We start from the raw sequence: 63551 nt of genomic DNA on the forward strand, positions 1-63551 counted from the left end.
GTGCGTTATCTACTCACATTTCAACTAAATTCGAAGCCGTGGCCGTCCGATGTATCAAAGTAGCACACTCAAAAGTAGCGCAACATAGCGTGAAGGTCCGTAGAAGTCGATAATCGGCGACTACGATTTGATAACCACAGAAAATGGAAGCAGCAACGCGGGTGTGGGGGCTACGCATGCGCACACGGGCAGGAACTGGCGCTGCCATTTATGGGGCGCGCGGTTTATTTTCTATTTTTTTAACGGCGCTTGCGCGCTAAAGTTTGAAACCACCAGATTTTGCGACGGATGTCGAACAATCGCAACACAAGTGCAGGCATGTTTTTTTAATGCCTTTGTCAATACAATTCACTTTCATAGTTCTACGAAACGTAAAACCTTTGCGAAGTGCACTTACATTTAAAAAAAAAAGGTAACAAAATAATAATGATCTTACTTAAAAACGAGAAATGTCTATAGGGGAGTTATCAATGTGCCGCAATGTGTAAAACCGCAGCATTTCTACTTTTCGTTCTGGAATCATAAGTGCCTAGTCATTGCGAGAGCTAGGGATTGAGAAACCGATGTCATATCATATATCTGTAATAATTATCTTCTTTTCCGTTACACATGTAAAGGTGAAAGTAGGCGTGGACTGCAGATCGGGGTGAAGGAAAGTACACATTAAAATGTTTCTTCAAATAACTCGCAGGACCATACACAGGGGATTAGGACATACGTGAAGCATCTGACGGTACGTACAATGAAATATTCTATGCCGTATGTATAATAGCAACCAAACGATCAGCAGTCATTATTGGTAGTATTCTGCCATATTGCGTACAAGATGTTGCACAAGTTATTAACGAGTTGGTTCTTCTGTAGGCTGCAAAGAAAAAGTTAGCACCACGCCTTTCCCTCACTGAACAGCACCCTCGTTTGAACTGACTGGAGTGTCTTTTCCGGTGTGGATACACTTCAAAAACAGACACAACACTGCTGGTTGCTGTAGAGATTAAGGTAGCAGATTACACATACACAATAAAACAGCCAATCTTGGAGCGCGAATTGATTGACATATGAGCTCAATTTCTTTCTTTTTTTATTTTTTAGCACGTCGGTTGTGCGTGACAAGTTGTCAAACACTGATGTCATCATGACAGCTGTTTCGATTGTGCCAGCGCCAGTACTTCTTTGCGTCATCGCTTAATTTGTACTGCGCGAGCCAAGAACATCCTTTAGGTCAAGCTGGTTTACGACCCCGAAGTACAATTCAGCCCAACTGAAATAAGCTGTAGCAGAAATCACTCGCGGCGTGTGGCGCGCAGATCGAGTCAGCATAATTTTCGAGTTGCGTACGCGCGACGAACGCTAATTTGCATGCGGGAGTACGCGCGTGTGCGCTATAGGGGCTCGTTATAAGTGCTTCACCGAGGACCATCCAGCGCGAGTCGATGCCCATCGCTGACTTGGGAGCCAATTACACGCGACGACGCTCGCGGTGGTCTCTCCCGCCGAGGGGGAGGGCACAGCGGGGTTGGGTGCTCGGGTGTCAACGCGTGCGCGCGACACGTCACCGCGCCAGGGGATCCTTGAAGGTGGTGCACACGGCGCGCAAGCGACCGAAAATCCGCCGCAGGAAAAGAAATACATCTCGCGCGCAGCTTCCAAAAATATATCGGCCTCAGTCCTGGCGCGGACGGAGGAGTTGCTCGCTGCGTTCCACCTACACTCATTCAGGGCAGCCGTCCAATCGCCGTCGGTGCGTCAACGAAGAAGAGCGAGACCGCGCAGTGCGGAGAAAAGGCGCTTGTGACCTCTGCACTTACGGTCGACACTGTACAGTCGAGACCACGACGCGCATGCCGCGCTCACAGCACGGTATACGCGTGTCCCGCTTTCACGCTGATTTGCTTATGTCATCGTTATTGTTATAGGTGCTCAATTTCTCGATTAAAAACAAAAAAGCAAGCAATAGAGAAGTGCATGGAGTGTGCCGTAAGTTCAACTTTGCATATTTGGACCACACCCCGTAACGAAAATCAGACAAAAAAGATATGCCTTTGTGTGTGTGTTATTTTTTTTTTTTCTCGTAAATGGTTTACCGTACTCTGGCGAACGTAGTCCACGTGTGACGGGAGTAATGCAGCGGCCCCATTAACTCCCAGTCACCAATCCTGCAACGTTTAATGGTGCCTCGGGTACTTTCCCAAAAACCAGACGCTTTTGGTTTGCACCTCCTGCGCAGCGCCATCAGCCCAGCTGAACGGCGCAGGATAGTGCACCGAGCAGTTTACACGCCAACATCCTGTCGACCCAACAATTGGAGTGAAGACGCTGCGTGCTGTGAGAAAAAGAGTGCATCGACCGCGCGTTGGGCGAGTAAAATGCGTTTATACTTTATACGTCGCATACAATTTACCATAAGACGGCACTTGAAACTTTGAAAAGGTGATTCAGCTTTTTCGCGCTACACACGTACACCAAAATAAAGACATACAAAATGTTGAAATCGTCCACAAATAAGTTGTCGTTAGAGACCCATGATTCAGCTAAAAAAAGAAGAGTCGCGCAGGCGAGTTTGGCTCTGCGCTTAGGCCTGCGCAGCGACCACATATGTCCAACAATAATAAATTGGCGGTGGCCGATCGTTTTCACATTGGACCAGCGTCTGTCGACCCAAGGGCTGCCGCCTGCGATCGGCATGCGGAGGGTGGGAACACCCGACCCGGAACATTTGCATTTGAACTTTTCGGCGCGCACGTCCCACCGCGCGGCGCCGTGTCAGCTGTTGCGCATACGCGGCGGCTCCTCGAGGCGCCGCCTGTGCCGCAGGCCTCGAGTTGTCGCGCCGAGGCTCCTCGCGAAAGCGCCTGGCCCGACGGACCAGCGGAGCCGACAGACCGTGACAGCGCGAGTGCCGATGCAAATGCGCGCTCTCTGCGAAAGGCGCGTCGCGTCGGGGGCCTTTTCGCTCGACGCCAGTCTTCATGCTTCTTGCTTGGGTGCCATCCTGACGGCGGTTATCGACATCGTTTGTAGCCACAGCTGGGGACAGGCATATGTCCGCTCTGATGCGCAGTCTCCTACACGGTATTACGAAACTCGTTCAACCTGGTTCCTTTCCCCAACCTCTGTGGTACTAGCCATTGACTCCTTACCCAAAGTACTGAATAAATAAATAAATAAAATAAATAAATAAATAAGTAAATAAATACTTTGTTAAAAGCAGCGCATTTCGAAACCACGGACACACACAAAAAAAAAAAGACGCGGAAAACTAGCGAGTGGACTGCTCTTATCTCTTTGGCACGTTCGTTCAACATACTACAACTAAAGGACTCTGATACTGCATTATTCCAAAGGAAGAAACTGACCGGTTAGATTGAGTGAGGTAACTTTATTTGGAATCCGGCGACTGGGAGGTCCGGATATGCATTGGGCCGCCTATAGATGGCCACTGGGAGCTGTTGCTCCCGTACGGCCTCCATGGCACGATGAACGGCCCGAAGTTGGTCTTGGAGTTCGCAAATATTTCGGTTCGGTGACAGCGCGGTATTTCGGCGAGACTGCAGTCACCTGTTGCACCGCGGTGATGAGCTCTTCTTTCTTTCTTTATTGAAATGAAAATAAAATAAAGAGCGTTTCGCTAAAATGGGCGTCAGGCTTCTGACGGTGAATTCTTCCAAGGACATCTATCCTATATATAGATGTATATTTCGCTCGCCTCTTGAATCATTACACGGAAGGAAGAGGAAGAAAAAAATGTCCACATTTCAACGTTTGACAGAGCTTTAATATTCTCGTCATTATACCACCACTTCTCACGTACCCGCCCCTCATTGTGGTAATGGTAAGGGGCTTTAGGTAATGGCAGCAGCGACGGACCTCTATCGGGCTTTTCCAGGACGTCCATAGTCCACTTGGCAGATATGAGACCAGAATTAAAGCGCACGCTCTATATACCGCGCGTTATTTCTTTAGCTCGCTGTTTTCTCGCGTCACATCCTTCCCGGATAACCAATTAGGGTTCGGCGTGCTCCGAGCCGCGAGCAGTTCCAGGAACTCATTTGAACGGTGTGAGCAAGGCGTTATATCCGCAGCATGAAGACTTTCTCTGGTTTGCTTAAATATTGCACACGAGAATGGCCCTAGGGTCCCTGTTCAAAATTTCAGTTAGTGTACACTTACATACATACAGAGACACCGTTGTTGAGAACGTGAAAAAGGGGGTACCAGCGAAACACAAAGGACGCGCACACAAGGAAAAGGCGTTAGAGACGGTCGGACACTGTTGAGAACTTCAGATTAACTTAGAACACGCGTGGGGTTCTTATCCTACTGGGTCCCGACGGAGACGAAGTTGCGTGACGTTTGTATTCTCTCGTTTGTTCACGCCTTCGTTTCCATGTTGCTTCTGTTTTGGCGGAGTCAGCGCTCACGCGACTTGAGCCAATTGAAGAAAACCGACTAAGGTTGCGCAAGAAAGTCATCGGCGTCTCTCTTTAAAAAAAAGAGAAATAAAGAAAACGTGCCTGAGTTTTTTTTTATATACAGGGTGACCCTGCAGCTAACTTCAGCCGGAGTTTCAAAACATTCAAATGTCACATAGCTGGACAGAACAAAGGTAATGTTGTTTGCCGTCGCTTGGAGATACTCAAACTATATTTTTTGTCATTACGCCTAATTAGATGTCTAACCTTAATTAATTAATCAACTTCTCAAATATTATAATTATATGAAAAGTGTCAATGTAAAAATTGTAGAGCGAGATGAAAAACTCCCGATACAGCTTTTTGTTCCAGCTTTCCGTTCCTCAATACACGCAAAGTGGCGGAACAGAGCAGCCAGTCGCGCGGCAATTTTGCGTGCATTTGTGTTCTTTCACACTCTGGAAGGCACTTTTATGTAGCACGTATTGAGCAACAGAAAGCTGCATGCATCGGGAGTTTTTCATGTCGCTCTACAATTTTCTCATTGACACTTTTCATCTAATTATAAGATTTCAGAAGCTGAATAATTAATAAAGACTAATCTAATTAGGCGAAATGAAAAATATACATAGTTTATATTCAAGCGACGGCAAACGACATTACCTTTGTTCTGTCCAGCTGCGTGACATTTGCACATTTTTTAACTCTGGCTAAAGTTAGCTGGGACACCCTCAGGGGCGTAGCCAGGGGGGGGGCTTATGGGGCTTCAGCCCCCCCCGAAATTTTTTCGTGCTGTCCATGCACCGTCGACCAAAGCGGCCCCCGGCGCCGGAAATCACTCTGGATTTTGTCTACAATGTCTTTTTGACGCTCGAAAAGACATTTAACCGCGAAGATTGTAAACTCGGGCTGGATTTCGTGGCAACGCCCATACACCGGGAGTCACATAACGCCAAGCAGTCCCATCCGAGCACAAAGTTTCAAGGGCGCTTTGATGGTGAGTGGGCTCGCCGCGGCATCTCACTGAGGCCACGGAATCTATGGAGCGCATGGATATCAATTGCGAAACTTATGGGTATATATCTCATAAGCTCTTGATGTGAAAGGTGCATTGACATTTCCAAAGTTGTGCTTTAGATTTTCAATTGCCGAACTTTGTGGGTTTAATGTTGTTATAAACATTTGACGCCAAAGGTCTATTGACTTTTCTAAAGTCTTACATCGGAACATACAACGAGACAAGCCAAGTCAACACACTAGCAGACAAGTTGACAAAGCAGGCAGCGAGGTCCAATGAGACGAAGCGTTGGGGTGGTTCATTTGTGCCGTCATGTCACATAAAAAAATATCAAATTTTTTAAAATCTACGCCAAAGCATCCATTGAAGACACTAAAGCCAGCCAAAGTAACTACGTTCTTATTCATTTTTTCTACTTTGACTTTTATTCGCGAGGACACATTGAGCCTCTTCAATTTTTTTTTTTTTTGTTCTCGCTACCCTACCCGCGGGGCTGCCAGAGCCAGCCAGAGCACATACGTTTTTCTCTTGTATGGCCCCGACCACCGTGCGGTGCACTTCGGTGCGCGTTCGGTTTGCTCTGGCCGAGTGGATTTTCACCGGACAGAGTTTTGGACGCTTTCTGGCCAGCAGACGATAAAAAAAAAACAATGGTCGCTCGCCGCCATCACTGTGGGGACTCGAAGGATTGCACCGCATTCCTTGAGCGGAACCTTTCCGGAAAGTCTTGTTTCGCCGCTGTAGGAAACTGAGCAGTATGCGTATGGTTCTCAGTGGACCAAGCGTCTCATGTTTTCTTCAGTATTCCTTCCGTAGCCCCATTAGGTGCCCGAAGTAGGCATTAGATTCTGGCCAACATATTTCCTATGCGTTTTTTTTTTTCATTTCGGTGCCTCCGCCTCACAGGAAAAAAATACATTGTTGCGGCGCAGCGAATTGTCGCATGGTGAAAGTTCAATTTTGATACTTCTTTTGCGGAAAGTAATGGGCGACGGGACGGTTCAGTTGCCGGATGCGTTTATTATATTATTGCGAAAGCAATTATATGGACACTCCAGGTACATTCCTGCCATCGCCCTCATGTTTCGTATAAAGTCCAAGGGTGATAACATCGTGACCACGCGCTGCATGCTGTATGTGCGAGTGAAAGCGTAGGAGGGGAGGTGGAATGGGTGAGCCGACGATGGTGGCTCAGTCTTGTGTGCGCAAAGGAGAAAAGCGGGGAGCAAGCGCGCCGCCTTCCGTCGCGCGCAATACATCGGGGGGAGTGGATGGAATGGGGGCGGAAGGTAGGATTCTGTGAATCTATGATTCTGCAACATGTTTATTTGCCTTGTTTGACGCATTATATACAGTTACTTCTTCTTACATACATAGACTCATTGGAGACTTATACGTATACTTAAATATCTTGTTGCGAGGTTTTGTTTATACATGCAGTGAACTTTGTTTCCAGTGACACTTTTTTGTCCTTTATCAAGCGGTATTTTTGCATTTGCATATCCCATTGTATCTTTGCATTTCTAATGTACGAGGGCGAGTCAAATGGAAGTGAGCCTACCCTAACCGCGCAATAATGGTTCGGTTCATTATCTGCGAGGCATGCGCGTAGGAGAACGACATGCCTCATTTACAAAAGCGACACGCAGGTGTGAAGATAAATGTTCTTTAATGCTCTCATACACTGGGTTGAATATGGTTGCGTCATATAATGGACACTTCAAAAGTTGAACACCTCGGTGTCGCGAAGTTTTTGACAGCTGAAGGTGTTTCCAAAACAGAAATCAATCGCCGTATGGCTGCCGTGTACGTTGAACACTGCATTTCATTGACCACTGTGAAGCGTTGGAGCAAACGGTTCAAAGGACGTTGCAAAGACATTCCAAGACAGGGCCAAAACCATCGTGCAATCACCCCCGAACACAATTTTAAAGGTTCATGAGCTGCTGAAACAAGAATGGAGGATAAGCATCGATAAACTGGCAGACCGTCTGAACATCAGTCACGGTTCGGTTCACGCCATAATTCATGAGCTTCTCGGTTATCGGCTCTTTGGTGCGCAATGCATCCCCAAGATTTTTATCCATCGCGAGAAGACGGAGAAGTTTTGCGCTGCCTTGACTCATCTGATCGGGTATCACAATGAGCATGACGACTTGTTGTTTGCAACTGTGATCGGGGACGAACCTTGGTGCCACTACTACGAGCCTGAAACACGAAGGCAAAGCTTACAGTGGAAACATTCGAATTTACCACGCCCAAAGAACGTAAAGGCCATCATTTCCGTTGAAAAGGTGTTGTTGACTTTTTTTTTTTCGATCGACAGGGTCCATTACTGATAGAATTTGTTAAATCTTGAGAGGCTATCAATTGTTTCCGATATTGTGAAACGCCAGAACGGCAGCGTGTCGCAATCAAGAACGAACAACGTGGAAAATTGACGAATGGGGTCACTTTGTTCCACGACAATCGATGTCCCCACGTCGCTTATGTGGTTAATACAAAACTGGCAAAGTTCAAGTGGGAAACGCTGCAACATCCGCCAAACAGCTCAGACCTGTCACCTTGCGACTTATACATTTTGGGGCAACCGAAAAAACAGCTCAAGGGAACCAGATACAGACTTTTTGAAGCAGTAACCCAAGGAGTTTTATAAGACGGGAATCACGCAACTCGTTAGTCAATAGGACAAATGTCTAAATACTCATGAAGACTACTTTTAAATAAAGTATTCCGTTGTTGGCTCATTCATTTGACTTGCCCTTATATATCTTGCAGAACTCTTGCTTTTTATACGTGCTCTCTGTCGCGACTATAACTTCGGTGCAATTACTCACGATACACGACAAGGGACAGCTACTCCTGCGTAATACATTGGAACAAACGACAGCGTCATTGAGATTTTTCACTGGCCATTGCATATATACAAGAATGTAAGCACGGTTCTTGGATGACAAAGTTTCATTAACATATTTGTCCTCAACTTGCTCAGTTCATTGCCTTTTAATTTTTCATATCAGCGGCATGCACTGCTTTCCTGGTTTCGAACTGATATAGTTCTAAAGTTCGTGTGATATTTTCTTTACTTAATAAATAGACAAAAAAACATGGAAGCATTGACGTCAGTTATGTTGGGCACAATTTTGGCACATACGAGTATAATATTTTATGAAAAAATACATATTTTACTTGTATTTACAGTGCGTAGCTTTCAAGAATTCGTTTGCAGCATCTTTGGCAATGACAATGCAGTTATTATTCATGTATTTGATCCCTCGATAAATTGTTTAAGAGGAAGCTTTTGCTCGGGCCGAATCCGACGCGGCCTATTCAAATACTTGTAAAACGCAGAAACGCTTTTCTGAGATAATCCTGCTAATCTCTTTCATTGAAATTGGTTGCATTTGAGAGAGAAAGTTAAATCCTAGTGCCTGTTGGAAACAGAACTTCGATTTAGGGCCTGACTTTTGTTTAAAATATTTTGGAAAATTCGAAAGTTTGAAGAAATAGAAGCACGACGTTTACAAACTAATAGCTATGCATGAAGAACAGATATTATGGTTCTGTAAACGGCATTTATTATAACAGTCAAAGCGGACAAGTTTGCTATGTCAATTTGTATCTTACGTGGATTGGTCACGTTGTGTACAAGGGTTCTGCAAAAGCCGTATTTTCACAATACTAAATTTTTTTGAGATTCATGTGTAACATATCTATTTTGTCCGCTGTAGATGTACTATTAGATGCAATTCACAGAATTGTGATATCATTTTTCATTGTTGAGTCACGGAGTTCTAAACTTGATAATGTCGTTTTCTGAAAATTTTCAGTTTTGGCCAATTTTTAATAAAGAATTGACCACCTAAATGAAAAATTCGAAGCCAGTAGTCACTAGAATTAAAATTTTTCTTTTAAATGCAATAAACCTCCTCAAATTTGGTGAAGTGGTTGCAGGGAAAAACGAATTCCCCTTCTACATGTACTTAAATAGGAGCACCCGAGCTAAAGCTTAGCTTCATATGTATATATACATGTATATATATATATATATATATATATATATATATATTGGGCCAGTGGCGTAGCCCCCCCCCGAACAAAATTTCTGGCTACGCCACTGGACACCCTGTATATGTGCTCTTAAGCAATGTGAATAAAAAACGAGCACCCATTTTATCCATTGTCTTTGCACTCCTTTCCGCTAAACCTTTCCCCGCACTTCGGTGCTTTGCGCTGCATTCACGGCGTGTTCTTCACATTGTCCTGATTCGCAATCCTGCAGATTATTCTCACCTACCAAAAATAACGTTCCTGATACTATTTGTTAGCTGATGGCTCGCTCGATGCAGCAGTATTATAGCGAGAGCCGTTACACCTACCGCGATTTCATCCACCGTTAGTGAGGTTTGTCGCAGGTCATCAGGTATACATTCATCATCGTCATCTTACCTTGGCAGAAGCGGACGAGCTCCAACGAGCTGCTCTGGACGAGTAGTCAGAGCCCCCTGGACTTAGTACACCTTCGCTGCTTTAATTCCTCTTCTTTCCCCAAAGCCTGCAGACCCTTCAGTAGAAATAAACAACACACTAGTACTATATATTCACCAACAAATGATTGAGGGCCTTAACAGAGAAAGTGGAAGAGTGAGGTTGAAGATTAATATGCAGAAGACAAAGATTATGCTCGATTGCCTGGCAAGGGAACAAGAGTTCAAGATCGCCAGTCAGCCTCTAGAGTATGTGAAGGAATATGTTTACCTAGGTCAATTACTCACGGGGGACCCTGACTATGATAAGGAAATCTACAGAAGAATAAAAATGGGTTGGGGTGCATACGGCAGACATTGCCAGATCCTGACTGGAAGCTACCACTATCATTGAAAAGAAAGCTGTACAATCAATACATTCTACAGGTGCCGTAAACATATGGAGCAGAAACTTGAAGGTAGACAAAGAAACTCGAGAACACGTTAAGGACCGCGCAGAGAGCGATGGAACGAAGCCTGTTAGGTGTAACGTTAAGGGACAGGAAGGGAGTGGTGTGGATCAGACACCAAACGGGGATAGCCGATATTCTAGAAGAGAAAGAAATTGAGCTGGGCATGACATGTAATGCGTAGGTTAGATAACCGGTGGACAATTTGTGTTACAGAACGGGTGCCAAGAGGAAGGAAGTGCAGTCGAGGACGACAGAAAACTATAGGTGGGGTGATGAAATTAGGAAATTCGCAGGCGCAAGTTGGAATCAGTTGGCGCAGGACAGGGGTAATTGGAGATCGCAGGGAGAGGACTTCGTCCGGCAGTGGACTTTAAGATAGGCTGGTGATGATGATATTCACCAGAAAGCTGCCCAGCCAGAGTTGATTCCTGGCCCGCGGGATGTTAATCGTGGCATGGAGCAACAAAGAGGAATGGGCCAAGAATAGGGGGGTAGTCGTAATAAACGCTTGATGATAATGAATAAACGATAATGATGATAAAGAAACGCTTGATGAACAGCAGGAATGAAACCGAGAGGCAGAAAGTGGTAAAACTGGAAACAAAGGAATAGTTCGTAATTAATGAAGTAGTGAGGTGAATTGACAATTATATTTATAAGGGATAGAAGATTCATTTAACGATTCAAACCTCGTTACAAGCTGAGAAAACGCAAAAAGTATTGTAAATAAAAAATAAAATAACTTGGAAGAAAGCTATCGTACATTCGCTGTCTCATAAGTGGTCCTCTGCTTCTCTTACTGCTTCTGCTTGATCTCAATTATATGATCATCACCAACATTCAAATTTTCTCCTTCGGGTGATAACGCTTTCCTATATTTCACTCACATGAAACTCGGGTTTTGGGTTAAAAAAAAAAAAAATGTCTGATCTTCCTCTTGTGCGCTGGCCCCTGCCACCACTTCAGCCCAGTACGTCAGGGTGCCTCGATGCGTTCCCTCTCCTCTTGGGGAGGAGGAGCACACTGCGGCATCCTAAAGAGCGTGCGCTTGAAAAGTATCGAGACGTAAAAAAAAAAAATGCAACCAACTATCAACAAGCTACACTGCTACATTCACTAACAAATTCAAACAAACAGGATGAGAGGGATCAGCAAAATTCTTTTATTATTCGTATTTCACAGGGTACACTTCTACTGATAATTTTCGTAAACTCGAAGACTCTGAAGTTTCAGGTTCGTGGGTATATATAATCGTGTTTCCACGGCGTTTCCTGGAAACATCGCGGTATTTTCAGTCTAATAGAGTGTGCTTTGCTAGGCAAGTTGGATCATCGTACAGGATGAGAAGTACCAGCAGAGTTGAACAAGACACGAAATGGAAGGATTGGACAGGACTCGACTGTCCAGTTCTTGCGCTTTGTGGCTCGTTTAATTACTGGGTGTACGCGTACGATCGCACAAAGCGTCCCGTCGATCAGTGGGCTCTCGCAGATCCCCGCGATGTACAGCACAGGCGTCTTCCTCGCGCAGCCCGTCGGTGGAAATGGAATACTACCAGCGGACTTCCGTAGGCCAGAGAGCGCCGTGGCATGCGATCGGCAAAAGAAAAGAGAAACGACCTCGGCACGAAGGAAAAGGATGCGCCCTATCTCGGCCAACGCTCCGCTCGCTTCCGCGTCTTCGCTCGCGGCCATTGTTTGAGGCCGAGCCCCGCTTCCTTCCTCCACTCCTACGTACCCCCCCTTCCAACCACCCCGAAAAAAAAATAAAGCATTGGAAGCGAGTAAATTGAGTTGGCGAGACTTTGCATGCTGAGAGGCACTATATATCTACGCCACTGTACAAACTGTGTTTCACTACTAACTCTTCCTGGGGGTCTATGAAACTCGCGCGGTGATCGATGTCTCGGCAATGGCGCACTACACCCGGGTGTTTACGCAATCTGTTTGGCCGCTTTTTTGCTGCTACGCAGAGCCGCGAGCTTTAAAGTTTTCTTGTTGTTACATTGAATCACTTCTTCGGGCAGCCTCCAATCGCGCACCGGGCGAGCGCATTAGAGGCTGACAGAAGGAGCGAGTGGGCCAACTCACTCGAAGTGAGAGTGTGAGTGAGTGAGCATGCACGACCGATCGATACAGTGGCATCAGTGACTAAAGAGGCTAGAGAAGCGAGAACAAGCTTGAAAACACTGCACACACAAAGGCGTATGAACTTTCCCTTAATTCTGCCTAGTTCCGGCCCCAATCGTGGCTCGTTGTAGACGTTTTTGTAATGGGCGCCGCCATGTTGCGCAGACAGTCGGCAAGCTGGCTTGGGCGAGCGCTCTACGCTCGGCGATAGTTTCTATTTCGCGGTCGCGCGGTCTATTTAATGTGACGTGGCGTCTTCTAGGTGGGAAATTGTTTAGTGAGACGGCGGCATGGCCGGAGCTTCTGTTGGCATCAAGGCGGACGCAGCACCCAGCGCGATGTGTGTACGCGTATTTGAGCCTACACTCAGCCTCGGAGATCAAACGTGTATTTCCAACAAACAAACAAACAAACAAGCAATTTCACAAATGTGGTCTTACTGCAGCATTGTCAATGTAATTCTGTAGTTCTGTAAGCTGCAGTTTAGCAGCAATGAGTATAGTTACGAAACATATGACGAACCTAACAGCATGGGTGTCGTTCTGCTGGGGTATAAGTTGAGCTGTTTAATTTGACAAGCGTTCAAATTATCTGTAGATATATTGCGCGACTACCGCGCTTGTTGGACGAGGTTTCCGGTCACGAATAAAATAGTTTTAATTAGTAAGACCCAAAGTTTCACATGTCGAGTGGTAGAGCGACCGGCTGCGGACTGCGCGAGCATCCGAAGCAGTGGTAGACAATCACCTGTACCACCCCCCCCCCTTTCCAAAGCGCACACCAGATCACGTGACCTCCAACATTAGGCGCGCATCAAGCGACTACCTTTCTCGGCTCACTCTCGCACGCACGCCGCTCTTCAACGAAAGAAAAAAAAAATCTTTTTTTTTTTTTTTTTCGACGCTGGGTAGAATCGAATAGGCGTCATATATACAGGGTGTTTCAGCGAGCACTTTCAAAAATTTTTAAAGGTTCCCTGTGGCAGATAGCTCAACTCTAGTTTATGAGCCGGTCTACTCGAAGCGGCGAGACCACTTGCACGAAAAATTGAAATGCAAAATTGACTAATTACCAAAAATTCACTAATTAACTTCTAGCTAATTCTCTTATGACCCATATTGCAATTTACAAATTCTAGCAGTGGACTTCGCAAGGCAGATCGAACTTTGCGGAGAAATGCATTGCCGTTCCAGTTACTTGTGTGCTTCAGTACATGAAACGACGTTTTGTTAACAAATTAACTGGAACGCCAATGCATTTCTCCGCAAAGTTCGGGAATTTATATCTCGAAACTGGTGTCGTCCTGAGAATTCGTTCCAAGTGAATCTGCCTTGCGAAGTCCACGACTAGAATTTGTAAATTGCAATATGGGCCATAATGTAAATAGTTATAAACTGAATTAGTGAACTTTTATTAATTAGTCGATTTTGGATCTCAATGTTTTGTGCAAGTATAGTCTGCCGCTTCGAGTAGACCAGCTCATGAACTAGAATGGTGATATCCGCCACAGGCAACCTTTAAAGAATTTTGAAAGTGTTCGCTGAAATAGCCTGTATACTCAGTGACACAAATTTGACCCACGGTTACTTTAGAACCCTCACTTAGCACAGCAGTCCAATGCTCCACTCGTTAAAGCAAACAGCTGCGAACATCGTAAAAACGTAGATGGAAGCAGCGGGCATGAAGAGAAGTCATCGTACATAAGAATGGGACCGAAACACGCACGTCGCAAGACCGACATACGAATCGAGCTCGCGCTCTACGGCATGCCGATAGAGGAAACTACACAGCTACGAGTTCTGGAAATGCACGTTCAGAAGAACGGCAACGTGCAAACGGCGCTCACACACTTGCACAGCACGGTCAGGAGTGTCTCGCGCCTCACAGACCCCACTACACGTATATAGCAGGGACGGGATGCAGACCCGCGCCACGCGCGGACCGTGGCGCCTCGCTAGAAGACGCAGCGCGTACGGACTCGGTGCAGCCAGGCTGCAGTTGACGCTTCATACATGACGTCTCGGCGGTGGTAATGCGGTTTATCGCTACATTGGTTCAATGCTGAACGCATTAACGTCGACATTCATACTGAAATGGTTCCTGCAGGTTTTTTTTTCTTTTTTTGTTAATCATAATCAGCAGGCAGCCTATGTTATGTCCACTGCAGGATGAAAGCATCTCCCTGCGATCTCCAATTATCCCTGTCCTGCGCCAACCGATTCCGACCTTGCGCCTGAGAATTTCTTAATTTCTCTAACCCACATAGTTTTCTGCCGTCCTTGAATGCGGGTTTGCATTATTTTCTTTTTTCCTGAAGCTTGCCCTGCGGCATAGATGTTTAGATAAACGCTTTATTTACAGTGGCACGGATACTTCTGCCATGCATGACCGGCACGACATATCTCGCAGTGATGCTCCTTTCCGTTTCTAGAAATCAGCACGACTAAAGGGAAGCAGCGAGTCAGTTTAGATTGATACAGTGTTCTTTAACTATACCTTCGCTCATTTCGATGTAAAAGATTTACTAATTAGAGAAAATGAGAGTTAAAGTCTTTTTTTTTTCTTTTTTTTTGCGCCGGTACCCGAGGGCCGGTATGTCAGTGTGACGTGAAAGACTGCCAAGCCTTCTTTCATTTTTGCATTTTGGCCGTTATGGTTCAGCAAAAGTTCTTAAATATTCCCAAGTTCAGTCTGCCGCCTTTAGAAAACGATGTGTAGTCCATTTTTACCAATAAAAGATTAACTAGGTCCGAGCAGATGGGGTCAGAGTCCGTGACGTAACGGATTGCAGGTGCGGAAATTTCAACGCGGCGTCGTCTTTCATCTTTGCTTTTCGAGCGTACCAATTAAGCGTCTTCTCGCGGCAAGAGTGGCTTTTTTTATGCGAAGCATACTAGCCGCACAACCACGCTCTTCCTTGCTGCGCCGCGCGTGGCCGCGTAGCTACCATATGACGTCATAACAGCTGCAAAAGCGGAGGCTCAACTCGTGCGCTCGCTTGCGGCCGCGTAGCTACATAGCCGGGTCTCAGCTCGTGCGCTCGCCTGCATGAGTTGTTTCTTCGTCTAGCCGAACCAAATATAGCCAAGCAACAGCAGTCCAGGCTAAACAGTGGTTAAACAACTAAAATAAAGGCTAGTACATATGCTTCGCATCCTGGGCTTAACCTTAGCTAAGCCACAGCCATTTTTTTTTTATTGTGGAGGCAGTGGCGGAAGCCCCACATCAGTTTTAATCGATCATTATGCCCGATTATATGTATATACACGAGCGAGTGTATGTAGCAGCAAAGACGTAGCTCCCCACAAATGGTTCAAGGTTTTCCTTTACCTTACCATATAAACTACGGTAAAGCGCTACCACAGAACAAAGGAGCAAGTTGAGGGATGGGCATGCGCGTTCTTAATGGAAGTGAGTGAGTAGGGAGACGCTTACCATGACAACCTTGCGATTACGAGGAAATTCGGCACATGCGCTCAGCTCTGAAAGCCAGCTAGTTCATGTGCAATTATTTGAAAAACGAAACTCGGAGGAGGAAAATTCAGAAAGACACTCTCTCTTTTTTCGTCTTTCGTGTGACTGAAAAAAAAAAAAAAAGAAGGTCCGTGTGTCCGTGTGTCTGCGTGAGCTGGTCCGAGTCGCGCTTATGTGCAGAGCACTACTTGCAAGAACTCCAGACTCCGGCGAGACGCTGAAAGGTTGTCTTGTTCTTATCAGTGGAGGTACTTATCAATATTTGCGGTAGTAGGTATCAGGGGCCTGCTACCGTAAATTACATCCGCTATATTACAAGCTCCGCCCACAAAACCGTACCTGCTTACTGTGCATCCTCGCTGCTGTAGAACAGTTCCCGAGAGACGCCCCAAGTTTGTGTGCGCCATTACGTCACGGAAATGAGCACACCTAATTGGCTGACACGTTCATGCTTTGTCTCAGTAGTTTCGTACAGCAGGGTCAAGTTTGCTAGGTCTGCAAACGCAGATGCTGGCGCGGCAACAAAGCCCGAACAGATAAGTTGTGTTTGCCCTCCTTCCCCGCTGTGGAGGTGACCGTAGGTTCTGCTGTGGTGCACGAAAATACTGAGAGCGTACACATTCTCTTCGAGTTCGGTAACGGTGTACTTGCCACACGATTTTTAAGTTGCCACTGACTACAATGCTCGAATATGAAGGAACTAGCTAGTCGGCAAGTACTATAGATCGTATAGACAGCTTTCGATAGCGCATTTCTGCTGAGGTTGTCAGCGGCACTGTGTTGCAGCAATACAAAAAAAGAAACATGGCGCTCCACACGGCAAGCTCAGGCGTTTTATGATACCTAAACAGACCTCTGACGTCATGAAGGAGAAAATGTGGTACGCCGCAAAGCACCGAGCCGTCCTGTGTACGTGCGCTACGCAGCTGGCGGCCGGGTTTGATGACAAAGAAAGGGAGAAAGTGCGACCACTATGGGCTATTTCGGCTGCTTGAACATGTCGCGCTTCAAGATTTCAACGAAGAGCTGTCTGGGGGTATCGCCCCGCAAGTCGCAATGGATGTCGTCGCACTCTTCATCTTCGTCCCTCAGCGGCACTCTCTCCTCTTCGTCCGCCGCGGCATCGGCGGGGGCTTTCTTTCCGGACGAGTCGCTGTTCTGCTTCTTTGCCGCCGAGCTTTTGATGACGACCACGAACGCCACGGTGACAACGAGAGTGGCCGTCCCGAGCACGGCCAGGAGTCGCGCGTAGTCTAGGACGCTGTCGCAGTAGACAGTCTCGCCATCCACAGTGCGGCCTAGACACGCCCATTCGGACAGCTTGCCCAGGAACGTGCCGTCGTCGGCTGAACGCTGGGAGCGGCTCAGAGACGACGCGCCGCTGTGGTCGGCAGGCGAGGGACGCGCGTCACCGCTGTCCGCGGCGTGGTCGCTCTCTCCCACGTGATGGTCCTGCCCGTGGTCTTCCTCGTGGTGGTCGTACGCTGCGCGGTTCTCCTGCGCGTGTTCGTCCGCGGCGTGGTCGCCGATGCTTGCGCGCTCGTTCGCCTCGTTGCGAAGCACACGGAATCCAGGGTTCGACTTCAGCGTGGCGTTGTCCAGTTGAAAGTAGAAAAGTGTAAGGTTGTTGCCGGCCTGTATCACCTGCTTGGGCGGCAGAAGATAAGCAGGAAGAGTACCTCTGTCACCAGGAGCCCCAGCAGGGATGTTCGCAGAAATTCCTTGACTCGAAATATTGTTGCCAAGCGTCCGGACGATTCTGTCAGGAAGAAAGCTGCCGAGAACAATGTTACCAGGCCCGACGTTGTCGCCAACGAAACCACTGGAAGCACTGTTACCACGTGCACCGAGTTCAGATGGCTGTAGGTAAAAGGGCTTCGATGAGTTATTGCTGTAGTGTGCGAGGCTTGAATCGTCGTGATGGTATTTGGCTGCGTCTTCGCGAGCCATACGAGAGATTACCGATTTGTTAGCTGAGGCACCACCAGCTTCCAGAGAGGTGCGGTCTTCACCAGCAGAAGCTCCAGGCGCAAGAGAACCTGGGTCGCTCTGTACAATCTGGCTTGGGAAGGGCACAAGGACATCTCTCGGCCACCCGACAGCAGCCTCGGCCCTGCTGTTCTTCGAGTAATGACCCTTTACTGGGGCTACGTATTTTGGGCCAAGATGAGCGGAGCGCCTAGCGGCTCCAGGATGGTACGGCGCGTAGCCTTCGGCAGCGTTGCTAAGTGAGTAGGGGTAATAATTGAACACATAGGGCAGCGGGACGCGATTCTGCTGACGCTGAGCCGCGTACCACGCCCGGAACGCTTCGTTCGCTCTTGCGCCCGCATATGGCCCTGCTGGCACCTGCCTATTGTCTGGCAGGGCGTACGGGAGGGGTTCATCGTACTGCGGGTTCTCCTGCGGCTGCTCTTTAGGAGGCGGAACAGGGTAGGGTACGTAGCCAGTCGGGGGAACCCAGTCGTAGACGCCAGGTGCCTCGCCATCTGCTCGCGGACTCTCCTCCCTTCCATAAACACCCTCTGGAATTTGGTCGCTGGGATTGGCTGCGCCGCTTTGTTGGTCGACGGCCGCTCCTGGCTGCTGCACCAATGGATACTCTTGCGCAGCGACCCGAGACTGTTGGTCGCCGAGCTGGCTTGCCATGTCCGACTGTTGGGCTTGAAGCGGCGACTCCTGACCCTGGCTGCCGCCATCACCGGATCCGGCGCTAGCCTGTGGCTGCAACTGCGCTCCGGCGGACGAGAAGACGAGGGTCAGGAGCAGGAGAGCGGCGGCGACGCTCTGCGCGCACACGCTCATAGAAACTGCGCCGCGGCCTGCGAAGCCACGAAGCGCGGCCTCATCAGCCCAAAGCGATTCGGCACTACCTCTTCTTCCTCCTCTTCGACGCCTGTTCAAAGCAATCACTGGTGGCTCTGCCTACTGCAGAGCTCGTCCTACGACGCCGCAGGCACCACATTGCATGCTACAGTCAACCCCATAAGCCGCCAGCAGTTCCAGAGGGCACACATATCGTGTGAGCCTCGCTTGATCGAGGTGCCGATTATTATAATCCGCGTTTATGGCGCGTACCCACCAAGGGTCATTGGCCAACAATCTGGCAGCAGGAGGTAGCCTAAAAGACATTTTTATTGCATGAGCTACATCCCCCAGAGTGGGTTGTGCCATTTCACTAAGGAACAACATTGAAAGGGTGTTGCCTTCGAGAACAGTGGCACATACCCATGTGGAGGATTGGCGAGGAATCTGGCGCCCGCTCAGCATGTCATCGAAACTCCATACTAGAGCACCAAAATACGATTTTAGGCTGCCTGCATGAAGCACTGCTATTTGAACTCTTGGGCCTCGATTTTGTAGCGATGCATTTCCCGATCGTAATGCCTTTTCGTGCTTTTCGCACTTTGCCGGTTGTCAGAGTGACGTCCACCCCGCGTTATCAACGGGATTTAAAAATTAAATAATGGGGTTTCACGTGCTAAAACCACCATCTGATTGTGAGGCACGCCGTAGTGGGGGCTCCGGAAATTTGGACCACCTGGGGTTCTTTAACGTGCACCTAAATATAAGTACACGCGTCTTTTTCGCATTTCGCCCCCATCGAAATGCGGCCGCCGCGGTCGGGATTATCAACGGGATCAGCCGGCCGAGAGCCGCGGATGATATGACTGGTGTAGAACACGTTGTGGGGCTAGTTGGTTCATAGCTTTCAAAAGATGAAGCGCCAACAGTGACAGCACTTTAAGAAGGAACAAAGACAGGACAAGGCGCTACTTGCAGCTGTTTACCGAGGTCAAAGGCGGCTGATTATATAGCCATGGGGAGAGGGAAGAAAAAAAGAGGGAGTATTGATTATGTAAATGCGCACGCGCGAGAACACAGATGTATATGAAGGGAATCACAAGATTAACCAAAATCTAAAACTTATGTAAAAACATGGTTTCATAAAAACATTGCAGGCGATATCATTCAGATCCTAATAATTCGCTGAAGCGATGGCGGAGAAAAACGCAGAGGCACCGCCCACTGATGGTTCATTGTCGTCTCGTTTGTATTGGCGGGCGACGGCGGGTTGGATGTGCCAGATCATCGCGTAGCCACCGAAGCGTCGAGACTAACGTGCGCAGTGCTTCCGGCGCAGATTGTGCGCCTAATTTCGAAAGCGGAGCGAGAAATGACGTATTATTGCCGTTTATTATCTTAAGAAAGGTTGCCGTTTTTTAAAATCACTTAGATTGTTTGCAGCAGACACCTTAATCAACCAACGTCCGCATTAAAACTATCAAGTAAAGAAGTGAAATGTACCAACTTATAGGTTAATTTGTGGTCCGAGTGCCATAGCTACTCGGCCAAGTATCCACCACGCTGAAGGGACGAAGGATGATGATAGCATCTTCGCATCAGTTGTATCGTAACCTTCAAACACATTAACACATTAGATCACGAACTGTTACACTATTAACTCTGTTGTGATAACGTTTGCTCCTAACACCGAGCGCCCCGAAAAAATTGACCTCGGTTTTACCAAGCATGCAGTCAAAGAATTCGTTGAACCTCCTCCCCGATGCTTTAGGTGCCAACGCTTTGGGCATGTAGCTAAAGTTTGCATCAAAGATCAACGTTGCAAACGATGCGGTGGCGCCCACGATTACAAAGCCTGCACGGCAGATTTTGCTTGCGCTAATTGTGGTGGCGACCATCCAGCGAGTTTTGGTGGCTGCCCCTTCCGTGTAAGCGCCTTACACCGCCGAGTGTCCTTCATTAGTGGTCCCAAACCACAACCTACTGAGAAGCGGATACCTGGAAGTGACGAGTTCCCGGCGTTAGATTCGGAAGTTGAGTTCCCTGCGTTAGAGTTGGACGTTCGTAGCGTGGTAACCAGCAACGTCAGAGAGCGACCTGAGCCTAGCAAGACGGCAAAGTCCTCTGGGTGAGTCGGTTGTTCGATCTGCTGCAGCAAAAAGTGTCCAAGTTTCTCAGCGACCAGACTTGACAGCCAGACAGCCGGACAAGTTTCACAGCCAGACTCGACAGCATGGAGGACATTCCCTCGCCTCAAAAGAGATGAAGACACCAGCTGAAGTGGCCAAGAGTGAGTCCAAGTCCGCAACCTTTGTTGAAGTTGTGAGGAAGTGCGTACAGCAAAATAAGGAGCTCAAAAATCAGGAACTGTCCGACCTTCTGCGAGTTTTGTTTGAAGTCCTGCGTTCATATGTTCAAGTGATGCAGACTGGCACCTTGAAGAACTTTCTACAGCTCGTTCTTTCCTTTGAGCCCATGATTACCACCTTCGCAGCGACCTTCACCTTATAATATGGCTAGTCTTCTTCAACCTCGTGCAAAAAAAAAATCACCGAAAAGTGCCATTTATTATGCAATGGAACTGCGCTGGGATTATAAGTCGATTAGCAGAACTTAAATTATTTCTGAAAGATACGTGCGTTCCAGTTTTAGCCCTCTCGGAGGCTGGCCTACCAAGCGGGAGATCTTTAACTGGATATGTCGCCCATAAGAATTGCAGCATAAAGTCATTTCCCGCGGGAAGCGCTACCCTTTACATACGAAGAGAGATTCCTCATGTGGCTTTGAACGTCACCGATCTTTGCACCGATAGTATTGAGGTAGCGGCTGTGAGGATACGTCTTGGCTTCCGAACTCTTTCTATTGCATCCGTATACGTGTCTCCGCGGAAGAAGGTAGCAATGGACTTGTTTCTGCAGCAGCTTTGTGACCGTTGCCCGGCGCCCCGAATTATCTGCGGGGACTTCAACGCCCATCACTCTCTCTGGGGTGACAGGAACACAGATTCCCGCGGACGCAAACTTGTAGAAGTTATCGATAGTTTGGACTTGTGCGTGGCCAATGACGGAAGTCCCACTTTCTTCCGGCCTCCAGCCTCAGCCACATCAATAGACCTAACCTTGCATTCATCTGACGTCCGCGTGAAGTGGTCAACTGCACCTGACCGCATGGGAAGTGATCACTATCCAATTTTTGTGTTTACTGCCGACTTCCATTTGCGCGACTCTAAAATTAGCCATGTTGTTAATTGGGACAAATACAGGGAGCAACTTGCATGTGTTTCTGGTGATGTGATTGACAAAATGATTTCTGGTAAGATGGCTGCTACCACAGCGGTCAAGTTGCCTACTCATTTTCCGACTCCGGATTTAAAACTCAGGAACCTTTGCGCAGCGCGCAGAAGGGCGGAGCGACAACTGATGCGGAAGAAGGACGACAGATCCTTGAAGACGACCTTCAATAGGCTTAACTCTGCCATTCGACGCCATACGAACAAGCTCTGTAGGTCGCAGTGGGCGTCCTTCTGCGCTAGCTTGACGGTTTTCTCACCGATGACGAGGATTTGGCGAGTCATTGGCAGTCTTGCTGGTGATTCTCGTCCTAGTAAACCTTTTGAAGCGCTTGCACTGCGCAAGCAGAAACCTCTCGTGTGCTTGGCAGAGGAATTTGCAGATGCATTTGTAAGTGCAAGTTCAGGAATTCCTCCCTGCACTCCACCTGCAACATCTACGTCTGTGATGGACGCCCCGTTTACACTTCGAGAGCTACAGACAGCACTCAGCGGCCTGCGGCGTCGATGTGCACCAGGTCCTGACGGCATCACCAACCAGATGATGCAGAACCTACCTCTGGAACACCGAAAGATGCTTCTAAGCTATCTCAATCGAGTGTGGGAGACTGGCGACGTTCCTCCTTCATGGAAAGTGGCTCGCGTTGTCCCAGTGCTGAAGCCCGGCAAAGAAATGACAGACTTGGCCTCGTATCGTCCTGTATCACTGACGTCGTGCGTGGCTAAGCTTATGGAGAAGCTGGCAAGTAAGCGTTTATCTTGGTGGCTCGAAGATAGAAGGGCTCTGCCAACATGCATGACTGGATTCCGAACAGGTTTAAGCGCGCAAGACAGCGTCTTGGACTTGATAAGCCATATTGAACATCATAGAGCTTTCGGCCTTTCAACACTAGTTATTTTCCTAGACGTATCAAAGGCTTATGATACCATCCTTCAGAGCTCAATACTAAATAGTTTGCAGGCCATGGGCGTACAGGGTTATCTTCTGCGCTTCATTCACTCATTTATCAGTGATCGGAAAATTCAAGTGCGGTTAGGAAGTACCACAAGCACCGAAAGGGTGGTATCGCGAGGTGTACCTCAAGGAAGTGTTCTTTCCCCAACGCTCTTTAACGTTGCAATGGCTGGTCTTCCCGCTGAAGTGCAAAAACATTGCAGGCATGTCCATATGTCGATATACGCGGACGACATCTGTCTTTGGTTAACCGGATATCAACACAAGCGTTTAGCTCTGATAGCTCGACAGGCATTACTTTCAGTTCAAAATTACCTTCAAGGTGTGGGGTTGACTCTCTCGGTGGAAAAATCTGGCTTCATAATGTTTCCAGGTAGAGGAAGAAGGTATGCGCGGCTGAAGATAGACCTTAATCAATCTTGCCTTCGACAATTTAAACACAAGCGCTTTTTGGGCGTCATTATCGACTACCGCCTACAGTGGCGACGAGCTGTGGACTCGGTTGCGACATCGATATCTTCGCGTCTCAATGTAATCCGTAGAGTTGCAAGTGAGCAATGGGGAAATCACCCTTCTTCAATGATCAGATTGCACGATGCACTAGTGACGAGTCGAATAATGTATCAGCTCCCTTTAATTTCCCCATCGATATCACAGCTGGAACGACTTGAGGTTCTGCACAGAAAGGGCCTAAGAAGGGCTCTTGGCGTTCCGCAGACTGCTCCTAACAATGCAGTACTTTATGAATCTCTATCGAGACCTCTTAGCTTAGTCGCTTCACAAAGGTTATTGATGCAAATTGGCCGCCTCAAACAGACGGCAGCTGGCCGAGCCCTTCTACAGCGCCTTCGAAAGAGATCCGAGTCCCGAGCGTACTTGGCCCTTAATACTCTTGGTTACCTGGGTCTTGACGCTAGAGGTCGAATTAAGAGGTCGAAACCACCTTGGTCTTTCGCGAGCCTCGATAGTTCGTTGGCAGTTCCTCACGTTCGTGCTAAGCGGAGTTCTCCTTTGGCAGCAACGCGTTCGCTCGTACTGGAACATCTTGAAACGGAATACGCACGTCACCTTCAAATTTTTACTGATGGCTCTGTGGACAAGGTCAGAGGATCTAGTGCAGCTGCTTTTCACATTCCCTCTTTGAACTTTGATTGGTCCGTTCGCTTCACTGCAGTCGTGTCCTCCACAACGGCCGAAAGCGTTGCCATTGAGGCAGCTCTCAAAAAGCTACGGTTTTGTACGCCTCAACCTGTGGTCATTCTTACAGATTCGAAATCCGCCCTTCAAAGGTTAGAGCACGGATTCCCTACTGATGCCTTATCTCTAAGCTCCCTACGTTCGGTGCAAAATCTCAGTGTCAAAGGCTTCTCCATACGATTCCAATGGGTGCCATCACACATAGGTATCATAGGCAACGAGATGGCGGACAGCCTCGCCCATAGAGCGCTGTCTGGGAATCCTTCGAGAAAAGTGCCTCAAGAAGACGGGAGACTCTTCAGAGAAGCGGTGTCGTGCCACTTCAGTTCTTTGTGGAGCTCACCTCACAAGCCATGTGTGATCAAGGGTCTCCAAAGAAACCAAGCAACCTTACTGCTACGCATTCGCACGGGCTCTGCTCGTACCCCTGCATGGATGTTTAAGACTGGCCTGGCGTTATCACCATTATGTTCAACGTGTGGTGTGTGTGGTGACATAGAACATTACCTAATGTGCTGTACTGTGTATAACGCGGAAAGGAGGGTGTTATTCGGGTCTCTCAAGAACACAGGACTTCCTCACAGTTCGCTTCAGGACATAGTTTTCCCGCGCGGGAACCGGTTGTGTAGGAAGGAGGTCTCTCGCCTTCTGTTAAATTACCTACAGGACACGGATTTGGCTTCAACATGGTGAACTGAGGAGTGAACATTTGTAATTGGGAGGTCTGTGTCGGATTAAGTGATTTAATTATTTTAAGTGTCGCTACGGTGGAGCAATTGCCGGCAGCAACTGCAAGGCTAATCCCACCAGTAGCCTACAACAACTCAACTCAACTCAACTCAACTCAACTCACTCAAAACTAAGCAGCTGTGGTTTCAGAGGCCTGTATTACTCTTTTATTATTTAACAGGCAGACAGCAACGTGTGTGTCGGGAAGTATTATAGCTCTTTGTTGTCTTAAATCAAGAGTGCCGCAAAGGTCTGTTTTGGGGTAGCTTTTGTTTAATATTTACATCAACGATCTTGCTTGCTTATCACTAAAATAAAGAATTTATTCATACACTGACGACATGGCTTTGGTTATACCAAACAAATTATTGAATGAATCCGCTCGAGTACTACAGTATGATGGGTCTAAATTACTTAATTGGTTTGTTGATAACAATATCGAAGACTAACATAATATGTTTTCCCAGCCCATATAATGTAGTTAGGATATTCCATCTGATTATCTCCACACTAGTGACTGATGCAGGCCTATGTCATCTGGTAACTCTGGTAAGGAATATAAAATACCTTAAGAACAGTTGCACCCTTTGGGGTGTACATCTGCCACACAACGATAATCGTCATCTGTCTTGCTTGCGTTTCCTTTCTTGAAAACGCTGCGCTCGCTACTTTCCTATGGAGAATGCTCTGTCATGCTGACAACGCCTATACCGTTCGTAACTAGGAAGTACCGGGCTCGCAGCATTAAAGAAAGGGAATGCGGGCAAGACAGATGATTATTGTTTGGGGACAAAAATACAACCCAAAGGGTGTAAACTTTCTTTAGAGTGTAGGTCTACACTTCGACGACAAGCTGCCATGGAATGTCCGCAATGAAGCGCTCACAAGGCATTTACGTGCAGTGTATGCTCATTTGTATGCTTTAAAATTGTTGTGCGATGCAATTGTTTATAAATTCTGTTCCAGAAGCACTTGGCGAATCAATGATAAGGTACGGAATAACAATTTATGGTTTTGCTTCTTCTAGTAGACTTAGAATAGGTAACCACATCCTAAAAAACTCTTACGGCACCCGTGGTCATGGGGAGGATGTCTTGTCGATCATGTACTGGTTTGACACGTTTGTCGAGCGACAAGTTCTGTTTGGTGCCTTGTGTAAGAATTAATGTTGTACTGTTTTAAAAAACTTGGACAAGAAATCTCGCGGCTTACGTTGTATAGAAAAATATGTTATGCCTCACGTGTACACAAACTATGGCAAGAGGACTCATGCTTTCTGTGTGCCAGCTAATTTCAATAATACGAAGGATAGCGAGATCACAGGTTCCTCTAAACAAATAAAATCATTTTTAAGGTCATGAGTGATACGTGTTGCCCAGATTTGTTACTTTTTCTTAAGGAGTTTCTCTGCAAATATACAGATGAAGGAGCACATTCAGAACTCACCTATATGCTATGTACCTTTTTTCTGTATTTTGTTACCTATCAGAACCTGCTGTTGCTAATCTCATTGTAAAGTTATCTTTGCTGTCAATGTCTTTCTTTAAACTCTACCTTGTATACATAGCATGTGCATGCATACTCAATGTCACAGTAACCAATCGTTTTTTGTGCTTCTGTTTTCATTTTTCTTTTGATCATTTTTAGTGCATTATGAATCCTTTGTTTAGATACATTAGTACTACCTGCCAACTGCCCTGCCTCACCACAAGCACTGATGCTTCTGCGGGTTGGATATGCAACTGTGATGTGAATGCGTCTAACAAGAATAATTATTATTACTATTAATAATAAATTATTATTATTATTGTTACGTGACGTGCAACAACTTATGTATATTTTTTCTTGCCATGTCTATCATATTCACAGGCACGGTCCTACAAGTCAACAGAAGTTTAGACCGGCCGGTTGGGGTTGTTTTGCATTTTTTTGCAATAAACATTATTATTATTATTATTATTATTATTATTATTATTTAAAAAGTCGTAGTTTCGCCCAAGAGGCAAAGCATTGTTTGCGATAGCAAATTAGTAGAGACTTATACGAATTAAGGATAGTAGTTTATTGGCCGCATAAACTTGGAAACATTCGCTCACTAACTCGATTGACAAGCATGATGTCAGCGCACACTCAAAGCGCTGGTGTGAGCAAGTACGGCAGCAGCAGCGAGCAAAGTGACCTTCGTGCAGTCTACCACTTCAACGCAAGAGTGGCTAGAACACAGCATGCATAAAGGTATGAGCCAACTGCAGATCCCTTTCAGGATATGATGTGTGCAACCGTACAAAGTACACACTTGTTGGCAGAGTCAAAGCCGCGCCTCTCCCTCTCGTGCTGCCTACCCGCTTTTTTTCATATATGGCGAGCGATATTGAGCCGGGATCGTAAGTTCCCCTTGTGCCTGATCGCGAAATGCACAGTTGCAACCGGAGCACAACCCCCCCCCCCCCCCCCCGTCCTTCTCATCCCCCCCATGGCTTCTAGCGTGATGGAAGACGGTGCGTTTGCTCTCCGCTTTCTCCTTTGCGCGCGCCAGATTGAGCCACGATCGTCGGCTTCCCTCGCGTGCTTTCACTTGCACATAAAGCACACGACGCGCAGCGACGGTGTTATTGCCTTTGGCCTTTATACAGAACATCATGGCGATGCCGACGGAAGAAAATGCACCTGGAGTGTCCATATAATTGTCATCGCAATAAAATCTGCTTCCAATAAAACAGATCACATCGAATGATGTGTCGGCCCACATTCTGCACGCAGATAGCTGGGGCTATGGCAGTTGTATACATATGAAGCCGGGGAACCTCGGCAGCTGTTGGGCTGCATGCGCAGACGAGTTGATACAACTGAACTGCATCTTCACCTACAGCTTGAACAAAACAGACTGGACGACACTGGTGGACAACATGACATGATCGCTGTAACATATAAATGAAATGAGTAAAGAAAGAAATGCGTGCACATACCAACACACACACATACTAAAAGGAAAGAAAAAGAACTCAATGGACAATGAAGTCACACCAAAACAAGATGGCAAGTTCAACCCCTGTTAAACAGTCTTGTGTTGTCCTTCTTTCATGTGCAGCCTGTTTTGTTCACACTGTAAGTAAAGATGCATGCATGTGCTGTGCAGCACAAATAGTACATTTTGTTTGTGTGCATTATGCGTAAGAACACACCGACACATTTCGGTGGCTCGGGTGTGCTCCAATATCGTGAGCTTGAGCAACATTTCTTTAGTAATTATGGGTCACTTTTGCAGGCTCTGTACTAATAGATATCTCTGTAGCTGACATAAATGTAACACCCATCTTCATTTTTACAAACGTGCACACTCATCAAGCAGTTATACTACAGCGACTGTTCGCGAGACTTGCACAGCATGGTGGGTGATATGAGACTGCTCACTAAAGTTCAAAGGCCTGCAAAGAAGAAATGCGCATATACAGCTAACATAATACATTTACACCTTGAGATTACAAGATCAAAAGTGTGCAGTTGCTGATTTGAGTTTATCAACACTGTTTTTTCTGTAGCACTGAAGTCCTAAATTGCCCTGTCTAGTTGTGCTGCAAGTGCCGACTCACACGGTTTGAAAGGCAATCTTGAAGAAATGCAGTGCTTAACGTGTCAGCTTGGTGGCTATCACAGTGACTAGAATACATTTGATTTGCTTCTCCATTGCCTCCCCATTACGGAATGCCTGGCATGATTTGTCTTCTTATCAGCTTCAGTTTTCCAGTTTATAGGGAAGCTTGAGCTTGAGTCCAACTCCCACGCGGCCTATTCAAATACATGTAAAACAGGGAGACGCTTTTCTGAGATAACCCCTGGACTAAATTTAATGAAATTTGTTGCATTTGAGAGAGAAAGTTAAATTTTAGTGCCAGTTGAAAGTGTAATTTCGATTTAGGGCCTGAATTCTGCTAAACATATTTTCAAAAATTCGAATTTGAAAAATATAGAAGCACGAAGTTTACAAATTAACAGCTCTGCATCAAAAACAGATACCATGGTTCTGTAAACGGCATCCATAAGATTATTCATAGCGGACAAATTCAGTATGTCAATTTATATCTTACGTGAATTTGTTACATTGTGTACAAGGGTTCTGCAAAAGCTGTGTTTCCATATTACAAAATTTTTTCATATTCATGTGCAACACATCAGTTTTGTCCACTTTAGATGTACTATCCTACAAAATTCACAGAATTGTGATACCATTTTTTATTGCTGAGTTAGAGAGTTGTAAACTTAACAGCATCGTTTCCTGAAAATGATTAAAAAAAAATTATGGGGTTTTATGTGCCAAAACCACTTTTTGATTATGAGGCACACCGTAGTGGGGGCTCCAGAAATTTTGGACCACCTGGGGTTCTTTAACATGCACCTAAATCTAAGTACACGGGTGTTTTCGCATTTCGCTTCTGAAAATTAGCAATTTCTTCCAATTTTTAACAGAAAATTGACAACCTAAATTAAAAATTCAAAACAAACAGGCCCTAGAGTTTAAGTTTTCATTTTACATGCAATAAACCTCGTCAAATTTGGTGCTGTGTTGCCAAGAAAAACGAATTCTCCTTTTACATGTATTAAGATAGGACCACCCGAGCTAAAGCTTTCTTTTAACAAAGGTCTGTTAGAACTGGTGAAACCAATAAAGATTAACTCATCTAGAGCTGTGTATAGTTCTACACTGACCTTGATTAGGTCTAGAAATGAAAGCAACATTACAAAAATCTAATCCAGTTACCTTTCTTGCAAATGCAGCATTCTTCCAAAGGATTGAGAAGTGTGTTTATTGAGTCCTTAAACAAGCTTATAAATTATGTAGCCAACTGCCTGGCAACCTGGAATGCTGAGATGAGCGAACTTAGCTGAATCTTTTCACTTGTGCCAGCTGCAAGTCGATACCTAGGGGGAAAAAGAAGAGAGGCATGTATAGAAAGAAAGCTCCTTGTTGATAAAGAAATAGTTAACTTTAAATCTTGAAGGGACACTAAAGAGAAACATTAATCTAGTTTAGTCTGATAGAGTACGCTTTAAATCTCTATCTGCATCAATTTCATGGTGAAAGGTTGGTTATTAGAAGAGAACAAGAAGTTCAAAGTTACATTGGGTACCACAAATTTCAAAGGGCTTTCTTCACATTATGGCAGTTGTGGATCCATAAATGCTCTTGAAACTTGCTCAGTTCAGTGTTTGGGTTCTTTAGAATAAAATGTCAGCCATCTTTGCCGATTAACAATTAACTGGGCTCGAGCAGCACCATCAAAATCTATGACATCACAGGGACCTGTTGCGAAAACTTGAAGGCAGCCTTCCCTCCTGTCTTCTTTTTGCATCTTTTCTCGCTTACCAAGCATCCACTCACGGGAAGAGTGCTGTTCTTGGTATTTTAAAGGGTAATTGACTAATACAGCGATAATTTTTCCTGTAATGGCCCCACAACGGTGCTGACAGTACAGTTAAACCTCGATATAGCGAACTTCAATACAACGAAATTCTCGACATGACGAAGTATTTAACTTTACATAACTTATGTCTATAGAACACCATGTATTTAGAACCTCAATATAACGAAGTGTGTTTGCATAAGATTTCAATACAGTTAAACCTCGCTAAGCCGTACCCACTTAAACAGTAGTTTCGTTTTAAAGTAGTAAACTCAAATCCCTGACTCAGCGGCCATTGAACATAATGTGTTTTGTATCCGCATAAACCGTACCAGCTTACTGCGTACCACGTGCTGCATACGTATCGGTTAGCACATAGTGTTTCCACTTTTCATTGCGCAAACACGGCGGTGCAGTCTCCATTGGGCGGCCTGGCAGAACAACAAGTCTCAGAGATAGGAACAATGTATTCCAAGCGCCCTGTGCGTTTGCGTGTGAAGCCACATCTGCATCACATTAACATCAACATCATTTCGGTACCGTGCCAGAGAGCGTTGTGACATCGTGCGACCAAGGACTCGCGTCATGCCAAAGCTCGGATAAAAAAGACGCCGGGTGCTCAGTATAGAAGAAAAATTAGACATTGTTCGCGCTATCGAACCTGACACGAAGAAGTCGCTCTGGCATGCGACAGGGATCTGCTGTTGACCACGGTGTGTGGCATTTGAAACGCAAAGCAGTTCCTCAGCAGCGCTGCTGCGACCCCGAAAATTGCCGGCTACGAGGTTCGCGCCATCGTTGCCTTTGTTGTTGCCGAAGTGTCGCCTAGCGACAGTGATGAGGACGACATGGAGAGTGACAGCACGGGCGATTCAGGCCCGGCAGTGGCAGAAGCCGCGCGTTGACATGAAAACCCAAGACAGTAAATGAAAACTTCAGCGGATCTAGACAGTCAAATGATTGAATTACAAGCGGCTGCTTACAAACGTACCTTTCCGATTGCGCGCCGCATGACAGGATCGACCGCTGAAGTGGAGCCACATCATGTTCCATATGATGTCCAAGTGTAATAAGATCCTATCGCACCCCATGCGCTGTGTGCTATACGTGCGAGTCAAAGTGTGCGAGGGGAGACAAGAAAGATGGTGGTTTTACGAAAGCCGCCTTCCCGCACGTCCAAGGGGAAGGAAGGGGAGGGGAGCGTGCTCACGGTAGCGTAATCAAGCGCAAGCGAGGGGGCAGAGTGGGGGGTAAGTAGGTGCGTGTCTCGATTTCTGGAGCACGTTCTCGGCCGTGGGTATACATGGCTGTAAGCGCTGCTGAGCACTTGCGCAGCCGCACATCCTGCTTTACAGGTAATCTGCTGCATGCGCGAACAGTGGGCGTGCCGAGAGGGCGTGACGTCTTGTAAGCTGTCTTACCGCGCATTTAGTATTGGAGGTTGCGTAATCTCCAGTTTCGGTGACTTATTGGAGTGAGAGGCAGATGAAGCATTGCACCCCACTGCCAGCGCTTTTCCCAATAGCGTCGTCCCAGTGCTGGCGACGCTATCAGCCGCGGGGGTGGAATGCACACGAAAGGGTAGCTGGCTTTGCTTAATTCGTACGGCCAATGTAAAGATATTGTCGAGGGGGCATGAAACCATACCATTCGTTGCTGACTCCCAAATTTATCAAAGTGAATTGTTTTCTTATTCACATTTGCATTCTTGATTGCCCAATTATTCGGAAAATTCTGCGGCATCTTTCCTTGTAAGAACAATCAATTGGCGACGGTACTTACTTCCATAAAAGGCTGAATTTCAATGGAACAAAATTTCGATATAAAGAAGCAAATTGCCAATTTTACAGATTTCGTTATATCGAGGTTTAACTGTGTTTTTAAATGAACGAATGAATGACTTTTCTCTTTGGTGTCTATTTAATGTCAACTTATTCAACTTAGCTAGTCAACATTACTTAACTCAGCTATGTCTAAAGCTCCCGATAGGTGCTTGCAAGTTTCTATTGATGAAAAGCATTGTTATTCAAAACTTCCCGTTTCAGATAATGGATAACTTAAGGTATGGAATGGACAAGAACATGGGTATTATTTTTGATACTGAATAATATGAGCTACAGAGACTCATTGACAGACAGATGATGAACTCTGCCACTCTTGATAGATTCGGTAAGATGATTTTTACAAGACAAAACATGCCTACATCACATGAAAAAAAAGTAAATTAAAAATACCAATACAAATTCAGACTGTGAGAACTCGGTGACATATTAGTGCTACTTGTGACTGCGACTAGGTGGAGGAACTGGAAAAATGACTGAATTTTGTGCATATGTGGACAAACTTCTTCAACTAGTGATGGTTTGCATACCTTGAGCGCCATCAAACAACGACTGCACAAGCTGAGTGAGGTGGACTTAATGGTGAAATAGAAGCTGGGCTCTGAGTAGGGCATGAGTTTTTGACTCCAAAGGCAATGTGGCCATGCTTCATGGTGCATCAAGAAAACCTCTAAGGTTTGCTGCTCCTGAGTGCAAGCGCTCAGTGCCGTCACAGGCATTTCAGATAATGCCTTGTTTATGCTGCTGCAAGTTCTAGGTCAATCGTTCTACAAGAATATTTGATAAGTTGAAACACATTCTCATATTTAAGAAAAATAGAATTAAGTAACAGAAGTTACTGGCTTGGTGCTAAATGTCAGTTAAAATTTGCGATTATATTAACAGACTTTATTCCAGTATGTGGTGATGCTGAGTTTCATGTGCGACACCTAAAGAAAATGATCACATGTCCTGTGTTTGATGGTTTCTTATACTGTGGCATCAAAATTGACTTTATGAAGAAAGTGAAACATGGAACTTCTGTTGACCAGGACACTGGCTAATTTGACCCATCCTTTAACTTGATAGTGGTTGAAAAAGTATAGAAAGGCACCCACGTAGGATAAACCCTTCTTTTGGGTAAACGATTAGGTAAATCAAGCTAATTGTGCATGTCTTGTCAGGGTTAAATTAGCGAAAATAAATTCTATTAAAAAAAACATGACAACCATTCCACTCTGTGAAGATGGAATGGCAGCAAAAGCTGACGACAATCAAAGCTCTCAAACAAAAGGCAAAGTGCTTTTGCTGCCATTTCATCTTTACAGAGTGGAATGGTTGTCATTTTTTACATTTCAAGTCTAGCGTCATTGCTCGTTTGGAGGTGCCCGGGCTCACGATTGTCGTTTTCATTCAGCGTTGCAGGAACATTCTTCGTCAGTAGCCGTTTCGCACCGGCGCCGTTTACACTCTCGTTGCTGTTTTCTCTGACGCTCCTTGTACGCATGTGGTTCTTCCGGTGTATGAAATATAAGTGTCTGCCCCATCGATAACGCAGCTGTTTCTGGCGCCAATACCTCTCCTGCTTATACACTGCAATAACCTTGACGTTGCGCTATTGTTCATGGCGAGGCTTTTAATCTGTACCGAAGCACTACACCTGTATAAGTTTGTTAGAAATCCCCAAGTCCATTTCTCTTGCCAGATGCTGAAAAAACTACGGAAAGTTCGTCATATAAAGCTTTCGCTGTAAAATGTTCCATCTTTTTACCTTCTTCCAGTGGCATTCTAGGCTGGCAGCCTTTGGATACTTTCTTTGGATACTTTCTGGATATGCTACCAGTGAACCAAGGTAATTAACTTACATTACCAAAGAAACTATCTAAATATTGACGCAGAAAAATTAATAAGAGGGATCAGTTATTTGGCTCACACGGTTTTAAGTGATTGATTAGTTCAATAATTTTAATGAACACAATAAATTGTAAATTGGAAATATAATTTACCAAATATCCAACCCTAAGGTACGTAGATTTCTGTATTTGATAAGTCTTGGCTGCACCAGGCTGTCTACCAAGTTGACATTTCCAAATCCCGAGTTTTCCAGGTTTTCCCTGAGTGCCTTTGCAAAATTCCCTGAGTGATGCAAAACTATGTTTTATGTCAAGATGGGCTGAAACCATATCGCCCAATGCTGTCTCCCTCTAGTAAGCACATGAACAAAATTTTAAAAAAGACGACTTAATCCAATTTGAATACTAAGGAGTAGTGTTTATGTTATTCAAGAAGAGAATAGAAGGGAGAGGTCAGTAAAATGCACAGCAAATAAATTTAAAAAAAAATGCAAATCGAGCTGGACGTTCTCAAATACAAATTAAAAGGAGATACAAGCAAATATTTTCGAATATGAGCTATTTCTATCAACAGATAGCAAGCTCAGCGGTGTGAGGCCCGAACTTTGTCACAATTGAGATTCTCTCTCAACAGCTCGCAAGTCAACTTCAACTGTCCTGACATACCCTCAGCCCGCGCATGACACCTCAGTGTTGTGTTTCACTGCTTTAAAGAGTTTATTTTGGTTTGGATGAGGGACACCTGCATGTCAGCATCAGCTAACACTTTGTTTCTTGAGCTCAAGCTCCTTCAAAACGGCGGCAGCACGTTTCCTTTCCTGTTCATTCCTCAATGCGTAGGTTCTTTCTGTTCTTGTCCTTCTTCCACCACTCGTTCGCCCCACAGACCATTTAGAGCATCTTCTTGGTCAGTTGCACAGTCCACGTCCGATTTTTTAAACTCCCTAGAGGCTTCGAGAATGTCCAAAAAATTGGCCAGTTGGAAAAAATAAATGCATGCCATTTACTGCCTTTAAGGGCTCAAACTGCCACAGGCACATTCCAAAATGCTCTGTAGGCCTGTCAGTACACAAATTAGGCATATCGGTGCTCATACAGTGACAGGAAATACCGGGTGCACACGTGTATGATTAAGAAATACATACTGTGTCCCGTGGCAATAGCCCCTTCACAGCCTGTTATGCTTCACTGCAATACTTTTGTGTATGCTTCACCAAGTAACATTTCTGTACAGAGGCGAAGCTAACTTTCCGGAATCGGCATTATGCAACGCACCGTGCTTTCCAAGCTTCTAAGCCAATCGCAAGGACCTCAAAAGCGGAGTCCGTGCCATTGCTGAAAGCAGCGAATTCTTTCAATAAAAAACACGGCACCCAATGGCAAGAAGCTTCATAGCGGACATCGAAGCAGCTAGGCCTAGCGTTGCCGCAGTTGTGGCTACGGCTGTTGGCAGATCTGTGTGCGAGAGTGCCGGTTCGAGGCGGCGAGGTAACCAAAAGTGCAGTGGTGGTGGCATTGATTAATGCCGTTTCGGACCTGCGGTCACGGCAAAACCTCAGGAAAATCGGATGGCGAAGAGTTCTTGCGTCCGAAATTTCAGACGTTCTGATACATTGACTCTATGGGATACGTGACGGTGCCGCGAAGCCGCCCAAATTATCGAAAATCCGGAAAGCCGGTCGTTCACTGTACACTGGCAACTCCGCCAGCAGACGAGGGGGCATCAAAGATGATTCATTACAATTCCTGTCTGTTACTCGAGCCAGCATTACCGCGACTTTGGACCATTTCGATAAAATTACAACTAATTTTCCCTGATCCATCTTTCCCGCCGTGACCACCCTTTTAAAATCGAATGCTTCACATGTCGCACACTAACTTATGCCAGATTGTTCATACCGCGCACCATAACCAATTGGAATAGCTTGCCATCACACATCGCAACCGTCACCGACATAAACGAGTTCCAGAAACTTCTAATCATTAATGAAAGTGCGTAAACCTTTCTTGTGTCATGTCCCCCCCCCCATTTTTTTCCACTACGAATGATGTTAAAAGATGTTCTTGTCCTCTATGTAACATGCACATTTTTTATTCTTCCTATTCTTATTGCGGTGTTTTGCCTTTTCCTTTCAAGTTCACGTGTTGTATTGTTTTCTGATTTGTTATACATTAATGGTCCGAGTGCTTTCTGTGACCCTGATTACCCTCCATTTGTCGTGTGTTTGTGATTCGTATTCTCTTTTTGTACACTTCTGATTATTATTACTACTACTACAATAATCTTATTGGTGTTGTATTATTTTCTTTTGTGATTATTGTTTACCAGTTCCCGTTTTCTTTCCAACTTATTACTCACTTATTACATCTGTATGCGTTACTGCAACCCCCCCATGTAGTATGTTCCTGCCAGAGGGCCTTAAGGGGTATTCTGAATAAAATAAAATAAAAAAATAATAAATAGCCGCACAAATTCCCTGAGTTTTCCCTGAGTTTTTTTCAGACTACTCAAGATCCCAGGAAATTCCCAGTTTTCCCGGTTGGTAGATACCCTGACTGCACTGTTTCAATGAGCACACAGAACTTTCTTCAGTAATACAACGAAGTGCCCAGAGCTTAGTTCTGCAGTTACATTTTAATGCCTGTGAGAGAATTATGCAGACAAATAAAATTAGCTAGAGACAAGACAGTCCATAGTAAACGAAAACCATTATAAGGTGCAAAGAGCCGCATTACCATGAACATTTTTTATAGGACAAATATAGCAAATGGAAAATTTATTCTACAACAGTTTAGTGCAACTATGTTTAGAGACATATGTATGAAAAGAAAGCAAACAAAATGCAATGCATAACAGATTTTGGAGCAACGCTGAAAGGTTATGCTGAAATGTATTTGTAGAGCAAGCACATTACTCCATTAATTATTTGTGCATCTAGGTTTAAAGCTGCAGATACTTACTCAATTTCTGCCATTTTGTCAATCAGGTACATCTTCACTTTATCTGGAAGTTCAACTGTTTTCAAAAAGCAACAAAATAATTAGAACAAACAAAGATTGCTAGTAAGTGAAATTGAGGGCACTAATGCAACCCGACTACTTATAATCACATTACCCTAAGAGTTATAATAAAGAAGTCAGTGCAACAGCAACTGTATAAGTTACATGTGGTATTTTACTTGTTTGGTTACTGCTCTGCTGTACAGGCAATGTCTCAAGTAATCAAAACAAGGGACCAGTAGCTAAATTCTCGACAGTGACCTTCAAATGAAAAAATATAGATTATGGGGTTTTACAAGTCGAAACCATGATCTCATTATGAGGCATGTCATAGTGGGAGACTCCGGCAATTTGGACCACTTGGAGTTCTTTAACATGCACCTAACCTTACTACACAGGTGTTTTCGCATTTTGCCCCCATCGAAATGCGGCCGCCATGGCCAACAACCTTCCTGACGAATACTAGTACCTTTGTTGGATTGCTGGCTACAGCGATGACCTTCGTTCAACCATTGTTGATCGCTTCAATTCTCAATGTGCCTGTAAACCTGTCTTGATTAAGCCATCCTTGTAGTTTTGCATGACCAATGTCCTATCATAACCACAGGCAAAACGATGCCACCCTAAAGCCAAAGTTCAATGCTACGACAATGTTCTATTGTCCTTCTGTTATACAGTACTGAAAAACTACCGTATTTACTCATGTAAGGCCACCACACTAAGAAATTTTTTTGTACAGCAAGTGGGCCTTGCTTTGAAGCAGGCACATGGCTGCTGACTGGTGCCTTGATCTGTTCTCAGGCCAGTGTACAGAATAACACTAACACTAGCGACCGATTACAAATACTTTTATTCAGTAATCCTCATCGCTTCCACTGCCCTTGTCTGACAAGCTTGCCTTACTGGCGCGTTCCCAAAGCTAGTTGACTTCTGTGCTATTCATATTCTGCTAGAGATTCGCAGCATCTTGAAGCTCGACAATGAACGAAACTGTAAACTACGCATTCGAAATCCATGCGCACACTTCTTGCAGTGATGCCCTCTTCATGCACTTGAAAGTACGATGCAGCTAAACAATGCACTGCAGCAGTGCACACCACAGCAGTGCCGACACCATTGAAGTGCACTGTATTGTGCACTTGTGATGTGATGGGATGATGCCATCGTTGGCAGGACAGTAACAATTGCCTTCTAGCAGCATCTTACGGAAATTAATCAATTCACAAAGGTACGCATGTGATGCTTAGTGAAACTTTTCTTTCCAATTTTTTTTTGCTACAAAGTGGGGGTGTAGGCCTTACATGTGGGCAGACCTTACACAAGCAAGTGCTGTATACCACACCATCTAGTCCATATGTGATTTCTTGTTACTAGGAGCTCCATCACAGCTGCAGACTGTTCAAAGCACCTCAGTTGGTTTCTTGTGAGGAGTGTGAAAATCAAAGCGCAATCGGCAGGAATGGATGCACGTTACATCTTGAGGATGAATATTCATGAGCATAGCAGGTAGCATCGCAACAGCTGTGCATAGTGTGCATGAGCAGCTTGTGTGCACCTGATGAAAAGAATCATTGCAAGTGCTAATGCAGCTCCTAGCAACTGAAGACCAGATGCTACATCAGAAGTTGCTGTTGCTATAGTACTCCATTTCACAGATATCAGGCAAGGCTGAGAAAGCTACATAAGTAGCTACACAAGTAGTAGAATGAGAACGATGTAGCCGGGTGCTACAATGAACTGCTCTGAGTGGGCCTGCCAGTATGACTTTCCTGTAAATAAGTTTGCCCCACCCCTGTGAATAAACCCGCTGCTCTATTCCTCCAACCTCCTGACCATGCACTCATCAAGAAGTTAGCAACTCTAGTTGTGAAAGTTCAGACGATAGCGTGGGCCCGCTCAATGTCAGTGTGACGCTCCAATAGCGTACTCATTTTGAGACGTGCTGCTGGCGTGGGCTACACTGACCCTCTGAGTGATGCCAGGCTCCCGAGACTCCAACTTTCAAATCTTACAAGGTGTACAACGCCTTCTATGTAATAATCATGTCATATTCAGCAACATAAGTGTATAACACATATAGTCGCATCAAATTGCATGACGCATATCTATATCTTTCTTTCATATGTAATGCACTATTTTTTGGTTGCAAATGTGAGCAGTGTGAGAATTCTCCTTAGCCTTCGTAGTGTTGCCTGCTACATATGAAACAAAGAACACAGGTTGCAATGCGATGCAATTTAGCCACTGATACAATGCTCCATTTGCAATCAACCCTGCCTGTACATCACAATCAATCAATTGATGACTTCTCTCGCTATCAAAGCCTGGAACGAATTAAGGCAAGCTTACTGCAAATTTTTTTTGTTCGTCAGTATCAATATGAAAATTCTTTGCCCTGAAAGTAAACAAAAGGGTTCTATCAAATTTTTAATAGGAATTTGAGCTCATATTTCGTGAATACATGGCAATTTCTTTTTATGTATTATTTATGCTATGTGCAGTTTGTCAGTATATAATTTATTTGCGATACTGCCAGTCTCAGTGAGACCAAAGCAGGTGGACATTGTATTAGACAGTTTTACAAAAAAAAAAAAACATTTCATGCTACATGGCACAGTATAAGAAAGAAAAAAAAGAAAAGAGAGAAAGCTCCCTTAATTGCTGCAGAAATCACAAATGACGATGTGAAATGCAATACTTTTGGTTGGTATAACAATATCACTGAGTAACAAATATAGTATTACTAGAATTTATATAAAAATAGCGAATAAATTACCCATGTAAGATTAGAGTAGTTATACAGCTAACAGCGCAGAAGTGACCAGTTTGGGGTTTGAAATGCAGAAATTTCACGTGCGATATAAATATTACAGTTAAGATATGTGGGTGTGTTAAGTACAATGAAATGTTGTATTTATTCAATTCATTGTATTTATTGTGATTTGTATGATTTTAGTTTCTTTGGTACCAGCTGCTGTAATTCAATTCACTGATGTACTTATCTGATGTACACAATAGCAGGATGTCTTGCACTAAACCTTCTGGCTTTAAGATTGCTTTTTTGCATTCTTTATTCCAGGCACTGTGGTATCATATTTATGCAAATAACATTACCATAACAAAAAAGTATGATGCTATGGCGGAAATGGCACACATTTATGCGGGAGGTGATCTGGTATCAACTCACCTCTATGGACATACAAATGGACCTGTGTTAGTACATCTTGAAGAGCCAAGCCTTTTGCCACTTTTAGCTTGTTGATGTCTGGGACACAATGGGAAGCGATGTTAAGGACACAGGATAAACAATGTCATTCAGTATACAGTGCACCAGATGATTTCACAGATGCAAATGTAAGTTTAAAGGGATGCAATAGCAATTGCAAAAAAATTTCCCATGACATGCCAGAGACACAGAGGCTCATATTATAGGAAAACAAAACAAGCAAAATATGAATGACAACACTACAGCCAGCTGCCCATACCACCATAAATTTTATGAATGTATGGCCAAGGCTAGTTTATTGATAACTTTAAAAATAATTGCACTTCATTAAAGAATTAAGAAACGTGCAACCTGGCAACCTTTCTAGATTATCTGAGCACACAAGGGAAAACAATCCGCAAGTTAAGTTTATGACACCATGAGTCAGTTTGGGATTAGGGACTTCACCTCGCTGTTATTTTGTGGCCCAGTTTAGGCGACTACAGCAAAGCGTAGGACGAGCCCACACCTGCTGTATCGGCCAATAACCAGAAATGAGGCATGCATATGGGTTCCGCGAAGAGGGGACGCGGGCAGCACACACGCGTGAAGAGAAAGCAGATTAGTGGCTGCACCGTAGAAAAGGCTCTAGAACTGCACCCCCGCTCGGAACAAAAGGGTACAAGGGCCGAGCTGAAGGGGAGCGTTCGGGGAGACGAGCGTGGAGATGAAAGAAGGGGGGTGCTTGAGGTCACCGCCACCGATAATGCCCACGCGCTCCCCAAATGTCCCGTCACGGAATTTGGGCGACGCGATGCTGCCCAGCTGCTTTGATGTTTGCCATCCGCGTGAGCCTGCTAAGGATTCCCGTGAAAATGGCGGTCGCTTTATCACTTAGCCGGCTATGGCCGAGGAATGCTTTTATGTGCTATTGCCATCGGGTCCTAATTATGGTGTTTGTATTTCAAGCGAACCGGCACACAGCTGCACGGGAGACAGATTTCTCAGTACTGGCAGGGTAGCCCGCTGTCCGGCGGATATGGAGTTAATAATCTGCGATTTCACGGAACATTCTCGGCAGCTTGTATGGCGGCCGGTTGCAGGTGAAAAGAGCGAAGACATCAGGGGCCGATACTCGCAGCCCAACGTAGGGGAGAGGGAGGTGGCACGTGTCTTTGAGAAATCCTATCCCCTGGCGTGTTCTAAGGAGTGCCACTGTTTCCACCAATGCCGTGTGCGGCACAAAAGTGGTTGTGCTATTGGTTACAATGATGTGAACTCGCATGTGTGATTGGCTGGTTTGCGAATCCTTTGTACAACTGAGGGCTTAAAAAGTCATGTTTGATTGTGTGGAGGAGAGCGGAGCTTCAAGCTTGGACCCGGACAGACGCTTCGGCGTTTGAATAAAGCGTCACTTCATCGGACAACGGCTCTTCCTTCGCGCTGGCACCGTGCACTCGAATCATCGAGGGGCGCCGACTTCGGACCTTTAACACCTTCCCTCCCTGACTAGCATTGAAGCTACAAGAGGACAAGGGAAAGGAAATTAACTCCATGCATAATTTTATGGGTGCCATGAGTAATTTAGGTGTACATATGTATTAAACAAAGCAAGTTCAGTGTTCATTTTCTCCAGTAGAGACTAAGCCTGCAAATCAATTAAAAATTTTTGCCTAATCATCGTCCAGCACCTAACTGACTGATGACACAATAGCCCCAATTACTCAGCGTACCATAAACCATGCAAATACGCTTGCACGCTTTAGGCAGGCCCCTTTACATCTTCTAAAACAACCCCTGCACCCATTTTCGCATAGATCACTTCTGTAATAGCCAGATCATCACAAATGTCAAAGTGGAACATAGCCACAATATAGTTATCACTCATAATGAATTTATGACATTCTATTGCAAACACTCACTTCATCAATGCATCCAGCTTGCATTTCCCATAGCACCTCAAAATAAATGAGCCCTTCACCCTACTTTTAGAAGTAGTGATCTGTAAACCCAGCAGCCATCTTTATTTATAATGCACAGTGCATACTACACGTGCAGCTAAAATAATAATAATAAAAAAATAAATCATGTCAGATATCATGTCTCTCCAAGAATTCAATTCGTACACTTTTCTGTTTGGCTGAGCAAAAAGCCGATCCTTCTCGCCAAGAAAATGGATTTGGCCCTTTGTATCTTGTGAAAGGAAATGACACCTCGTTGTGGCAACAGATGTGATGCACTCTTACCAAGTTTGCATACTAGTCATGTGTGCATGTCGCTTTACGCAATTGCTTGATGGGCAATCTTTCTCAAGATGTAGAGGGTATGTGCAGCTCCCCCCACAGAACACCCATAGGTAAAAGCTCTGCATCCAAGGCACTGCAATTACTGCTTGTACTCGCATACAGCAGGGCATTGACAAAAATGTTTGAAAAGGATGACAAATGCGAAAGCAAAGATTTATGCACCTCTAGAAGTCTCTGCGAACATGCGTTCACAACTGCAAAGCATGCAGCAGCCAGCAAGCATGCCCAAGAGTAACAAAAAACAAGCCAGCACAAAAAGATACGGTTGTAGGAGAAAGCGAAGTCCTCATTGAGCAGGGTGCTGACAATGTCACTGATATCTTCCTTGAGTGGGTGACCCACGCACAGGTAGACATTGGTCTCATTCACCTCGTCAAAGGCCATGCTTGTGCTCTGCATTGTAGCAAAAACACAGATTCCACCATTTATGCTGTTTAAGTTGGCTCCAGACTTCCCTTCCCACCCCATATAAGTGATGACCTTTAGAGACAAAATAAAGCATAGTTCAGTGCATAGGGGCTGAGCTGCCTGATTTACTTATTAAGAACAGGGCACAGATGTGTTGATGTGCAATTTCAGGCGCAGTTGAACTATACAATGAGCAAGCAACTTCAAGCAAAGATTAATTCTGAGCACTACATGTTAGATTCTGATTGATCCCAGCAAAAAATGCTGACTGCCCTAAAGCACTGAAATTGCAAGAAAATCAAAATAGAGGAGGGAAAAGGACCTGAAATGCATTTATATATAACATAGCCTTGTTTTGCAAACAGAAAGAAGACCTTGTTGATCATGCATTGCAGCAGACTCCAATTGAGGCTGCAACACTTTAGGCCGTGAATAATATTAAGTTCATGTTACAATGTAATCACTTACATAGTTGAATAAACTGCCTTTTGTATTAATGCAAGCGAAATTTTTTTTATGAAAATTAAGACTCCAATGAGGGGATTAGGAGCCAACCTGAAGAATGTTCAGTGCTTTCCTCATGTCACCTTGGGCCAGATCCATGAGTGCTTTCTTGCCATCAGCTGTGACGGTCAGCCTAAAACAAATTGAGAGAAAGAGGAAAATAACATATATTTAGGTAGCCGGCAGATTCAGGGGGGGGGGGGGTGGCGCCAACTCTGCCTAGGTGGCGGCCAGAAGCCTTTGGGCTCTGGCGGCATCCTCGGCCTGCTGGAGAGCCAAGAGTTAGTCTTCAGGGGCCGAGCTCAGCAGCACGGTCTCCCACTGCTTCCCACCCTTAATTTTCCGGCCCTGTCGCGGCACCCAAGGGCAGGCCCAGATAATGTGACTTATGTCTGCCCTGGCTTGACAAAATTTACATTTGGCCGAATATTGTTCTGATGATAGTGATTATAAGTCAAAGGATTTTGATCTGTATTGGTTTGAGGGTGGCGCCATGCGTCCGCCTGTTGCTTATAACGTGATGGGTGTGCGGAAGGAAAATGCACCCTTTGTAATATGTAATGGTTTGTTATACGCCTGTAGCCAACCATCCGGTCCCCTGTCAACCCCAGCCGCAGCACTCCGGTGGCTCAGCTTGTGAGTCCTTGAGCCACGGTGTCGGCTGCCTTGGTGCCAGCGGGGGGGAGGAGTGTGCAGGCACCTAGATGATATAGGCAACTATATAGACAAATTAAAAGGACAAGGCATTTAAACAAGACATCTTTTCAGCTTCAGCACCTCTTACATGGGCTCAATCTCAACGGTATTAGTGCATTCCAACACTGGTACCGTTGGAATGCAGCCTGTTCACTTCTACTTGTGCCGTTAAAACACCACGCAAGGTAAGGTTGGCAGACAAAATCTGAGGCTCCTGCCACTTCGAGAGAAAGAGATTGCAAAAGCATACGTCTGCAAACACCTCACTAATGATTTCACCAAAACAGACTCAATTAACATCCTTAAAGGGCACCTGCAACGGTTCGGACAAATTTTGCAGACGCGTAGGGTATAGCTAAAGTTACTCGTTCGCACCGCAATTTGTACGAAGCGTCTCATATTAAGAGAGCTACGAACGATTACAAGTTACTCTCCTCCATAGCCATGCATTTTCTCCTCAACTCGTTCGCTGAGTGATGGGGACTAAGCTCCGCCTTCACTGGCTCTGCGTCATGATGGCATGTCGTGTCGTCTACTTCCGGTTCTCTAGGAACGAGCGTGTGAAACCTCTTCAACCTCTCCGGCAGCTGCTTGGCAGTCGACCGCAAGCGAGAGCTATCGAAGCAGAGTGTGTTGTGAGCATTCTGTCGCAGTGCCAAACGTGTCTGATATTCCGGTAACCACAGGCGGGCTGGGCCTTTCGACGGATGGGTGGAGGCATAAACTCAAGCTGATGAAGCAACTTTAGCGTAGACGCACGTGAGCGGTCTGATTGGTCTGCACGGTCCAGCCACCTGTCTCGCGCAGAGCTTAACCAGCCAAACAATTAGCTAATATTGCTCTAACCAAGCGTAAAACATTTTAAACATTTACAAAAACTGCATGTTAACGATTGAGCCCATGCGAAAATTTACACCAACAGCAAAGAAGAATACACTTCATTACTGCTACAGTGTGTGGTTGAGCTCTGTGCCACCAGGTGGCTGCACCGTGAAGACCATTCACATTTGCGCTTCTCCTCATCCTGTGAAACGGCACGGCCAAACGGCCAGGCCGTGTCCCCTCGCTTGCATTTACCCTAATACCAGACTTGCGAAATGCTATTGTGGTAGTAATCCTCCAGTTAAGGGACGGCCGCAAACATGCAAATTCTGGCGGCGATCGGATAGCGACAGTCAGATGCGCTGCAGCCAGTCCGCTCGTCTGCTGCCTTGCAGAGGGACACGATGTCGCAGCTTGACATATTGCCAGTCGCTACGCTTGCAGCCCACAACGCAACAAAGGCGTTGCGTTATAGAAGCAAAGTAACTAACATTCCAACTACTACAAACATCATTTGTTCACCATAAACATGGAAAAATTATCGATGACGTGCCCTGGGCAGCCAATGGGATAGCTCGCCGTACTGACGTCAATTGAGTAATTTACGTCATATGGGGAGGGGGGGCTCAAAATTCCGCAGAGCAGTGTGCTGCGATCGGCAGCGACGTATGTTTTTAAAACCTTACAATAAATTACACACTTTACTCAGAGCACTTAGATGCATCAATTAATGATCAGAAGGGCCTACTCCACCAACTCAGTACGTTTGTACAAAATTATTTTAGGGTCCCTTTAAGGCCTGTCATTCTTTTTACCCTCTTTGATATTGTTTCCTCTCTCTTTCCCCCCTTTTCACTTCCTCTTCCATATTATTCTTTAATATTGTTTCACAGTAATAGGGCACAACAATGGACGTTATAGCTGGTGACAGCCAATAAACAGTGTGATCAGGGGAATGCACAAAACGCAGATCTGGTAAATAGGAACATGCGAGTACATGGCTGACAGTACCACCCACGCTGTCTGCTGATAGCCATTGGTGCTAACCACTGACACTACCAGTGAGAGTATGAGTGGGTGCTGGGATAACTGCCTGTCTGTCTGTGTGGGCAGTATCCATCTTACCAAGGACATGAGTCGTGGTCCTTATGGGGGAGGTCATTTATCCCAAGATTGAGGTACCCACTTGTGCAGCTTTCGATGGCAATAGCTTGTGGCTGATGGTTGGTTATCGCTTGCACCATGGAATCGAGTCAACATGTGACTATATTTACACCCACATACAATATGAATGTAGCCCAAGGACAGGCATTCAACTTTAATAGTACATATTCGTAACCACACTGCTGTTTATCATTAGAAGGAACAGATGGTCCTACTGGACATGCGTTCCCATATTGCTATTAACTGATCTGAGCTCTGTACACATCCCTCTGCATCATGTTGTCTGCTCCGACTCAAGCTAAGTATTGAGTGTGATCTCGGGTGCCAGGGTGCATTTCGTAGCTTGGGCTCCTGCACTAGGCTCTTGTGGAATGAAGCACACCTGGAAACCCAGTAGCACATTCTTGAAGGGACCACATGAAAAGAATGTGAAACCCAGGAGGCTGGCACTAGAATGTAGGAGTCTTTGGATCCTGACTGCATTAACACAATGTAGCACATGGAAAATTCAAGAACAGTGAATGTACCAGCCAGGTTTGACTGCATGTGCTTCTAGGCACTTGCAAGTATAAGGCACTCCTACATTACATTTAATTAGATTTGTATGTTCTCAGATGAATAAAACAATTTATAGATGTAACTTTTTCCTTTCTGCAGCTAAGGAACATACCATTATTGCATAATTTAAAGCAATAATGATTTATACAGAGCGGTATTGCAGCAGTGTTGCACCAGCATGGACACCTGTGCATAGACACACATATAGACACAAGAACACACACTGTCACTGTCTTCTCAAAACCTTGCCATAAGAAAATGTATTGATGTTAATAAACAAAATCATGTATAGCATGACCATTTAGCCACATGAACGTCTCACCTTTCTTGGGTGATCACGTGACCGATACGAGGTGACATTTGGGAAGCTGTGAGGGGCCCAAATCGAAACCGAGTGCATCGTGACTGCAAAGCTGGTATGATCTTGGAGAGGTAGTTGCAGATGAGGCAGAACCGGGCATTTTCCGTAAACTTCTCTATCACTGATCACAAAATTAAAGAAGCAGAAGGAAAAAAGCAGAAGGCAGTCAACAAATCGTACTTTCCCAACAAAAGTTTGTGCAATTATTAAATGGTCCTCGATGGTTTGGACACACTTCGTAGATGTGCAGGGTACAGCTACAGCAAAACATTCGCGCCACAATTTAAGTGAAGCGTGTCATATTAAGAGAGCTACGGACAATCATAAGTTACCCTCCTCCTTGGCCATGCTTTTCCTCCTTCAATCATTCGCTGAGTGATTGGGGCTAAGCACTGCCTTCACTGGATCTGTGTCATGATGTGACGTGTTGTCGACTTGTGGTTGTCTTTGAGCCAGTGCGCGAAGCCGCTCCAACCTCTCCACAAGCTGCCTGGCCGTCGAACTCCCGCGAAAGCTACCCAAGCAGCATGCATTGCAAGCATTCTGTCGCAGCACCGAGCATGTCTGGTATTCCGGTATATGCAGGCAAACTACACTTTTTGCAAACTAAAGTCCCTCTGTACTACTACCACAGTGATGAAGAGGACTTAGTGTAAACGTGAGCATCCCGCACAGTGTAGCCACCTGGTGGTGCAGAGCTTAACCAGCCAAACACAGTGACAGTATTGCTGTAACCAAGTGTAAAACATTTAAATAGACAACATGTTCACGATTGCACCCCTGCTGAATAGTCACACCAGCAGTAAAGTAGAACACACTTGGCCACTGCTATATTAGCTCTCTATATGTTCGCTTGAGGAGCTTCACTGCATCACTTAATGATCAGGAGAGAGAGAGAAACAAGCTTTAATGATATACTGGAGATGTTAGCCTAAACCCTAACAACTTAGTATGTTCGTACAAGATTGTCAAAATTGTTTCAGGGTCCTTTTAACTAAATGTATTAAAGAAAACACTTGTTTTTTTAAGTTCATCATAACATACCAACAGTAAGTTTCCTGCTTTATGATTTGTTGGAAAAAGAAAAGCACACTTCTTACTGTTGTATACTCACCTCGACGTAATGCATTTTGTGCATCATTTGTCATAGCGTCAGCTTCATCAAGCACAATCAGCTTGAAACCAGAGCTGAAAAGCAAGCATACCTTAGAGACATGGGAAGCCAAAAGAAAACATATACGTGGTGGCCTTTTGCTCGCAATGAAATGAATTGAACTAAGAGTGAACTTACTTGAATATTGTTTTTGTGCTTGCAAAGCTCAAGATCTCCCCACGGACAATACCAATTCCTCTGTCATCTGATGCATTGAGCTAAATTAAAAGTAAGTTGGTCATATTAAATTCTTTCAAGATTAAAGCAGCAACAAAGAAAGAGCAGATCCTTGTATTGTATTTTTTTGATACAGGATACCCAAAGTTATCTTCAAAGCATTCACTTTGAAACTGAGATTGTGACAGAAGCCAGTCTGTTCGGGAAGGATTACAACAATTAAAAAGGAAGTGTGTAGACCACAATAGAAAATGCAGGAAATACAATCTTTGGTTAATTGTTATTCTGTGGTTGGGGTCCCCATTACTTAATGTTAAGCATCACATTGTATGGATTATGCATTTCAGGTTGCCTATGTAGAGTTCTGCCACATACGAACGGTGGCACACGAATTCTGTGATGTTTCCAAGCCCATGCAAATAAAGAATGCAGAAAACCAAAGCAGTTCTCAGAATGCCAATGCAATCCCAGACAAAATGAAATCAACCAGAAACATGCAATTAAAGCCAGCAGCACATAAAACGAATAGCCATTATATATGGACTGAGCTAAGAAAACTTCTGTGATTTCAGTGGGGCTTTGAACATACTGTTTAAGATAGCACACTGTATATTTGTAAATATATGACCAGTACCTGCACAAAGTTCAGCCATCAGCAGTGAAAATGTAGCCCTGTCAAAATTAAACTGTGAAAAATGCAACATAAATGACAACACAGAAACTATAACACATGATAATTTAGCTGTTAAACATAAAATAGAAAGCTGAAATCTGTGCTTGCTTCTTCCGTGGGACAGTTCAGGTGTTCATTGAAAAGTGAGACAGTTAAGATGCCTGCAAACTTTTACTTTATGACAATAGCTTACTACTACTACTACTACAACTATTGCTACTACTACTACTGTTTTTTTCTCTGGCGGGTGGCAACGTGAATGTCTTCAGGATAAGTACATGCAGAGGACAGTGAGTGTAGCACCTGTGGTGTCCGGTTTTGTGTTTGTTTTTAGTTACACTACAATGGCTTCATCAAGAGGGCAGCAATATGTAGTGGATGAAATTGTCCAGCAGCAAAACCAACACTGATGCACATTCAGTAAACACTTTACTTAAACATGAGCTTTTGCTTCTTAAGTGGGACTTCACAATTTCATTTCATTTTATGCCTGAAGTTCCCAAGAAAACACTACTTAAAATGGTATAAGTTTATCTATGTATCAAATATGCTTAATACAATGGCATCACTATGTATGGTTTACCCTGCAATATAGTCAGCTGAGAATGATCATGCGTGCGAATCAGCATGATCATGCGAATGATCATGCTGGAAGTGAAAACACTGAGTAAAAGAGTGTATCTGTAGCAGTAATATATACAAAGCAGACCCAACAGAAGTGCAAACCAAGCTACTTGGTGAATGCTCATCCAGACGACAAAGGGACATGCATGACAAGCATCTCACTCTGATCTAAAAATGTTACTGGCAGCTCAAAATGTGTGTGTGTCACACACAGCAAGAACGCTGTGACATGCTGATTGTCTTGAGTGTTCTCTTCATTTCCTTGTACTTTTTGTCCATTAAAAAATAAAACAATTTGAAATGGGTGAAAAAGGTGACACAGTTAGTAAAAAGTGCTGATGCCAGTTGGTTCACAAAGTAGACCCAACATTGGGTTGGGCATACTTTTTTAAAATATGTAAAGATTCACTGTACTGAAGTTTGAAAACACTACTACATTCATAATTTCACCTCATTCCATCCCTTGATCACATCAGCAACATTTTGGTCTTAACTATCATTCACTTACCCCGCATTGCGTACTTCACTCGTCTATGCATGCCACGCAAACACCTCCCATTCCTTTTTGGACAATTTTAGTACTCAAGGACACAACGTCTAGCTCGAGAGCACGCGGCAACCGTCTGCAGAACAGTCCAGCGATATCAATCACATAGCCCACCTCAAGTACTTTGGAGCTAAATTCTCTGGGACTGTAGATCTGCTGGGCGCATGCCAGTATGGTAGATGTTTTGCCTGTCCCCGGAGGCCCATAGAATAATAAGTGCGGCAGCTTGTCTTCTTTTATAAACCTCCCAACTGCAATAAAGAGGGGGTCAACGTGACACAGGGCCGAGAATGGGAGCCGGGGATCATCAGCTTATTTGCTCCCAGCGCACCAATACACACAGCACATCCGAATCAATTGCAACAGGTGCTCAATTAACTAAAGCATCTAAAAGTGGATACATGGAACGATCTGTAATACAATTACCCACTTGTGCTAATTATGTCTTCGTGTGCGATTAAGTCGTCCAGTTTTTGAGGCCTGTACTTCTCGACCCTGCAGAACCAAAAAAGCGAACCTATCAGCTTTATTTGCTCTTGTCATACGTAAACTAAAACAACACAATTAGCAACGAAACATGCACTAAAATATACAAACCATGGCAAGTTTGTCGTAGAAGCACTCATTTCCGCGCGCAAACTTGGCGATCATTGGCGAGTGAGAAAGCGCATCGGAAGCGTGAAGTGTGCGGCGTTATGAAGCAGGTAAAGCGCAAGTCAACAAATTTAAGAGTAATAAGCACATAATTAAACTTATTGTAGCAGTGAATAAATAAAATTTATTGTTTATACCCATAACGTTTACGCTTAACATGATGCCTAACTATTTTTTTTTTAATTTGCACTTTCCCTTACGGCCGCAAGACGGCACGAAATACAAGATGGCCGCGCCCATGAGCACAATGTTACGCAGAATGTGAGACCGCCCGTGAGTTTAGACGAAACCGGAATGGTGCTCCTTTGCTTGCACAATTGTCAAACTTTGTTAAAGCAGCGTGTAAGAAACAGGACAAATTAGTTAATTTCTTTTGTCTTTATTCTGCTTACTCTGGTGACCCCCGTAAGAGGATTATCGCCGGCCGGCGATGTCTGCTGAGGAATTGCAAGCTGTAAGTTGCGTTGCTCAAATAGATCGTCACCACTGGTGCAAGGAGACAGACTCTTGTCGTTTTACTGTTACAGGAAGAGGTAGAGGTTCTGCTTTCTATATATGATGGTGACGATAACTTTAAGAAGCTATCTGATGCGGTGTACCAGTACAAAGTGAGTAACCCCTCTGTTTATACATATTGCCGTTTTGTCGTTCTTGTAAATTATTTTGCTTTCTTTTTCGTACTTCTGAAACTGCAGATTGGCGATCATGGCACCCACAAGTCATTTCTCATTGAAATAAGTTGGCCTGAGAAGTACCCAAACGTGCCTCCAATTTTTAACATGGACACCTTCTACAACAAACACATGTAAGTTAGCTTCATTCAGAGCTAATGAATGTCGATGCCCCCGTTTGAACTGGACGTACCTTAAACATTTTTGTGACGCGCTATGATTTCCATATTGCCGATCTAATTTGTAGGGTGTTTGGCTCTCAGCCATGCCTCATCCAAAATTTGTTTCACATCTGCTGTAATGCTTACGTTATCCTACGCTTTTTGCAGAATTCGTGAGGTCAAGGAACGAGTTGTAGCAGCACTGAAAGAACAGGTAAGTCTTAGATGCATTAAAAAAGAAATCGTAGTGCAGCTTTCTCGTTTTCTTTTTTCTTCTCCATCTTCTTCTGTCCCTTTTTTTTCTACTTTGAGTGCACTAAAAAAAATTGCCGCAATTGCACTTAATGTAACGGTAGTGTTGCGAATAAGCTGCTATTTGAACTTTTTGACTTATCGGACAGTTCTATGAAGAGTTCATCTTAATGGAGCTCTCTAGTGTACAGCTGTTTCTAATAGTGGTAGAGTTAGATGCCAATACTGCTAGAGGCGAAAGAATGCTTTTGTTCACTCGCCTATGTGTGCTACTGGATCTGGTATGTCGCTGTGGCCGTGTTTTCGAATAGCCATGCTGACTGTGACCAAACTGTTGCACTGTTTGATGCCCAACAAAGGCTCGTGTATTTGCACATATTATTTCATGTTACAGCTCTCCCACTGTCCATTCTGTCATTGCACTCAACCACAGTGGAGAGTTGCTAGTGGAAAGCTCACTAAATCACGTAACACAAAAGAAGAGGAACACACAGACACACTTGCACTTTCCACTAGCAAGTATGCCATACCTAATCACCTAAACTTCAACTTTATTTAGTACATTTGAGAAAAAAATAGGCTCCTGAGTTTACCTTCTTTACCCCTGCTGTCTCCTTCTCTCTAGGCAGAGTTGGAACTGGGGACACCTATGACATACACACTTCTTGAATGGATCAAGGAGCACGCAGAGGAGCTCACAGATAAACAGCCAGAGATGGTAGCAGCTACAGAAGCCGAAGAAGAACAGCCAAAGGTTGTTTCATCTTTGTCACTTTTATCCTGTACATAGTGTGCGTAGTACATATTTTACTTGCTCCCATGCCTGCTGTGGTGGCTCAGTGGCAGTGACGTTCTGTTGCTTAGCATGAGGTCACAGGTTTGGTTATCAGCCATGGTGGCTGCATTCTGATTATGGCAGCATTCGAAAACCCTTGTGTGCTCTGCCTTGGGTGCATGTTAAAAAACTGAGTGGTCAAAATTAATCTGGAGCCCTCTAAAATGGTGCCCCTCATAGTCCCTGCATTGATTTGGATGTTAAACTACACCTAATATTTATTTATTTATTTATTTATAGTGTTTTGAAAACATACAGTACACTTGAGAGGAAATGGCAAGCGAGGCACAAGCTGGCAACTGCCACCGAGAGGGGCGCTATGCCTGCCTATTCTTCAGAAAGGAGGAGACAGAAACATAGAAATGGAATATGGGAAGAAAGAAAGCAGCAGAGAACAAGATGACAGATCATAAAGAGTAAAGCAGAACAATGAAAAAAATTAAAGTATGGCATACCACTGCAGGTCGCGCTACTAGAAGAAGGTTAAAAATTAGAAAAAATAATGCCTGAGGTAATGTCGTTCGGAAACAAAATGAAATAAGCTACAAACGGGAACTTGAGCTTATTTCATCTGTAAAAGTAAGCAGAGCACGGTGAGCTTGATCGCGATGAGATGCACAACCACTGGGGCACAAACATTTATTTGGTGTCATACGCCACTGGGCCAAGGAAGTAATATTCCCTCTCTAGCAACATTTGCTGCACAATGAAAGTGGGACATTCCATATCATATGCTGAAGTGTTGCAGCATCCATAAGCCATACATGTCGAACTGTCCACACGTCCTTGTCAGCGTAAACACCTATCAGCCAGTCCACTTACTGCCATGCATTGCTGGCACGACAAGTTCAGTGACACTAAGCGCATTTCATCTGGTGCTATGAGCCATGTGAGCACCTAGCTGTGTTCACTACATGTAGTAATAAGGAAGACATTTCACAGCAAAGCTGTGAGCCTCTAGTTGATCATGATTTTTCATGTCTGCATGCGCAGTGCTCACAAAAAATGTTGTCTGATCCCGGAGACAGTGAAATAAAGCAAGGAGTGCCCAGTGTGCTGCTTTCAAAGAGGCATCACGTGATGCCATCAGGTGACACCATCACTTGGCAAAGACATCATCGCATGATGTCACATTTGATGTGATGACATCATCAGATTATGTCATCAGGTGACATCATCACATAACGAAGCCATTATTCTTGTATATTCTAATTACAATCCAAAGCTATCATGTCTGCAGTATGTGCGTGAGTCGTACTTTATGAATTTTCTGATTCACTTTACTTTGGGAAATTCAATTAGTTCAATAACGCACTTGCGCTTGGCGGAGGACCTAGGAGAATGATGATGTGTGCTGCACTTATGCACATGTGCGTGCGGGATGTATGTGTGCACACATTGTATTTGTCCTTGATGCGTGGGCACTCTGTCCATTGCGTCTGTCGCACAGTGTGTGCTGCAGCCATAATCAACATTATGGCAAGCACTGCCCAAAAACATAACCGCCGCCTAGTGGCCGCGGCCACTCAGACAGACTTCAAATGGCAGCTGGAAAAGGGCCTTGTCTTTGAGTTTCCGTATAACAGAAATATCTTTTCTCGTATATTCGAATTACAATCTGACATTAACATGTCTGCAGCTTGTGTGTAGTTTGTACTGCACGAATGCTGACACAATTTACTTCGAAAAATTGAATTAGTTCATCAAGGCGCTTGCAAGAAGCATATATGCTGCACTTCTGCAGATGTGCGTGCGCACATGATATATGTCGCTTGTGGTGGTGATGCTTGTCTAACTTCAGACGTGCTTGTCTAAAGTCGGCAACAGCTTCGCTATACATCCACTTTCACAGGGTGGAATGGAGGTGAATTGAATTTTAGCAACCCTACTGTTATTTATACAAATCCAGTGCAGTATTTTTTTCTTTTTCTGTGCATTTGAAACTTTAAAACATAAAAATCACTTGTACTGATCCGTCTCATAAAGCTTCACTCTATACAAGGGTACTGTTTGTGTCATGGCTGTAACAAGAGTGCATCTCAACCAACATCAATCTGCATACCTAGCTTTCCTGTCCAGTAGACAGCCTGACTGAACGTGAACCATGTATAAAAAATCAAGGTTATTGGAACCATCACAATGCTTGTTTATCATTTTGTTATGTCACTGAATTCTCGGCATGAGTGTAACCTACAGAAATGCACAAGCACCTAGGTGCAGAGCTATTTTAGTGGGCCTTTCAGCACATATCTTAGAAGTTTGATTGCTGCAGTCACTTTCATGCAAAAAAGCCTCAACACTGCTGTATTTGTTTTTCAGGAGCCACAGATCTCGCCCAAGAAGGAATTGAAGCAACCCAAGCTTAGCAAAAACCAGAAACGCAAGCTGGCTGGCCGGGTACTTCCCACTGGAGAGCTTCCCAGGGGTCATGACTGGGTCGACGTTGTTAAACACCTCACACAGACTGGATCAGCTGCATCATAACCAAGCCCTTTGATTAGAAAACTACACTAATTGAGATAAAGCAATGCTCCTGTGAACCTTCTAATATAACTCACAGCCCTGGAGACAGGTAGTAAAGTCAGGGTGTATGATTCATTTTAACTAGAGGTAACGAAAAAAGAAAGTAAGAGGCAAATGTCCTTTATATTGGTGAGGCCATGATACCAGTCTTAAACTTGGTGCAATTCTGAATTGCAGATGGCGTGGACCCCAAAGAAAGACATTGATAGGGAACATTACAGTGCACTCGTGAGAAAGAAACGAGAGAGTCCACTGTGAATCAAAAGGTATGGGATTTATGGTTGAATGTTACGATATACGAAGTACCCAAAAATGAGCTTTTGGAGGAGTGCTTCAATCTGCTTTGGCTGGCCAATTCTCTCGGTGTTCTCATATATGTTATACATCTACACTGTGGTGAGCAGCCTCATTGTGCCTACGGTGGCTGCTACCAATTAGGCATACAGCACAGTCTACTTATAACAATAAGCAAGTCGGAAAATCTGATTTCTATAATGGTACATCATTGTTTCCAGTCTTATTAAAAACTTTCAAAGTATGATGTGGCAGAAAGGCCCACCATTAAAACAAGTTACTGTAAGTGGACTGTGTTGTACAATTTAAGCTGGCATCATTACAGTATTGCATTATCGTATTCTTCTCTGCATATGAAGCATACTAGTTGATGGCTACATGTCTCACCATTACCAACAGCAGCAGCCAAATTTGTACACTACTCAAACATGTTCTTGTGTAATTTAAACTTAACCGATCAACTAAAGGAGTCTTGACATGAAACTGAAACCAAGTTGTTCTCATACTTGTGTATGCTGGTTCCATCCAGTAGGTAACCTATTTCCTTAAACAAACGTAATTCCCTTTTAAAGAATGTGCGAGTGCTCGCTCATAGAGCTGCGCCACCACACTGCAGTATCGTGCTGCATGGTAGCGTGCAGGACACAGTGGCATTGAGCAAATTTCTGTGGAAAAGGTATGAAAAAAGATATGAAAGTCCATGTGCTTCACTGCACACAGAAGTGTGGCACAGCAAATCAGATCTGTGGAAGCCTTCAAGGTGGAGAAAAGTACATGAAAGGGAATAATTGGCATCCACCCGAATTGTAGCCCAAAGCTAAAAAAGAAACCGATACGGATTTCTAAAAAAAAAAAAAGGCTCGCAGTTGAAGAAAAATTCGTCCTGGTCTGGAATTAATTTGATTTGCCACATTCAGTGTCCCATTGCTTCGAGTTCTCGATTAATTTGCCCAGTTCAGCGATTGGCTAACCTCCTGGTTAGTTCGGATAGTAGAGCGACCGCCCTGGATAGTCATTGGTTCCGGGTTCAAGTCCTGGGCCAGGATGAATTTTTCTTCAACTGCGAGACTTTGTTTCTCAGAAGCTCGTATGGGTTTCCTTTGAAGCTTCTTGCTACAATTCGGGTGGATGCCGATTTTTTCCTTTCAGAAATGTGGCACCTGCAACTCTAACTCACGAGTGCCTGAAGACCCGACAGCTTTGGCATTGAGGCTGCTGTGTTGTGATTTATTAAACTCTATCCTCTCAGTCATAATGTTTTCACTTTATTATGCTTTATCTGCCTTTATTAGCTTAAGTTTCCAAGCATATTCTTGCATTGCCATTTGAATTGTTTTTTGTTGAATATTTTGTTGAAAATGGTAAACTTGAAAATTTGCAAAGTCATTTGAAGCCCATGAAGCTTAGACAAACCCATGTACTACCCATAATTCCCATGCTGACTAGACTGCTGTGCTTACAACTGCTATAGACACTAGCACCAAATTTTCCCATAGTATATTTTGTAGGAAACCATGTTCCCAGCAGCCAAAGCTGATATGTGCCACATAGCACCAGACTATTTAGGAGAATGGTAAAGTGGGGAGATTGGTGTCTCCGTTCACCCTTTATGCTGTAGAAATAATAATCGGAAAACTAATTTCGCCATTTCAATAATGCACAAGCTTTTAAACAGGGGGGGAGCTAGCGTTGCACAATTTTCGTGCTGCACAGTTGTTGAGTGATTGACATATGCCCAATGCTACAGTCGTGAGTTGCACTGGATGCTATGTCAGACCAAAGTGAAAGTATAACTAAAAGTGATTGGTACTTTGGCACTAACCTTCCCATAGACCTTATGTCCTGCACATCTTTAGCCCTGATAGTACCTAAAGATATGTCACATTTTAAACCATGCATTTTTATTGCAGTTGAGCTTAACAGAAGCATGTCAGGACTCCTTTATGTTAATGAAGTTTGTCTGCAAAGCACTTTGTGTGCCAGGTTTCTGGTTTTTTTAATGGTCATCTTGACCAGTATGTGTGAACTTTTCACACCTTGGTATGAACTTGCAATACTAAGAATTATTAAATATGTATAGGAGATCGCCATGGTGTGTCTAGAAACTGAAAACATGGACACAATATTTCTTTTTGCTTCTCACAAGAACCAAAAGTTCGAGGATATAGTTTTTATAACCATTTGCGCTTGATATATTTATAATCTAGTGCTTTTTAAATTGAATATTTGTAATTTGTCAAAGGTTTTCTGATGTCACAGTGATAAAATTAGTATGCTCTTACTGAGATGAGCAAGCAAAGCACAGGAATATCTTATGCTGTATGTTGTGCTTGTTGCTGGCTTCTTTAAATGAATGGAGAAGTCGTTAAAACTAAACCAGAAACTCAGCAGTCTGAAACAAAACTTTATTTTTTATGCAATACCAACAGCACACTTTTCGTGGCTTTTGCCGCACAGCTTGGCTGTGAAAATGTACAGAATTAAAGGAATATTTACTCATTATTCAACAGTGTTGTCTTTATGATGCTCTAGAATATGTAAAGCTATAAGCTAGCTTAGAATGTAAATGACATTGCCTAATGGATTTACTCAGAATATTTAGTTACAAATAATCATTGAAAGTAAAAAACAATGTCGTTCTCAGACAAAGTGAAGCGCCAGACAGACATTGGAATGGGCACTACAAATTCACATTGGACATAGTGGAATTACTGAGCAGCATCACAGCTAAAAAATGCTGGTTTGTGAACTAAGAAATAGTTCTTTTGCGGGCCCTACATGCAGAACACAAACCAGGAACATGCCAGCCACACTTGTGACGTGTTTCAAGCACATTTTAGGCACTTCAACAGCTACTGAACAGAAGCCTCAGTAACGGCAGGAAGGGAACAATCAGGGGATCAGTATTTAGCACTGGTGAGCATGGTTGACACAGTAGGGCAGGAACTAATATACACGGATTTCTCAGACGGTAATGTACAACGAACCAAGCCCACCGCAACATTGTCGATGTGGTCCGAACAATAACACTTGAACAAACACATGCGCTGGCTTCAGAACCAGGCCACAGCATTCTTCCGGTAGGCTTGATACCACACCGCGAAGAGCACAGCAGCAATTGTCAGTGCTCCCTTCCAGGTACCGGTGGCAGCGACCAGCGCACCTGCAAAGCGCGCACAGCGCCACAGCCTTCCGCGGTTTCGTAAGGTTGCGACGGGTCGCACATGTTCGTCGCGTTGTCTGGTGCTAGCCAACTCTGCTTGCAGCTCCGATGGCGGGTGCTCTTCGAGCAGCTGTCGGGCCTGAACGATGAGTTTTTCAAAAGGTAGGTCGCCTTCCACTAGACGCGACAGATAGCTGTGAACAGGCGCTAAGTCGCAGTCCAGTGCTAGAATCTCGTCGCGGGCGTACAGAACGACTGCGGCTGAAAGGTAGATGGGCATCCAGGGGTGACTGGACAGGAACAGATCAAAGAGTCGCACCACGGTGTCGTAGTCGGCAAGTACGTGGCCGAACCATGTGATTACCCAACTGAGGCAGAACATAATTCCAACCTGAGCCCGGTCCAGAAAGTCCCGAAGTTCGGGGCATTCGTGACCAAGAATGGGGTAGATGTGCTCGAGCATGTCTGCTGTGCGTGCCATTGTCTTGTCCATAAAACGGCGCAGATTCGTGCACGAGAGACGATCGACCAAGAGGAAACCCACTTCCTCGCCCAGAACCAGCAGGATGGTGACGCAGATGTCGTGGTAGCCTTGGTAGTAGTGGAGTTCAGGGTTTTTCATCAGAACGCGCATGATCATAAACACGAGTCGGTCTTGGAGTGCTATGCGCTGCGCTTCCGCTATACTAGGCGGAAAGCGCTTGAGTGAGCGCTTGACGTCGAGAACCACTTGCGAGTAGTAGGCATGCTGTTCGATCTCGGCGAGCGACGGTCGTGGTGAAGTCTCATACACGTTGACGCCACCGATGCGAGGCCAGACAAGACGCCGGTAGTCGTCGCAGATCAGGCCCCGTTCCTCCACAGCAGCCATCTTCAGGCCCACCGTGCTGCCGTCGGCGAGCGCGCGTTCGATCATGCGGCGCTTTCGGGACAACAGCACCCAGTCGACGCCGTCGTCGTCGTCGTCGCGCTTGACCTCTGCAACCTTGTCTTCAACGGGCTCGGCTTCGCTCTGGTATGCTCGCTCGTGCTCCGGCACGTCGTCCGGTGCTCCCATGTCGGACACCTGATCAAATCCAGTTTCGGATAGGACTTTGATCTCTTTCGACGACGGCGAACGTTCGCCCAGCCGTTCCTCCTGTCGCTCGGCGATGCAGACGCCGCTGCTCATGCCTGTCGGAAGGCACGACACGTCGTTTAAGTGCTCGGAATAGCTGTAATAATAATGCGGTAAGCTTCCGGGTGCGCTATTTCCTTAAACGAAACTACGACGCTAGAGAAATGAGGTCGCAACCGAAGGAAAAGCGGCGAACACTGCGAACACAGACGAACGCAGGGAAACATGCACAATGTTAACGACTTAACACATGCACCTCGCGAGGTTTAGACAAATAATGCCTAGGTTTAGCCATTTTAAGGTTTGGGCATTTTCGCGCAGTGGTCACAAGCGTCTGTGTGTAGTAGTTTTAGAGCAAGAAACATTGGCGCATATTAGCTGAGGTAACTAAAAATTAAATAGAGCTGCCTAAACACAGGTGACCAGGAACCAGAAATTTAGAACCTTCAGTACAACCGCAATTGACATCAAAAAAAAGCGTCATTTAACGACGCCTCATAGCGGAAAAACGTTGCAAAACAGATAAAACAAAGACCGTCTCTTCTCTGCCGCTACGCAGCTCATTTGCAAAGACAAAAATGGCGCAAGGAAAGCTGAAGGTGAAAGCGTCAGTCCCCAAAAATGCAAGACGACCAGCGGCCCAGTCCAATCTGCGGGGTGTGTCGAAATGTAAGAAGCTGTCCACATTTTGTGCATGCATGCTCGAAGCCCCAGCTCTCTTGACAACAATAGCGTTGACAACAATCGTTTTACATCATTATTGCAGCTCGCACTGGGCCTAAAAAAGCCAAAGCAATCACTGCAAAGCAACAGGTTAAAGTGGTAAGCATTTCAAAATGAACATGTCTTTTCTCTATTGACGCGAAGTGGCTGGTTGAAGGCGCGCGTGTGTTTTTTGGCGCGTCCTCACCACGGCGCCGTCGTAGTGGTCACCATCTGTTGCCTGGTGGCGGTAGCGCTGCAATCGAGTTACGATCGTGTCGTCTGCTAGTATCTATGGGCCATTGCAGCGCGCGTAACGTATATAGCGAACCTCTGTTAACAGGAAAAATAGGGACAGACGTATGCAAGAAATACAGCGCTCAATGATTGAAACGCGATATTCGGGGCGCATGGCTGCCGGCGCTTTTTGCTCCTTTGGATGGTCACGTATGCATTGGCGCATTGTGACAGAATTTGCTCCCCTAGCGATCACTCTTCGCCCAGGCCGTCATGCCACTCGAGTATGGCGTTTCATTAGCTGAGTATTATACATCAGTGCTTTTATTTGTTCGTTTAACTTTCTCGTTACTAAAGAAGATCAGTCGCAGTTCTCACAATATCGTGGGCACACACCGACTGTTACACAATTATTAGGCAAGCAAGAAAACAGTTTGTAAAACTGGCGCGGGCGCACGGCACGTTCGGTTACGCCAAGCACCACCGCAGCACGTATTTTATTAGTGCCGAAGCTAGATTGTTAACATTCCTTCGGAATATATAAACAAATGCCGTATTTGTGCATTGCTGCTAGCACAAATGGCCTACTTTCGTGTTCTCGGCCATGCATAATATTCTTTCGTCCGCACTGGCGCGGCCATTCTGTAAATCTAACTTAAAACATACAATTGGTAAAGCGCGATCTTCTTACATTAGAAACAGAACTTCCATTTATAGTATTTGCAAAATTTTCTCTTTATTTATTCTTTTACGATTTATTTTATTTGTTTTTTTTTGGGGGGGGGGGGGGGGTTGCAGCGTCAGCTTGCGGTTCCGAATCAAACAATTAGAGAATTTTAGAATAGGGGCCCCAAATACATAGCTTCGAAGCCGCTGCACAATGGCGAGACGCGCACTGCGTTTGGGTTTTGCGTTGAAAACGCTATTTCACCGATTTAGCAGGAGCCTCAAAAGCTTTGCGTCAGCAAACATGGCGGCACCGATCGAAGCGACGGCTCCATGGAGGAAGGAAACTCGACGGCTCTAACCTAGCACCAGACTGGGTTTGATTCGTGGTAACGCGTGAAGTTCGCAAGCTAGGGGAAGTGACTGCGGTTATCGCTTTCTCTCAACTAGCTTGTGTTATGTAGATTGATTCTTTAGTCGCCGGTGATGCCGTATTCGATTATGGATTTTATGGCTCGTAGGCCTAACACGGCTAAGCTTGACTGGTGAAGGCGCGTAAAGTTGGTTTGCTCAAAATAAGCGCAACTAATTGTTTGCTGCTTATAGAATAACCTCTAAATTGAAAACAAACGCGAATACACGCAAGTCAAAATTGCTATTCCTATCACAAAATGGTATATTTTATTTAATTATTTCTAAAAGCTTTTCTTTGACGCCGTAGTGGCGCTGTCAGCGCAAGACGCTATCCGCAAACGCCAAGCCCTAAAACTCTTCACTCCTGCGTGCCCCAACGCACTCGCAAAGTTCTTTAGGGCCCCTATTCTAAAACTCTATATATATCGAAAAGTCGCTAAGCGATCATGATGCTTACGTGTTCGGAATTTTGTATTTTTTAACGATGTAATTGTAGCTATAGGTGTAAAGTTGCTCCCCGCGTTGGTGAGTCAGTGGCCGGAATGTAAAAAGGATGAACAATCCCGATTTTCTTAAATGTTATCGGACCATTACATTGTCCTAAAGCTGCAGATTTGACGCACCTTCAGGTCGCTCACTAACAAGCTCTTCGGTATGTCTTTAAATGTTGCGACACATCTTATTTATTTATTTTTTGGTACTGCAGTCACAAAGGATAAGATTAGCAGGGTGATTCAGAACAAGAAATTGTGAACAATGGCAAGTACATTATCTGCATGTACGAATTGGGCTTGTGCTGACCAGAAAGATAGACGTAATTAAGTCAGATAATAACACTGAAATATAAGTACCTAACCTTAGGAAAGAAAAAGACAGATAATCGTTTGAACGGCATAAATAGAGCAAGAAATCGTCAGAATAAGGTGATGCACTACACAATTAATATCTGTATTAAACTATGTATGTAAAGAAAAAATTGCTAATGACTGCACTGTCACAGTGGTGTTATTAAGCTGATTCTATTCGACTGTTGTGGGGGAAAAACTGAGTACTCGAATGCGTTGTTACGAGCGCAAAAGGTGCTGACTGAGAAATCATTCTACCTTGTGGTGTAGCTCAATGGAGGCGCATGTATCCTCCTCGGGATAAAATGGAGGACTGACTGCGTAGCTAGTCGGTCATGCATTTTGACTGTAAAGTGGTGAACTGGAACAGACAAGGACGGGTGCCACTTTCAACACTGCTATAGTTATCACAGGCCACCCACCGATATTATTTAGTGCAGCACCAAATAGTACGACTATCGGTGGGTGGCCTCTTATAGCTATAGCATCGTTGATAGCATAGCGCCCGTCCTTGTCTGTTTTGTGTGCAATCGTCTGAGCGGAACGCACAGTACACTTCAAGCTACAAACGGTTTTCCTTAGCTGTTGTCTCGTCTCGCGCAACGTTGAGGTGCGACTCCTGCAACGCCGGTGGCGGCGCTCCTCGTCACGAAAGCGCGGCGCTGTCGTTGTGAGACGCCTGGTAGCTTGGGCGCTGTCTCTGTAGCGCAGCACTCGCTTGCTGTGTCGCGCCAACGGTGCCAACATGTTCGTTAGAACACCGTGCGAGGAACTTCAGCGCGACGGTGAACTTTGATGTC

At 44.9% G+C, this 63551-nt stretch overlaps 4 protein-coding genes across 4 annotated transcripts in view; 1 reads left to right on the forward strand and 3 right to left on the reverse strand.

Annotated features, from left to right (window-relative positions):
- Positions 1-178, reverse strand: part of coro (protein coronin) — a 40209-nt gene extending 40031 nt beyond the window's left edge. The window contains exon 1 of the mRNA XM_065427468.1: positions 18-178. The gene's annotated coding sequence lies outside the window, so the exon portion shown is untranslated. The remainder of the gene's footprint in view (positions 1-17) is intronic.
- A 29552-nt stretch (positions 179-29730) lies between these two features.
- Positions 29731-50955, reverse strand: RfC3 (replication factor C subunit RfC3). The gene is made up of 11 exons (XM_065427470.2): positions 50815-50955; positions 50648-50712; positions 50332-50468; positions 48335-48414; positions 48158-48231; positions 47005-47164; positions 43494-43575; positions 42794-42923; positions 40207-40284; positions 36981-37035; positions 29731-29864 (listed from the first exon to the last, which is right to left on the reverse strand). The coding sequence occupies exons 1-11, from the start codon at positions 50841-50843 to the stop codon at positions 29777-29779; spliced, it is 978 nt and encodes a 325-aa protein (XP_065283542.1). The 5' UTR covers positions 50844-50955; the 3' UTR covers positions 29731-29776.
- A 130-nt stretch (positions 50956-51085) lies between these two features.
- On the forward strand, positions 51086-58109 carry LOC135898510 (RWD domain-containing protein 4). Its single transcript, XM_065427472.1, has 6 exons — positions 51086-51325; positions 51399-51479; positions 51567-51676; positions 51872-51917; positions 52581-52709; positions 55110-58109. Exons 1-6 carry the CDS (start codon positions 51302-51304, stop codon positions 55272-55274), a joined length of 555 nt encoding a protein of 184 aa, XP_065283544.1. The 5' UTR covers positions 51086-51301; the 3' UTR covers positions 55275-58109.
- Positions 57999-60399, reverse strand: LOC135898509 (TBC1 domain family member 20). Its single transcript, XM_065427471.1, has one exon. It carries the CDS (start codon positions 59939-59941, stop codon positions 58661-58663), a length of 1281 nt encoding a protein of 426 aa, XP_065283543.1. The 5' UTR covers positions 59942-60399; the 3' UTR covers positions 57999-58660.
- Between the last annotated feature and the right edge of the window lie 3152 nt (positions 60400-63551).

Source organism: Dermacentor albipictus, chromosome 2, assembly GCF_038994185.2.
Source record: "Dermacentor albipictus isolate Rhodes 1998 colony chromosome 2, USDA_Dalb.pri_finalv2, whole genome shotgun sequence".
In the NCBI taxonomy this organism is placed as follows: domain Eukaryota; kingdom Metazoa; phylum Arthropoda; class Arachnida; order Ixodida; family Ixodidae; genus Dermacentor; species Dermacentor albipictus.

Coding starts and splice junctions, on each gene's coding strand:
- LOC135898509 (XM_065427471.1), bottom strand. CDS start 59,941: ATGAGCAGCGGCGTCTGCATCGCCGAGCGACAGGAGGAACGGCTGGGC.
- RfC3 (XM_065427470.2), bottom strand. CDS start 50,843: ATGAGTGCTTCTACGACAAACTTGCCATG. Junction 42,924..43,493: donor AAGCACTGAACATTCTTCAG/GTTGGCTCCTAA, acceptor GCTACAATGCAG/AGCACAAGCATGGCCTTTGA. Junction 40,285..42,793: donor CTTCGCTTTCTCCTACAACC/GTATCTTTTTGT, acceptor ATTGTGTCCCAG/ACATCAACAAGCTAAAAGTG.
- LOC135898510 (XM_065427472.1), top strand. CDS start 51,302: ATGTCTGCTGAGGAATTGCAAGCT. Junction 51,480..51,566: donor ATGCGGTGTACCAGTACAAA/GTGAGTAACCCC, acceptor CTGAAACTGCAG/ATTGGCGATCATGGCACCCA. Junction 52,710..55,109: donor CCGAAGAAGAACAGCCAAAG/GTTGTTTCATCT, acceptor TTTGTTTTTCAG/GAGCCACAGATCTCGCCCAA.